The sequence below is a fragment of the Tursiops truncatus genome, chromosome 3, assembly GCF_011762595.2.
Source record: "Tursiops truncatus isolate mTurTru1 chromosome 3, mTurTru1.mat.Y, whole genome shotgun sequence".
NCBI classification, from domain to species: Eukaryota; Metazoa; Chordata; class Mammalia; order Artiodactyla; family Delphinidae; genus Tursiops; species Tursiops truncatus.
The window spans coordinates 151,739,608-151,809,862 of record NC_047036.1 but is presented as its reverse complement, the minus strand read 5'-3'; the positions used below and the strand labels follow the sequence as shown (position 1 = coordinate 151,809,862).

At 49.3% G+C, this 70,255-nt stretch overlaps 2 protein-coding genes across 7 annotated transcripts; both read right to left on the bottom strand.

Annotated features, from left to right (window-relative positions):
- Positions 1–16,133: 16,133 nt before the first annotated feature.
- On the bottom strand, positions 16,134–26,879 carry FGFR4 (fibroblast growth factor receptor 4). The gene is made up of 19 exons (XM_073802832.1): positions 26,765–26,879; positions 25,007–25,160; positions 24,283–24,426; positions 23,350–23,613; positions 23,182–23,262; positions 22,895–23,061; positions 22,221–22,344; positions 21,498–21,688; positions 21,229–21,367; positions 20,680–20,873; positions 20,426–20,571; positions 20,218–20,339; positions 18,597–18,707; positions 18,319–18,509; positions 17,823–17,945; positions 17,666–17,736; positions 17,308–17,445; positions 16,926–17,031; positions 16,134–16,827 (listed from the first exon to the last, which is right to left on the bottom strand). Exons 3-19 carry the CDS (start codon positions 24,371–24,373, stop codon positions 16,681–16,683), a joined length of 2,406 nt encoding a protein of 801 aa, XP_073658933.1. The 5' UTR covers positions 24,374–24,426; positions 25,007–25,160; positions 26,765–26,879; the 3' UTR covers positions 16,134–16,680.
- Positions 26,880–39,872: 12,993 nt separating this feature from the next.
- Positions 39,873–70,047, bottom strand: ZNF346 (zinc finger protein 346). 6 transcript variants are annotated; one of them, XM_073802830.1, is made up of 7 exons: positions 69,828–70,045; positions 61,159–61,262; positions 60,511–60,603; positions 58,608–58,752; positions 54,376–54,609; positions 47,688–47,781; positions 39,873–40,370 (listed from the first exon to the last, which is right to left on the bottom strand). In XM_073802830.1, exons 1-7 carry the CDS (start codon positions 70,036–70,038, stop codon positions 40,334–40,336), a joined length of 918 nt encoding a protein of 305 aa, XP_073658931.1. In that variant the 5' UTR covers positions 70,039–70,045; the 3' UTR covers positions 39,873–40,333. The 6 variants fall into 6 exon arrangements, with proteins under 6 accessions (XP_073658931.1, XP_073658932.1, XP_019798819.2 ...); XM_019943260.3 differs by lacking the exon at positions 39,873–40,370 and adding an exon at positions 43,881–45,339 and having other exon boundaries at positions 69,828–70,044; XM_004320796.4 differs by lacking the exon at positions 39,873–40,370 and adding an exon at positions 43,881–45,339 and having other exon boundaries at positions 54,376–54,561; positions 69,828–70,044.
- Positions 70,048–70,255: the final 208 nt, after the last annotated feature.

The following is a 70,255-nucleotide window of genomic DNA, read 5'->3' as shown; positions in this document are numbered from 1 at the left end:
CAGTGTGTACATGTCAATCCCAAACCCCCAATATATCCCTCCCCCCAACTTACAAAGTCTTAATTGCCTAATTTTTTTTTTGGTCCACACCTCCATCTTTCTCACTGTCTAGAATGGAAGTACCAAGAAGTTAGGACTTGTTCACTGCTCTGTTCCCAATGCCCAGAACAAGGACTGGTGCAGAGTAGATGCTTGATAAATATTTGTGGATTGAATGAATAAATCCTCGAATAAGTACAATGCTTTTGGGAAGAAGCCAGTTGAGAGGGGAAAGTTGAGGGTACAATAATGAGAAGTCACTGAGGTCAAGGAGGTGCAGGGTGTATGAATGGGGTCATAGGTGGATGGATGGACCACAGAGCAGAGGACATGTAGGGAAAGGCACGGGGCCTCAGCTATGTTTTAAGTGGGAAGGGAAGGAAATTGAGAGAGGTCCCACCCAGTACCTCTGTTTTCTCCAGAGATAGGAAGTGAAGGGGAAGGGAGGGGCTGCAGGCTCAAGGAAGCTGAGGACAGCTGAGTGACCTTGGGGCTGGAGCCCAGTCTTGGGCCTAACCAGTGGGCACCCTCCACTCATGATTGGATCCCCTCCAGGGTTCTAGGGTGAAAAGGTTATCAGATGAAAGGTCAAGGGGGGAAGTGCTAGAGAGGGTGCATGTGAAGTTGGCCTTGGGCCCCAGGCTGGCAGAGGCAGGAGGGAAGCCATAGCCCAGGGCCCCTGACCACAGGCAACATTTCCTGAGGAGAATGCCAGGGAGTTTCCAGAGGAGTCAGTGATAAGACAGAACCAATGAGATGAACAACTAAGGCATGACAGTCAACAAAAGCGCTTCCCTGCTCCCACAAATCCTGGGCCCCTTGCCTGGAGAGTCAGTTGATGTGCCTAGAGTTCAGAATAAGCCCCAGGGATACTTGCAGAGGCCTTAAATAATAGGGCATCTCAGGGTTTGTATAGTAGCCAATGGGAGGATGCAGGTGATTTCAGAAGGCCTATCTAATTAGTCATATTAATGAGCCTAAGGCAATTAAGAGACCAGAGAAGAGGAGTTGAGGGGGCCTCAAGGTGGTGGCATCTCTAGCCCTGCCCAGGGAGGGGACCCTGGAGGACAGCCAGGTGACTTAGGGATATGATAGGCCCTGGATCTCCAGGCTGGGCAGGGACTGAAGCTAACAGTAAGAGAGAGGCCCTTGCTGCCTTGTGCATCTCAGGTCTGTGGCAACAAGGGATCTGAAATGCCCTCGGAACACCTAGTCACATGCTTCCACTGTGCTGACACCAGCTCCTCACTGTGGCCTAGAACACCGTGCAAGATGTGAACCTGCCTGCAAGTCCAGGCTCATTGTCTACCCTGTTCCCCTGCCTCTACACCCTTCAGCCATACTGGCCTCCTTTGGTTCCTGGATGCAGAAGACTTTGCCCTGTTAGCCCTAGCCCTCTCCATAGTTCTGTGTAGTGGGTCTTCAGTGTGCCAGCTGCCTGTGCTGGTGCCTGAGAGGTAGCACACAGTGAAGTTATGGGTACAGCCTCTGGCCCAGATGCCTCGCTTGAACCGCTGCTCTACCGCTTAATAGCTGTGTGAACTTAAGGAAGTAATAGAACCTCTCTGTGCTTGTGTGTCCTCTGTCAAGTGATGTTGTTGAAATGTTAATATGAGCTTCAAATAGTGTCTAGCACATGGCGAGTCCTGCAGTTGTTACAGTCATGATTATTGTTCTCACGAGGCTCAAAGAGGTCAAGATCTGCCTAAGCTCACAGAGCTGGTACTTGGCAGTTTTCTAAGATGTTTTTTTCCAGTACATCACTGTTGCATTATGAATATCCCCAGCTAACTGCTGAGATTTTCCGTGCTATATATTCCATGATTTTGTATACTTTGTCCCGCTACTGTTTCTGTAGGTTAAATTTACCCTTGTCAGACCAAGTGAAGGAATAATGGAGTTGGAAGACTAAAAAGGCATACAGGCACATTCCCATGGACAAGCAGTTCACATTCTAATAAGAGAAGAGGAATAAAAAATAATGAGGATTGTGAATTCCTGAAAGGTAGGCATATCAACAATCATAAAAAATATAACCTATGTTTTTGGGAGCTCACGGTGTACAGGCACTGGGCTTTACAATCCTCACAAAAACACCTCAGTAGGCATTAAGAATCCCATTCTACAGATGAGCGTCAGCAATGTTAAACACCTGTCGTAGGTCACACGATGACTGGAACTTGGGTCTGTCTTCCGCCAAATCACCACCTTGGACCAGTCAAGGCAGTTGTACAGGGATGACCATACCGCGGCTTAGCCGCAGTAGCTGGCAGGAGAGAAGGAGATTCAGCAAAAAGGACTTGGGGTCGTAGCAGTCGGATAGGCAGGAACCGGGCGGAGTTGGGGGAGGCCGGGCCTCAACTTCTGAGTTCCGCAGGGGCTGAGAATGGCTGTACCCACGCCACCCGCACAGCCCCGGTGTCCCACAACAGCTCATCTTCCGCTCTGCCCCACACGTGGGACCTCATTCCTGGGAGAGCGCCTCTGATTGGCCGGCTCGGTCAGGTGTCTCCCGCGGGCCAATCACCAGAGGCCAGGAGGTGGGCTGGGCGATCTGCTCTGCCTGCGTGGAGCCTCAGAAAAGGTTGTGTTATGCGTGGGCCCGCGCTGGGAAAAGGCTTTCAATGTCTGGCATAACCCAGTTCCAGCCGGCGGTTGCCTTTTACGCCTATTTATCAGAATTTGCCCCTAGCCCTGCCCCATCGCTCAGAGATAGAAAAGAGGACTGGACCAGCCTTCCTCTTGGGCTTTGGGTCCCGCCCTAATGCTTCCTCCCGCTTTTGTGCATCTTTCTCCTTTTGCTCCCCTGGAGCTCCAAGCCTTCCTGTCTTTTTGCTCCTTCCTGGCAGCCCACAAACCGTGTAGTCTCTTCCCCTGTTAAGAGAAAGATTTCAACGCCTCTACAGCCAGACTCTGCCTTTTTTTTTGCCTCCACTGACCCTGGCCTCCCTTTCTCATCTCCCTCCTCATCCCACTTAAGTCTGGCTTCAGATCACCAGCAGTCCCACTCTGGCCAAAACCGGTGGTATTTCATAATCTTTGTTGCTCCACTTTGCAGCATTTGACTCTGCTGACCCTTTTGGAACCGACAAGATTTCCTGGAGCTCCCACTCTTGTCTGGTCCCTTCCTACCTCTTTCCCAAGCCCTTCTCTGTGCCGCCCCATCATGGGCATGCCTCCTCTTTTTCCTGTTTTTGCTGATTGTTTACCCAGACTCCCTGAGGGATCCCATCTGGTCACTGGCATCTCCTAAATGCCAGTAATTTCTGAGCCTCAGTCTCTAGCTTGGATTTGTCCTTCAGCTCCAAACTTGCTACCTGAATGTCTCACTGGTGCCTAAGGCTGAAGGCAGGTGTTTCATTCAATAAATATTTGTTAAACTGAGGGCTCATTTACAGTATAAATATTTAAAAACATATCTTTACATATAAAATAAATATGTAAGTATTTACTGCTGTGTGCCAAAAGCTTGGGAGTACTGTGTCACCTGTGACAAGCACACAGTGGGTTCTTCATTACTGTGTGCTGAATTCATGTAGGAATGAATGTCGGCATAGTGCCTGGCACAGAGGAGGTGCTCAGTGTTAGTTGCCTCGTCCCTCAGCCTAGCTCCTCTCTATGCCAGGGATGGGAACTGTCCCATCACCTCACCTTCAATGCAGAAGCTACGTAAGTGAGGTAAACAAGGTAAACAAGAAATAGCTGAAGTGAAAGTCCTCCTTGTCCTGTCTAATATTCTACTCCCAGGGCAGTCTACTCCACAAAGGCAGCACTGCTCAGTGATGGGGCAGGAGAGAGAACCAGGAGCTGCCATCCTAGGACAGGCAACTGCTGCAGGCAGACTGGGAGACATACAGACCAGAGTTCAAATCCTGGTCGGGTGATCATATGGGTCCTACTGGACTTCTGTGAGCCTACATTTCCACCTGTAAGTTGGAGATATGAATAGACTCTACCTCATAGAGATTTGTAGGGATTTTCCCAGAGCTCTTAGAGGCATCTAGCAGGCATTGGTACTTAGCTATTGTTTTGGCCCAGAGACAGCAGGTAAAGATGATTTTCCCAGTGGTGCACTATCGCCACCGTGTGACGAGATGGGAAATTACATAAGGGAGATTCTTTGGCCTGAAAAGGGCTACTTAGACTTGGGCTTTCTGAAACCTGAGAATTTGCTCCCTGCTGCCAGTGCTCTGCTGTCTAGGCTCCGTCAGGCCTCCAGTGTCAGTGCTATCACCTGTGGAGGAGAAATCATCCCACCCAGGTTTAGGACACTGGCTGTGCCTTTTCTAACTGTAGAACTTTTGGTGGTTCTGCGCTGTGTCATTCAAGCCTTTTCAGAGCTGGTACCCTTGACACCTGCTCTGTGCTTGGAAATCAGGGCCATCTAGCTCCAGACCTGACTCGAGATGATCCCTCTGTTTTCTCCTCCCTTCCCATCTCTCCTGAGCTCCCTTTGTCCTCCCCCTGATTCGGGACCCTGAAGTACATTTCCCCAGTAAGCATGTTAAGTTCCTGGGACTGTATTCACGTGAACAGCAACCTATTGATCACCTACTGTGTGTCTGGTGCTGGACCCCTTATGGGCATTTTTTCCATATACTCTTCACAAATCCTGTTGGGAAGTTTGCTATGATTGCCCCTATTTTATAGAAGAGGACACCAAAGCAGAGAAAGGTAAAGTGATCCACCCAAAGTCGCACAGCCATCAGGTGACAAAGCCCTGCCTATAACTGCTAGGACACCTAGTATGGTGGAGAAGGCAGACAGACCTCACTTCAAATCCCACCTCTGTTGCTCACTACTGACTCCCCAACTTTGAGCTCAAGCATCCTGTCTTCCTCTAAATGAGATGGCAGCCCCCACAAGGCACAGGTGCTGGCTCCAGGGGACAGGCAGTGTTTGGAGACATAACACCAGGGATGAGAAGTGGGGAGGGTATCACAGCTGGCAGTCAGAGCTGGTATGGAATACAGCTGGGGTAAGTCGGGGTCCCATTAGGGAGGCTGGAATCAATGACTGGGAGCCCCATCTCAGGACCCGGCCAGCAAAAAGTAGGGGCTCAGGGGACCAAGCTCCCATCAGCTATCACCTATGTAGCCCCTACCTGTTCTCCTAACACCCACTCTAGCCTTTCCAGTGCCTTTCTCACTGGGCAACCTCGTGTTGACCTTTCCAAACACACATCTGATCATGTCCTTTGCTGCTGAAGATCTTGTCCTCCCACTGCTCGCTGGGGACTCAGCCCTTAACCCCTGCCCGTGAGCCATGTGTGGTCAGTTGCTATAGCCCTACCAGCTCTGTCACCTTCTCTGGTCTCTGGCCCTTCCCATCTCCTTGAAGCCACCTTAGACCTTTGCAAATGCTGTTCCCATAGACTGAAACACTCTTCCCTCCTCTCTTTGCGTAGTTAATGTGGAGGTGCTGGAAGTTCTAGTGGGTGGGGAGAGGAATGGAGAGTTTGAGACCTGAAAGAGGAGTAGAGTTTGGAAAACCGGTAGGGAAGAGAGAACAAACCTGTGTAAAGGGATGGAGCTGCATGTGTTGGGGGAGGGGAACAGGTAGGGATTGAAGCTAATAGGAACAAGGCATGTCTAAGGCCAGGGTCAAATCCTTACCCCAGTTCCGAGGGCAGTGGGAGGGTTTTGAGCAGGGGCGGTTACAGCGGTTCCCCTGGGTAGGGTAGAGAGGGCATATCAGCACCGCTCTGAAAAATGGAGCACCCAGAACTGAACAGTCCTCCAGGAATGACGTGATCACCAGCAAGGAAAGTCATCTCTTCACAGGATTCCCACCTGAAGCCTCTATGGGTACAGCCCAAGGTCCCAGCCACACCGAACACGAGGCTGAAGTGGGATGCTACACTTCTTGTGGCCTCCAGGAGGTGGCACCATCACCACAGCGTGTCCCCTCCACCCTGTTCCCTGCTCTGGAGACCCCTCCCAGGGTGCAGAGACCAAAGAAGAAAGAAGAGGTGAGTGAGGAAAGGAGAGGAGGAGGCCAAGGGCCCAAGGGGTGGTTGGGATGCAAGTCACAGGACGGGAGAGTTGGGGTGGTACTGGCTCCCGTTTGATTTTTTTCAGGGTCAAGCAGGTTACATTAGTCTGACTTAGATTTTCACCATTGTGTGCCTCACCCTCCTCCATGCAGCCCATTGTCAGGCCCCTGAAACACTCACAGGGACCCAGCCTGTTCACCCAGCTCCTGGCCATTGCCCAAGAACCTCCAAGTTCTTGACCACCTTCCTCTCCCCCCCGCCACCGTTAGCAAGCCCTCTTATTCTAAAGACATCCTTCAATTTCCACTTCTTTCCATCGCCTGGCCACCATGGGGGCCTGCAATGTGGCTGTGCAGGATGGTGCTGGTCCCAGGCCAGAGGATGGGAGGGGAAATGGACAGTCCCTCTGTGGATGCTCTGGGACTCATTACTTCCGTCACCTTGGGAGACCACGTGTGTCCTTTGGGGGTGCTGTCCCAGTTTCCAGCTCTAACCAGGAACTAAAAAAGTCCACTCGCCCATCTCCCCACATCTGCGCTAGCAGCCCCTCACTCTCTGGTCTCTACACTCCTCTGGGAGTGAAATCCGAAGCCTGCAAGGCACTCTGTGGTGTGGCCTCATCCGGCAGCATGTCCTCCCTCACTCTGTCTGTGCTCTGTCCCCTGGCTGAACTGGAGTGGCTCAGATTCTCCCCACTCCTGCCTGCCTCCAAACCTCTGTGCAGACAGTTCCCTCTGCCTGGAATGCTTTTCCGTACAGTCATCACAAGGCCAAATGCTCCCCTCCCTCAACTCACATATCACTTCCTAATGGAGCCCTTCCCTGGGTCGGACCAGGATCAGTCCCCATGGTAGACATTCACAGCTGCAGCCAATCGATCTTCAGAGTCTGTGTTAATTATAGTCAACGCTTTCCTGGGTGTTTTTTTTTGTTTTTTTCGGTACGCGGGCCTCTCACTGTTGTGGCCTCTTCCGTTGCGGAGCACAGGCTCCGGACACACAGGCTCAGCCGCCATGGCTCACGGGCCTAGCCACTCCGCGGCATGTGGGATCTTCCCGGACCGGGGCACGAACCCGTGTCCCCTGCATCGGCAGGCGGACTCTCAACCACTGTGCCACCAGGGAAGCCCATGGGTGTTTATTTAATGTCTGTCCCCACCTCTAGATTTCCAGCTCCTCAGGGCAGGGGCTTGTCTTCATCACAGGGTATAACCACTGACTAGAATGGCACCTGGTATATAGTAGGTGCTCAATAAATGTTTGTTGATTTACTGTGCCTCCCAGCCCTCTTCTGTGGTTTCTTCTTCAGCTTGGTCACCCACGTCACCTCCTCTGGAAAGCATCACTGACCCCTGCCCTGGGTGTACATTGCTCCTGGGCTTCATTTCGGGGCTTCATTCCTTTGTTTGCTTTTCAATTCCCTTTGGGCCTCATTCCCCACTCTTATCTCCCTGCGCCCCAGGCAGCCTTGCTAATGGTTTTGTGTGCGTTCTTGTGTGTTCTCTGTGTCATCATTTCTTTTGTGCAAATGGCTTTATGCTTTTGAGCTCACTACATTTCTTACCCTTTCCACTCAGCACTAGGCTTCTGAGGTCCCTTCACATGGCTGCGCATCCACTGGGTCTTCTGCACATGTAGTCCATCCATCTCCCAGTGATGGACTCCAGATCGCCTCCAACCCCTCCTCCAAACTTCCCCATGTGGTCCCCTGTGAGAATTTGGGAAAGCGGGTGGTATATATTCAGGGAAAAATTGCTAGATCATAGAACATTCGTTTATATAATTAGCTGAAAGCTCCCAGGTGGCTCTGGGATAGCTGCACCCACAGTCCAGGTGGGCCCCCCATATCCCTGTCAACACCTGGCATTCTCTAGCTTGCTAACTTTTACCAGTCTGATAAGTGAAAAAGGAGAGCATCTCTTGCATAATTCTTGAGTTTCAGGGTCTCTTCATAAGCTTGCTAACCTCTGATTTCCTTGTCATTCAATCACCTCATCATACCCTCACCATAAAATTTTTTTTAAATTTTTGGCCACACCGTGCAGCTGCTGGGATCTTAGTTCTCTGACCAGGGATCGAACCCGGTCAGTGGAAGCACAGAGTCTTGACCTCTGGACCACCTGGGAAGTCCCTGTAGTATTTTGAGGTGTCTTTTCCTTGTGGATTTGTAGGCCCTTCTTAGGTGCCCCATGCTGTCCTGACACAGTGTGGGAGAATGCTGGCTTATAGGCAGACACCCTGTAGGCGCCTAGGTGCTGTAAGGGCAGTGATGGTCCTGAGCCCTCTTGGGGTTCCCAGCCCCACATCACAGGGTGAGAGGAGGGTCGACCATCCCTCGGTGGACACTGTAGGGCTCATCACTGTGGTCCAAGACTATGTGTGTATTTTGGGGGGCACTGTCTTAGCTCCTAAAGGGGCTGGGAAGCCTCTTTGAGATCAGCTCACCAGCCTGGAATTTAAATTTTGAATCTGAGAAATTCATTCAACACGTATTCATTCTGTGAACATTTAGGGAGCACTTACCATGCGCCAGGCCCCGTTGTCGACATTCAGGTACAACTGTGAATGGGACAGTCCCTCGGCTTCTCAGAGCCCGCCTTCTAGTGAGGTGGCAACCAGTAAAGAGTGAGCAAATAAGATAATTACAGAAGAAGACAAACAAGGGGCTAAAATATGGAATAACGGGGGGGGGGGGGTACTTTGGCCAGAGCGGTCAGGAGAGTCCACTCTTAGGAGATGACTTTCATTCTTTTTTTCTTTAATAATTTATATCACTTTTAAAAATATTTATTTTTATTTTATTTATTTTTGGCTACATTGGGTCTTTGTTGCTGCACGTGGGCTTCCTCTGGTTGAGGCGAGCCGGGCTACTCTTCGTTGCAGTGTACGGGCTTCTCACTGCGGTGGCTTCTCTTGTTGCGAAGCACGAGCTCTAGGCACGCAAGCTTCAGTAGCTGCGGCACGCGGGCTCAGTAGTTGTGGCTCTCAGGCTCTAGAGCGCAGGCTCCGTAGTTGTGGTGCACGGGCTTAGTTGCTCTGCAGCATGTGGGATCTTCCCGGACTGGGGCTCGAACCCGTGTCCCCTGCATTGGCAGGCGGATTCTTAACCACTGCGCCACCAGGGAAGCCCTATATCACTTTTTTGTGTTTGACTTTTTAAAAAAAAATTGTTTATTATTTATTTATTTTTGGCTGTGTCGGGTCTTAGTTGCGGCACGCAGGATCTTCGATGAGGCATGTGGAATATTTCGTTGCGGTGTGCAAGCTCTTCGTTGAGGCATGCAGGCTACTCTCTAGTTGTGGCATGCAGGTTTTCTCTTCTTTAGCTGTAGTGCACAGGCTCCAGGGCATGTGGGCTCTGTAGCTGTGGCACACAGGCTCTCCAGTTGAGGCTCAAGAGCTCAGTAGTTGTGGTGAGCAGGCTTAGTTGCCCCATGGCATGTGAGATCTTAGTTTCCTGACCAGGGATCAAACCCGCGTCCCCTGCATTGGAAGGCGGATTCTTTACCACTGGACCACCAGGGAAGTCCTGATGACCTTTGTTCTGACAGCTAGCCAGAAACACCAGTGGACTAGCATTCCAAGCAGAGACCCGCAAGTAAAAGGCCCGGAGATTCTCATGAACTTGGGGTGGTGGAAAAACAGAAAGAAGGTCACTGGAGGTGGAGAATTGATGGGGGAGGGGTATGCGAGGAGTCTGGGGAGTGGGCAGGGGTCAGTTCAGGCTTCATCCCGTGGGCCTGGGTTCAGCCTGGGCTGGTGTGTGAAGTGGCAGGAGGAGAGTGTGGCTGTGTAGGAGGGTGCTGGGCCCTGGAAACTCTGAAACTGGCTCTGGGGCAGCCTGAGGTTTGGGCCAGGCAGCCTTGGAAACTGGTGTGTACTCAAAGGGGATACTTTTCTTCTCTGGTATTTTTTCTTTTCTTTTCTTTTAATTAATTTATTTTTTTGGCTACGCCGTGCAACTTGCAGGATCTTAGTTCCCCAACCAGGGATCGAAACTGGGCCCACAGCAGTGAAAGCACAGAATCCTAACCACAGGACTGCCAGGGAATTACCTCTTTTTTTTTTCAAAAAAATTTCAAATTTCAATTTTTGTAGATAAATAATACACGTATCAGGTACAAAAATCAAAAGAAACAAAGGTCTCCTCCCTCCTTGACCCCAGCCACCTAGTTCCCCTCCCCAGAAGCAGCCATGGTGACCACCTGCCCACCCTTCCCAAGCGATTGCATCCCTACAACTGCAGGTACATGTTTCACAGGGACACGCATGTGCTGCTTCATCTTGAATTTTCCCCTCAGTAGTGTAACGCAGAGCAAATTCCCCATCAGAACACTTAGAGCCCCTTTGTGAAGGCTCTAGAGCTGTCCTGTCAATACACAGCTCCTTAAACTTATATTTAAATTAATTACAATAAAATAATCCCTCAGTCACACAAGCCACATTTCAAGTGCTCAATAGCCATGCATGGCCAGTGGCTACCATATTGGACAGCACAGATAGAGGATATTTCCATCACTGCAGACGGTTCTCCTGAACAGTGCTGCTCTAGAGAATTCCATGTTATCCATCATTTATTTCTAGCCTGTCTGCCTTCAGGGGGTGGCTTGGAAGGGGCCACACCATAGAGGCAGAAGCTCAGCTATGTGAGGTGAAGCCTTCCTCAGCACATGCAGTGGGTCCCCCAGCAATTACAATAATCTCAGTCCCCCAGGATCCAAGGGCTACCCCTTTTACAAGGTTGTAGAGCTGTGCTGTCCAATATGGGTCTGGCCATCTCAGCCTTTTGAGCCAACCCTCCTCTCCTGGGACCTGATTTCCTAGGGGTCTCAGCTGTTAAAGGAAAGGACCTCCCTGACCAGGAGCCTTATCATCGCCCTTACCAGGTCATTCAGTCGTTTGAGAAAACTTTGTGGGCCTGCCCTGCACTGGACCTGACTTAAAGGGGGAGCCCATGAGGCCCCTGCCCTGAGTGAGACAGAGAGAGCCATAAATGGGTCATTCCAGTTGTGCATAGAGGCAGAATGCCTAGGCAGTGCTGTGAGATTAGCGTGGGCTTCCTGGAGGAGGTGATAGCTGAGCCAAGCCCTGAGGGGAACAAGGATGGTCTGGAGGTTCAAAAGCTGCGAGAAGCCCACAGCCATATGCCGCAGGGTCAGCGGGTGCGATCAGTAGGGCCAGGTCAGGCTGGGCCCCAAGTACCAGCACAAGAACATGAGGTTGGCACTAGGGGGCCTGGAAGGGGCTGGTGCTGTGGCATGTGAGCTGCGACTGGGTAGGAGAGGAAGCAGGGAGAGGCAGGGTGAGTTCAGCTGTTGGCAATTTCACGCCATCTCCTTAGCCACTTCTTGCGGACAGGCCCCAGCCTTGGGGCCCAGGTGCCGATGAAGGTCAGATTTCGGTAGCAAGAGAATAAAAGGAGATTTCCTCTGGAGGGGGGCCCTCTCCCCCCAGAGAGAGCTGCAGCTGCCTCACACACATACTCTGGGATTAGGCTAAATCCAACAGCAGGTGGCAGGGTAGGAGGGGGGCTCCCAGTTAGGGTTCCGTAGTGTGGGAAGGGGCGGGCAGTGGCAGCGCACACCTGAGTGTGTCTGTACCTGAGAGTGGGTCTCCTCCATCCCTCCCTTTGTTCAACTCTTTACTTTGCCTCACTTCTGCCTGGTGCTGCCCTGAGTGGGAGTTGGGAGGGCAAGGACAGTAACCGCTAACCTGGATCAAGGGCTACATGAACATGGGCAGGGGAAGGGGGGCAATGCAAGACGACTTGGAAAATGGGGGCAGTTTTCCCTGGGGAGCAGAGAGAAAGAGAGAGTAGGTACAAGGGGGTAGTTTTTCATTGAAAACTTTTTGTGCCATTGAAGTTTTTGTTTCAATTATTTAAACCATGAACACGGAATGCCTCTTTAAAAAGTGGTTCTCAGGGCTTCCCTGGTGGCGCAGTGGTTGAGAGTCCGCCTGCCGATGCAGGGGACACGGGTTCGTGCCCTGGTCTGGGAGGATCCCACATGCCGCGGAGCAGCTGGGCCCATGAGCCATGGCCGCTGAGCCTGCGCGTCCGGAGCCTGTGCTCCGCAATGGGAGAGGCCACAACAGTGAGAGGCCCGTGTACCGAAAAAAAAAAAAAAGTGGTTCTCAAAGTGTGGCCCCAGCCCAGCATCTGCATCCCCTGGGAACTTGCTAGAAATGCAGATTTCCAGGCTTTACCTCAAACCTACCAAATACAAAATTCTGGGGTGGGACCCAGCAATCCAACCCCTACAGGTAATTCTGATACATGCTAAAATCTTAGAACTACTGATTAAAAAACTACCAAAGCGGGCTTCCCTGGTGGTTCAGTGGTTAAGAATCGCCTGTCAATGCAGGGGACACAGGTTCGAGGCCTGGTCCGGGCAGATCCGACATGCTGCGGAGCAACTAAGTCTGTGCACCACTACTGAGCCTGCGTACCACAACTACTGAAGCCCGCGCGCCTAGAGCCCGTGCTCCCAACAAGAGAAGCCACTGCAATGGGAATCCTGGGCACCGCAACAAAGAGTAGCCCCCGCTTGCCACAACTAGAGAAAGCCCGTGCACAGCAACGAAGACCCAACGTGGGCAAAAATAAATAAAGTAAATAAATTTATTTTAAAAACACAAAAACAAAAAAAACTACCAAAACAGTGGTTGCTTCCTGGGGATCACACTTTGTGGGGAGGAGACTCTTGTGGGCATCCTTCTCTATAGCAATGAGAGCCTCTGAATAGGAGGGCTCAGCATGAAGGGAGCGCCCAACTTGGAAGGGGCCCTTGGGAGGCTGACCCCAGAAATGAGGTTTAAGTGAGATCTAAAGGGCACGTGGGGCTTAGCCAGGTGAGGGGGTGAAGAGGAGTGTCCCCCAGAAGGAACAGCCCATGTGAGGCCCCTGAGGTGGCAGGGATGGAGGCCATAGGGCTGGAGCGCAAAGTGCTGGACCAAGCAACTCTGTGCTTGGGTGTCACGAATGACCATCCACCAGTGTGCATGAATATTCCATCAACAGGTATCCTCTTCTTCATGGAAATCCAGAGCTTCTCCTGGTCCTCAGAATGGCTGGGCCACCAGGGCTCTGGGAATGATCCTCGCAGTGGGATAGGCACCTGGTCCCAAGCACCAACTCTCCCATTTGCCCCCATGTAACGTTGGGCCAGTCACTTCCTCCTGAGCCTCAGTGTCCTCATCTGGGCAATGGGGACAAGAATGCCTTCCTGGGAAGTGCTACCATGAAAAGGGCATGAGATCATGGCAACCCAGGCCTGGGGGCCATTCCCTCCTAATCCCCATGCAACAGCCATTTTTGACTGAACATTTACAACCACTCCTCAAGGCATGTTGTCATTCCTGTGTTTCAGGCTCAGAGAGGGTAACTTCAGTCACAGCAACACACACACACTGTGGCCAGCTTGCCCCTCCCTCCCAGGCGCTGATTCCCTCCCAGCAGCCTCTTGCCCCTTGGCTCTGGCTTCTGACATCTGAGTGGCTGTCTATCTGTTGCTCCCACCAGAGCCTTGAGTGACACAAGCAGCCAGCAAGTGGTAGAGTCCGGAGGTGACCCAGTGCTTTTCAGAAAGGCTCCTGAGGCGGGTGACACTAGCTAGGAAGCTGCTCAGAACCCAGGCAGACCAAGGGGGTCAGGCTCCACATGCTGCCATGATGCCTAGAGCAGGCCTGGGGGAGGGGAGATGGAGCAGCAAAGCTTGCACGGGGGAATTAGTAGCATCTGTCTCATTCTGACATGGGCTGTGAGGAATGTGGAAAGGCCCCAGTAAGCACGTGCCTGCCAGGGATGCTAGCAGGGAGGGGGCACAGGGTGGGCAGCTGAGCCCCTCTTGGACCCCAGGATCTACCAGGCGGCAGCTGCTCCTGTCACTCTGATGAATCTCCCATGTATACAGGACCTGCCGGGAACCTGGGGTTGGGAGATCAACTCATCTCCTTCCTTAGACCCTAACCCTTGTGACCCTGTGCCCATCACATCCTGTTTCTCTACCATTAAATTGGGGATACAAATCTTTATCTGGCGAGGCTGTGGTGAGGGAGAGCGGTGGGTGGCTGAGCCTGGCACAGCAGTGGGCTCACAGTGGGAAAGTGGAAAGTGGGGGTTCTCATTTGTCACCCTCTTGTCCTTACACACTGTTCTAGCCTCCCAACCCTTTTCCTCCCCAGGCAGGCTGTGAGGGATCTGCCTCTCCTGTGATGGGCTAGGCTGGTGAAGAACACAGTCACTGGCCAGTGACCCCAGTGGGGACTGGGGCTCAGTCAGAAAGTTTGGGGGACTCCAGGGAGCCAGAGGGGGTTCTTGAGTGCAGGGGGAGCATAAGCCAAGAGCTGCTTTTGGAAGCTGCCTGTAGAGCCACCCGCAAGGGAATGGGAGGGAAGGGGATGGAGGAGACCTTGGGCGGGGAGGGGGACATTCAGGGCCGCCGCAAAGGCCAAGCACGTGTTTGGTTTTTTTAAATTAATTAATTAATTAATTAATTAAATTATTTTTGGCTGTGTTGGGTCTCCGTTGCAGTGCACGGGCTTCTCATTGCGGTGGCTTCTCTTGTTGCAGAGCATGGGCTTTAGGCACACGGTCTTCAGTAGTTGTGGCGCATGGGCTTAGCTGCTCCGCGGCATGTGGGATCTTCCCGGGCCAGGGCTCAGACCCGTGTCCCCTGCATTGGCAGGCGGATTCTTAACCACTGCATCACCAGGGAAGCCCCAAGCACCTGTTCTTAGCGAAACACTTGGCATGACCCATGTGAACTCTTCAGGGCGTCCTTCCCTAAACATGTGCTCATCCAAGACCTATTTCATCCTAAACCCTAAGCCCTGGGAGGTAGGCAAGGCAGGAGCACCCCATTCATATAGGCAAAGAAAGTGACAATCAAAGAAGTGAGAGCACTGGCCTTGGGACACTGGAAGTGGCAGGCTTTCAACTTCCTGGCTCCAAGTCCAGTGTTCTCTCCATCCATTAGGGAACAGGGCTCTTAAAGGAAAAGAAGTGGTCAGGGATGACTCCCTGGGTTTAGGCCTGGTGCTTCCTCTGAGATGGAGCGTCCTGGAGGAGGTACAGTTTTGGGGGGAAAATGAGTAGTTCAATTTGGGACACGGTGAAGCAAAGAGGGCACAATGGGTGTGTCAGGAGACCTGGAGTAGGAAGAGAAGCATGGCCATGAGCTGCTGCTCAGTCTTCCAGGATGGCCCCAGTCCCAAATCCTTATATCCAGTCCCTTCTGACCCTGTATGTACTTTCAGCCACCACCCGCTGAGAGGCCATGGGGGCAATCCAGGCAGCTTCCACAAATGATGTGTCCTGGATGGGCACCCCTGTTCCAGCAGGGCAGGGCAGAAGAGAACACCAGGCACTGGGTCTGGTACCTCTTCCTTGTGATTCAGGGGCTGAAGAGCAGCAGTAACCACTGGGATGGGGCTGGAGAAGGTTCCAGGCTCAGAGCCCTGGGAAGCTGATCCCTCCACCCCCCAGAGGGTGTTTGAGAACAGGGCCATGATGGCCTCCCCAGGCAAGGACCAGGCAAGCAGAGACAGCTGCAGCCCAGCCAGGCGGCAACCAGCTGTTGCCTGGGAGACTGGCCAGGGTGGGGCGGGGCGGGCACAGCCCCCACAAGCCCCCAGCCTGAGCCGCAGAGCGTGGGAGCGGGCAGCAGCCTCGAAGCTGAGTTTCAGGCTTTCACGCTGTGTTAACGGTCAGCTTGGTTAATGCTGAGCAGATGGGGGAGGGGTGCTGCCAGCTCCCTTGGGGACAGTCCCAGGGTACGCACACACATACGCATATGCAGAGGGTACAGGAGTCCTGCCAAGTGGATGGTGCCGTGTGGACTCTGCTGCCCGTTAGCACTCGTTCACACTCTCACATATACAAGATGGTGCTGGTAAGACAGACAGACTAAGACAGAGGTTCACACAGGCTCCTGGGTCCACCCTGACGCAGCTGGAGGTGGATGTAAACCCAGGGCTGGGCATGGAGCTCTCAGTCTGTGTCACCCAGGCAAAACTCCCAGCTCGGGGATCTCTCCACCCTGTTCCCCCTCCACCCGCTGCAGGGAAGACACCAGGCAGGCACACAGTGGTTTATTGCAAAAAAAAATAATTTATAAAAGGCCATTTGCTTCTGTGTTTTGGCAGGCTTCCAGCCTCTCAGCTAGCAAAGGGGCCAGTGCTCCTTCCGCCGAGATGCTGGGATAAGCAGCAGAGGGGAGGCAGGGGAGGCCTGGGGACATGGGGTTCAGAGGCCCAAGACCTTTCTTGGTGTAGGGAAGTGGGGAGATTTAGGACAGCCCTACAGCCAGGACCAACCAAAGCCCTGGAACAAGGACCGAGTGCCCAGGCCCAGGAGGCCAAGCAGAACCTTAACAAGCCATTAGAACACTGGGGCCATGACTCCAAGGCAAGGGCAAGGCCTTGAGACTGGGGTTGAACTCTGGCTTGAGACCCAGAGGCCAGAGCAGGAGTCTCAACTGGGGACCCCAGGACCAAAGACAGACCTCCCCAAAGCAGAACCAGAGATCTGGGACAGTACCTTTAGGTCAGGGCCTGGGGGTGCCAAGGTCAAGCACCACCAGCTTGCAGCTCAGCCAGGAGGCCCAAGGCTGATGGCCGGCCTGCCCATACAACTTTGTGCCGCTCTCATGTCTGCACCCCAGGGAAGGAGAAGGGGCTGGGCCCCAGGGGCAGGGGGTCGTGGCTGAAGACAGAGTCGCTGGAGGAGCAGGTGCTGCTGGCGTCCCCGCCAGCAGGGGAGTAGGGTCCAAAGGTTAGGCGGAGGTCGAGGTACTATGGGGAACAGTGCTGGTCAGCCCTGGTGGTCAGGTGGGACAAGGCCCAGAGGGCAGTGGGCACAGGGGGGTCATGGGACAATAGGGGCACAGTACCTCCTCAGAGACGGCCAGCAGGACTTTGTCCAGTGCCTCTACCAGCTGCTTGAAAGTGGGCCTCTGAGAGGGTGCTGCGTGCCAGCACTCACGCATCAGCCCGTACCTGGGAGAAGTGTGGGGGAGGGTCAGAAGGAGCCTCAGGCCTGGGTGAGCGGGGACCTCATGGCCCTGGGTGGGGGGTGTGAGGAAGGGGTAGGGTTTGATGTGGGGTAAGTGAGGCCATTCAGTGGAAGGGTACCAGGCCAGGACCTCCCTGCTGGGCTGAGGAGGAGGTGGAGACAGTGTTAGTGCTAACCACTCTCTATGGCCAGGCCCTGAGGTCAAGGTCAGGGCAGAGGGTAAGGACTGGAAAGTGGGGGAGAGTGGGGTGAGGCCTCACAGCTCTGGGGGGCAGTGTGGGGGCCGGTCCATCCGATGCCCCTCTCGTAGCAGCGAGAACAGCTCCTCCACTGGGATGCCAGGGTATGGGGAGCCCCCGAGGGTAAAGATCTCCCACAGCAGGATCCCAAATGACCACCTGGAGGCAGAACCCAGGCTCAGCAGGGCACAGCTTCACTCCCTACCCCTGGGACTAGGACGGGGGACCCCACAGCTATGATCCACCATGGGGGTCAGGATTAGGGTTTCTTTTAGAGTCTAGTCCCATTCAGGTCCCAGGGCTGTGCGACCCTGGGCAAGAGCTTTGCCCTTTCTGTGATCGCCTGCAGACACCCCGGGCCCCAGCTTCTAGGACCCACACGTCACTCTGGTGTGTGTAGACTCTGTCAAACAAGGCCTCAGGTGCCATCCACTTGACAGGCAGGCGGCCCTGGAGGGGAGAAGAGGGCACATTGCTGCTAAGTCCCACAGGTCCCGGTGCCCCGCCCCTACTGAGTTCTGCCCTGCCTCCCTTACGTTGCTAGTTTTCTTGTAGTAGTCAATGTGGTGGATGCCGCGGGCCAGCCCAAAGTCAGCGATCTTCATCACATTGTCCTCGGTCACCAGCACGTTGCGGGCAGCCAGATCCCGGTGGATGCACTGGGGGCAGGGCAGGGGTCTTGGGTTTATGAGGACAGAGCAGGAAGCTGGGCACACAGGACCTCACAGTAACCCTCGGGGTAAGGATCATCCACCCATTTTACAGAAGAGGAAGTCAAGAGTCACAGAGAGGAAACCTAAGCCAACTAACTTCAGGGCCCACACCCTCTCTCCTGCACTGCCTCTTCCTACCTGTGTGGTAGGGAGTATGTGAGGAAGGAATGGGGATATGCAGTTTCAACTGCGTACAGAAGGACTGAGGGACACAGGCTAATGAAAAAGGGGAGGGAGAAGTTGGGGCATTTAATGCAGGGCATGAAAGTGTGGGGATGGGGCAGTTGGAGTGGTCCAGAGTGCTGCCCGCTGCCGGTACCTTCCGCGACTCCAGGTACTGCATGCCCCGGGCCACCTGGTAGGCGCAGGAGACCAGGGCAGGGAAGGAGAGTGGCCCCTCGCTGCTCCGAGGCCCGTCAGGGCTGAGGTCAGGGCCTGGGGGGCGGCGGGCCCGCAGGAACTCCCGCAGGTTTCCCTTGGCGGCACACTCCACAATCACGTACAGGGGCCCTACAGAGGCGAGGGGGGACAGGGAAGCTACTGAGGCTGTGGCTCTGCATCCCAACCGTCCCCGTCCCTAGCCCTGCCCCACCCCACCTTCCTGGGTGCAGACACCCAGCAGGTTGATAATGTTCTTGTGTCGGCCAATCAGCTTCATCACCTCCATCTCAGAGACCAGGTCTGCCAAATCCTTGTCGGAGGCATTGTCTGTAAGGATGACAGCCAGGGTGACTACATGAGCGAGACTTTGGGTTGGGGACAGGACACGGAGCCCTGGACTCATGAGTCAGGAAGGTCTGGGCCTGAATTCCTGCTAGGCTGTGTGGCCTTGAAACAATCTCTTAACCTCTCTGAACCTCAGGATTATCTTGTATGAAACGGGACAATGGATCGTGCCCTACTCCCATAGCAGTTGCAAGGATGCAACAAGATCAAGGATCTAAAAGTGGTAGGCCTGGGCTTCCCTGGTGGCGCAGTGGTTGGGAATCTGCCTGCCAACGCAGGGGACACAGGTTTGAGCTCTGGTCTGGGAAGATCCCACATGCCGCGAAGCAACTAAGCCCGTGAGCCACAACTACTGAGCCTGCGCGTCTGGAGCCTGTGCTCCGCAACGGGAGAGGCCGCGACAGTGAGAGGCCCGTGCACTGCGATGAACAGTGGCCCCCTCTTGCTGCAACTGGAGAGAGGCCTCGCACAGAAACGAAGACCCAACACAGCCAAAAATAAATAAATAAATTAATTAATTAAAAAAAAAAAGTGGTAGGCCTGCCAGTGAATGGGACCAGGAAACAGGAGAGAGAGGGAAGAGCTCTGAACAGGAAGGAAGCTCTGTCTGGAGGGCTTGGTGTTACTCCCTGAATGGGGTGAGAATTCCTGGGGGCGGGAAGTGGGCTGGAGACCTGAGGTCTGTCTGACCAAGGCCTGGCGTCCATCTGGCCTGGGAATTCAGGGAGCTGCCAGTGGGGTGCAGACGGGGAGGCCAGGAAGACACTGCTCCAGCTTCTTTTGAGAAGGCTAAGGACCAGGGGCTGAGCCCCTGGGGCTGACCTGTGGCCCTGGGCCAATGACATACCCTCCCCACCAGACCTCACAATGCACATTTCTCAATCCCTGCCTCCCAGGAAGTGCCAGGTGGCCCCAGCTGTGCAGAGAGGAGGGGCCGGGGGGAGCAGAACAGCGGTTTGGGCTGCTCTTGAAGAGGGGGCTGGGGAACAGCAGCAAGAGGCCCCGATGGTGGGTCCCAGGTATGCTCTGAGCCCCTTGGGATTGCTGCCTGGGCTGTTCTCTGAGACAGTGGTGAACACAGGGCGACAGGGCCCGGGGGAGGCTGAGGGTGCAATTTGTGGGGGAATCGTGGGGGAATGAGGTGGAGGCCTTCAAGGCTGACAAGGTTATTTGAGGCCAAGGCTGACACGGGGTATCAAACCCATCACCCTAAACCCTTGTAGTCATCATCATCCCAGTGGTTAAGACTTTAGGCACCAGGCACTTCCCACAAACCTTGGGCTGGGAGGCAGGGACTATTATTTACTCCACGTGACACGTAAGGAAACTGAAGCTCAGAAATGACTTGCCAGGGTCAGTAGCAGAGTTGGGCCCCAGGCCCTCGGGTGGGATTGGGTGGCCTCTCTTGGCCCTCAGTGCGCACCCGCTAGCACTGAGAGCCCCGTCTGTTACTCCCAAGGCCACTGGATCTCCCCCAGGCTGCCACACTCACCCTTAAGCATCTTGACGGCCACAGTGCTGGCTTGGTCAGGCCGGATGGGGTCCATACCAAAGGCCTCTGCACACACCACCTGCCCGAAGCAGCCCTCGCCCAGGGGCTTTCCCAGGACCAGCCTGGAGATGAGAGAGATGAGGCCTCAGCCGTCAGGGCATCATTCCTGCCCAGAGTCTGATCCCCACCGTCACTCAGCACCGCATACCTGTCCCGGGGGAACTCCCACAGTGGGTCGAGAGGTAGGTCTAGATTCACGAGGCCCGCAAGCAAGGGGGGGCCGCTGGAGGAGAGACGGACACCCCGCACCAGGGACGAGCTTGACTTGGCTGAGGAGCCTGACTCCAGGGAGAACTGCAAAGTGAGAGACTTGGTCTGTCTGCTGAAGCCCAGCTGAGGCAGGAAAGCAGGCCCAGAGCCTCACGACGGGGACACAGAGGTGGGGGACAGCATGGTTGGTACCTGTCGGGCCAGAGGGAAGCGGGACAATTTCTGCACAGTGGCAGGCTGCCGGGGGTGCCGGCCGAGGAGCACCTGCCTGCGATACAGCCCGGCCAGAAGCAGGAGCACCATCAAAGCCAGAGAGCCTGATGTGTACAGGATGATGTCCGTGTACCTGGCCTCAGGCGCTGTTGCCGACCACATGAGATCCTCCTCTGCCCACAGGGAGACATACAGACAGACAGAAACTGACCAGTCAGTGATCAGATGGCTGGCCCCATTCCCTCTAACTGAGGCCCTCATAGCTCCCAACATACATAGGGACACACACCAAGGAAACTGCATTTACACCCCATCCCTCATACCAACACCCCAGAGAGTCACACGGACAGTCACATGTGGACACGCATAGAGGGACTGCTACAAGCAGAATCAAACACACAAATCCACACACCACATCCCAAATCCAGACCCCACAGGCCAAGGAAGACTATCTACCCAACAGGTCACAGCCCACTGTGGAACCACAGCAGAATCCCGCAGCCTCTCCTGGCCCCCTCAGGAGCTCACCTGTCAGCACCGTGAGCCAGGCTGACTGGTAGGAAAGGCCGATGGAATTGCCCGCCAGGCAGGTGTACTCGCCTGCATCCTCAGCAGACACATTCCGAAGGTATAGGACCTCCACCTCCGAGCTATTGATGTCTGCTGTCTGGGGAAGGGGGACACATTCAGGGGTCACAGAAGGGCCTGGGGCCACACTGCGGCCAGGAAGGGAGCTGGGGACCACTCCCTACCACCCGTGGGAGAATGGTAGAGTCAGGTGCTGGCAGGGACTGGACCTTTAAGACTTGCACATAGGGGAAGCCATCGGCACCGAAGCTGCTGCCGTTGATGACAATGTGCTTCAGCCACTGGATGTGGGGCTGGGCGTCGCTGTACACCTTGCAGAGCAGCTCCACGTCGCTGCCCACTACAGCTGTGGTGTTGGCTGGGAGCCCCGCCTGCAGGATGGGCCGGTGCGGGGACCGCTCTGGGGCGGGGCCGGGCCGTCAGCCCTGACCAGGCACCCACAGAAGCACCCTGGTCACCTGCCTCCAGCCTCCCCCCCAGCTCAAGGGAGGGACCTTCCTGATACTCAGCTCAGACCTCGTTCATCCCCTTCTTACACTGTTTAAACCTTCCATGGCTCCCCATTGCCTTTGGGGTCAAGGACAACGTCTCAGCCTAGCACTCAAAAACCCTCCAGGCCTGGCTCTCTGCTTAAATGCCACACTCTAGGCATACACGTTCCCACAAATGCATTGTGTTCTTTATGCCTAGGGCCTTTACTCAGCCTGTGCCCTCTGCCTGGATGTCTTTCCCATGTTTCTCCTCAGCCCAACCCTGCTCCTCCAAGCCCACATTATCCCCTGTGCTTCTCTTGGACCCACCTGGATAATTTGAGTAGCTTGAGTGAGTCATCTAAAAGTCCATCTTGCCTGCCAGACTGGGTCCCACCTGAGGGCAGGGTCAGGGCTCCCACCCTGACACCGCCTTGCCCGCCCGCCCGCCCGCCCGCTCACCCAGCACGTCCAGCAGATAGCTGTAGCGGATGCTGCCCAAAGAGTTCTCCACAAGGCAGGTGTATGTGCCACGGTCCGAGGGCACCACGCTTTCCATCACCAGGCTCCAGTGCTGGTGGCGCAGCTGGGAGCAGGAGAAGTGTCCATGAGGGGCCACCGAACCATGCCCATCCAGGGGACCAGAACATGAGGAGGCTATATTCTGCCCGCGGGGGTCTTCTCAAGCTCTCTAGGCCCTGGGGAGGCCACGCCAAGGCTAGGGACCTTGGAACAAAGGAGAAGGCCCCAAGAAGTATCTGAGCCATGAGTTCGAGTCCTTGAGTTTTAGCTCTACTTCTTCTGAGCTGTGCCCCCTTGAACCAGTTTTTGCCCTCTCTGAGTCTCAGCTTCCTCTGAGACTACAGCCTGGAACTGACCCTGTAGGGTCTTATGAGAATGAACTGCTAAAACATATTAATACCTGCTGGTCAGTGATCCTTCCCACTTTACACATGGAGTTGCTAAGGTCGAGAGGTTAAGTCACTTGCCAGAGAGTGGCAGAGTGGGAACTTGAACCAGAGCTGTCCAAGTCCACAGTCTAGTGCTCCTTCTGGGGCCCTGCAGCTGCCTTTCTCAGTAGAGAAAGAACTGTGGGTTTGACTTGAGGGGACCGGTGGGGGAACCCGGAGACTCACCCGAATGCCTCCAATGCGATGCTCCCCATGGAAGTCCTGTCCATCCTTGAGCCAGCGGATGGTGGGCATGGGGTTGCCTGCAGCTGGACAGCGGAACTTGATGGTGTTCCCGGCAGGCACTGCATGCAGTTTCTTCTCCATGCGCTGGGGGTGTGTCCAGTAGGGTGCTGGCGGGGAGGGGAAGGGAGAACTCAGTGCCCTCAGGAGGACCACCTGTTTACACACAGATCTCTTCTCAGTGACCAGCTGGAAGACAGGGGAATGAGTCCTTGAGGAGTCACACTGACCTTGCTGGGGGTAAATGTGCTCATTCGAGGGGCCTCTGTGGGTCTTGGGGTCCTCATCACCATTGCTGGAGGTCATAGAGTCTATGTCAGGGACAGAGGGAGGCATTTGAGGCCCAGGACAGAGTTTCTCTCCCCAGGGACCCCTTAGCCACTGCCAGACCCCCTTACCATCCACAACCAAGGTGACATTGTGCAAGACAAGCATGGAGCCTCGTGTCAGGCAGAGGTATCGGCCAGCGTCTTCGGGTAGGAAGCTGGCGATCTCCAAGCGGCCTCTCCAGCCTCGTACCCGGCCAGCAGGTGCCAGGCGACTGCCCTCCTTGTACCAGTGGCCACTGCGCTCAGCCCACCCACAGCATAACCGCACAGGCTGCCCAAGCGCCACAGTCAGCTCCTGCTCTTGCTGCCCTGGGCTGGGGGCCAGGCAGGGCTCTGTGGGCCGAGGGCAGAGGTCAGTGAGCTGAGTCAGCCCCCTGCATACAGAGAACATGCTGCACACTCATGGCAGGTGCAACCCCTCGACACATGCTGGACACTGTTGCTCTTCCACATACACACAACCACATGCACAACCACAGACGGTATGTGCAGGGCAAATGCCATGCCTCTGGTGCATATCACACACATGGTGCATGGCACACATGCTGGACAGGACATGCCACTGTCCCAAGAAACACATACACACACAGGCACATGCTACAGGTGCCACATGTAGGGCACACGCCTACACCTCTGGGGCATATCACACTCACAGTGCATACACCACACATGCTGGCTGGGCCTCCCAAGCCACACACCCAGTGCACAGAACACACACACACACACACACACACACACACACACACAGCCAAGGGGCTCACCACCAGCTCTGCGGCCCACCTCAGGGCCCTGCACCCTGCAAGTCCAGTCTCTCTTGTGGACACAGAGATAGGTGGATGCTTGCTGGGAGCCAGACACTGAGTCTCAGTGGTTGGTCCTGCCCTGCTGCCACTTCCTCAGAGCCTGGGCCAGGATCCTCTCCAGCCTTGCTCAGCCAGCAGCCCCCTCCTGATGCCCACTCTTCCCAACCCCTGCCACCCTCTCCCATCTTAGAGGCCATACCCAGCTCCGCTTCCTCAGAGGCCTCAAGGGACAAAGCTGGAGCCCCAGGTGCCCCCAGCAGGATCCCCAACAGGGCCAACAGCAGCCGCATCTCCTTCTTGCTGCTCGCAGGGACCCAGGCTGGGCCTCCCACTGACTGCCTTCCTGAAACAGAAAGGGCGAAGAACTCCTGCTAGACGTGCACCTTTGTTGGCGCTACGCCGCTATCTTGCAGATGAGGAAACTGAGACAAGAAATGCTGACTTGTTCAAGCCCCTGCTAGGCAGCGTCAGGGCAGAGACTAGAACCAGCTCTGCTGTTGTCAGAGCCCAAGGCCTCCCCACAGTAGGTTGTGTGGTGCGGAGCTGGGGCTGGGCTTCCTGCTCTCCTTGGGTCCTGCTGAGACCCCGGCACAAGTTCACAAAAAGGGAAGGCTTGGGATTCTTTCCTTGGAAGGAAGCAGAGAATGGAGACACGTATTCTGCTCTCTCTCAGCACACATAATTTATTTTTTGCTGAATAAATGAATTTATTACTGAAAAAAATCTGAAATATAATACAAGGCCAAACTTCAGCATCTGGATGTTATCTGATCTGACCCCCACTCCTTACAGCATTGCTGACATTTCCATGACCAGCTTTGGATACCTGCAGTGGCAGGGTGCTCACTACTAACAAGGCAGTACATTCTACGGCAAGCAAAAGCTCTTCCTCATTCTGAACCAGAATTGCATTCTGGGGTTACCTCTGTTTTTTTGTGTCCCCACAGCTCCGTCAGAGGCACACAAGCTCTTGTAAAGAATGTAGACTCCAGTGTCTGACAGAGTCAACTTCAAATCCTGACTCTTACCAACTTGCAAGTCCCTGTCCTTCTCTGGGCTGCTGTCCTCACAGGACTGCTTTGAGGAGAAAAGAGAATGTATGTAGGGCTGGGCACACAGAATGTTTTCTTCCCCTTCCCCGTCCCCATGACTGTCACCCTTGTTCAGCTCTCGGCCAGTCACCTCCGCTGCGGGTGCTGTTCCTGTCAGGTGTGATGTACACTCCCACCCCATCTAGTTACCCTCCTCCAAATGCCACCAACGATGTCTCCATCCTCTGAAAGGAACACTCAAAACTGAGCCTCAGCTGGCAGGGGAAGAGGGTGACTAGTGTAGTCCCAGGGGCTTACTGGCTGTCACCTGGGGCTGGGTAACAGTCAGGTGGCACTGGTGTCTCTGGATCCACCTTGCCCGGGAATTCCACTGCACACTCTCTCCTCCGCCACTGCCCCCCTGTCCAGCTCTGGTTCTGAGGCAGGGGACACTTAGCCTGTCCTGGCCAAAGCCATTATCTCCCCCTTTGAACTGCTTCTTCCCTGGGTTGCCCCTACAGCTGGAGCACAACCTGTCCAATCCCCCTCTAGTCCATCTCACCTTCCCTGCCTGAACCCAGAGCACGCTATGGTCATCTCTAGCTTGGGCCTTTGCAAACGTCTCCCTGGGTTCTCCAGCAGTGTTTTAAAAATTACAAGTCTGCCATGTTCCGCCCCCCACCCCCCAACACCCATCAGCTTACAAGCCCTTAATGGCTGCCTGTGTGCAGTAGGATCCAGTCCACACTGTTTATCCAGCATCCAAGGCCTCCCTCCCTGCCTTTGTCAATCTCATTGGCTGCACAGTCAGCTTCTTCAGCACTGGGAAGTCATTGGCTTTCCAAACCGGGCATGTCTTCTCTCTTGCCCATACCTCTCTGTCCCCACTTCTCCAGCTGGTTCAGATGCCACTGTCTCTGTGCCCACCCCCGGTTTCCATTGCCCCGTCTCTGTGAAATCCCCTCACTCTGCTCTGCTCTGCAGGGAGGGCAGTTCTCTGGGTTGGGAGTGGAGTGAGAGGCCCAGGGATTTTATTCCCACCCCCAGGCTACCCTGACCTCAGAACCTTAGTCGGGTCACCTGCCCGCAGCTGACCGACTGACTGCCCTGCACGTGGGGTCGAAGGGCCTGACTCTGGCATCAAGGAGTCCTGTGTTCTCCAGCCTCTCGCACTCAAGCGCTTGGGGAGCCTGGGCAAATGACTGCACCTCTCGGAGCCTCAACTTGCTCATCTCTATTCGGGGCGCGCACACGGTCCAGCAGCAGAGGGACCAGCGCGCTGTTCCTCCTCCACCCCTACCCGGCCACCTTGAGGGGAAGTGCCTGTCAGCGGGTCCTGAAGGGAGCTGCAGGGACAGCTGGCCCGCCCCCGCCCCGGTGGGCAATGAGTAACCAGCTCCGCGGCCAGGGTGCTCTTTGGACGGAGCGGGACAAAAGGCCCTTGTGCGCGCTGCGGGTTACTGATTTACCGTCCCCTTCACCCCCTCGCCGAGCGGACGCCCAGGTTCCCAGTGCTGGGAGGGGTCAGCTCCCGGAGCCCCGCCGCCGCTCGCCTCCTGGCGGCTGGGAGCGCGGCCTGGGCCTGCACAGGGTCCCAGCTCACCTCGAACCTCTAGATGGCCCCGCTCCCGGCACAAGGTTCCGACTCACCTGGGTCCTCCGTGGCCCCGGTCCCAGCTCCCGCCAGCCCCTACCCCCGCGCCCAGGGAGACCGAAGACTCCGCTCTGGAGCTGCTCAGCCCCCGGCCAGAGAGCCAGGAAAGCACCCGCGACAGCGGCGTGCAACGCCCCGCCCACCTCGGGTTTCACCTACTTCGGGCCCCGCCCCTCCTGGACCAGCTCTATCCTGACAGCTGCTTGGCCTGCAAAGGCCCAGCGCCCCGCCCATCTCTGGTCCCGCCTGGCCTAGACCAGCTCCTGACAGCGGGTGGCACAGCGTCTCGCTCACCTGGAGGCCACTCCTCAAACCCAAATGCGCCGAGCACCCTAGGAGGCCAGCCCAATCCCGGCTGGGCACACCCCTTCAGACTCCGCCTCTTTTGCCCCACCCAGGCCTGGCTTCCAAGTTCTAGTCCATCGCTCCATCCCCTGCTTTTCACCTCCCAGGGAACAAGACCCAGCAGTCCAGAGCTGCCACCTCCACAGACCTTGGCTTAACCTGGCTCCTCTGTCTTCTGCGCAATCGTCATACAGACCACCCCCTCTGCCCCCACCCCCATCCGTTCTCCTCACAACCTTCAGAGTGATATTTAAAATACAAATCTGGCTGTACCGACCACAACCATCTCTTTAAAACTTCCCAATAGTTTCCTATAGAGATTCTTAGCATGACCTGGCCCCGCCCACGCCTCCAGATGAAGCCTTCATTCACTTCTTCCTTGCTCCCACCCTACCTCTGGGCCTTGCACATGTGGTTCCACTTCCTGGGATGAGCTTTCCGCTCTAGGTCTGGATAGTTCCACCTCATTCTTAGGTCTCAGCTCATCCCCAGAGAAGCCCTCTTAACTTGCCAGTTCCTCTTACACGTCTTCTCTCCTGTGAGCATGGGGAAAGAAGCAGAGAGTGAAGTGATTCAGATCACTAATTGCAGGACTCAAATCTCAGCACCATCACACGTGGCCTTGTCAAGTTACTCCATCCCCGTGTCTTCGTTTTCTCATCAGTAAAACAGGTATAATGATAGTATCATCCTCAAGAAGTGGTTGCAAAAAGTAGACATGTTTCCCTCACACACTGTTGGTGAGAATGTAAATTGGTGCAGCCACTGTGGAAAACAGTATGGAGATTTCTCAAAAAACTAAAAATAGAACTACCATATGACCCAGCAATTCTACTCCTGGGTGTATATGGAAAAAAATGAAAATACTAATTTGAAAAGGTACATGCACCCCAATGTTCATAGCAGCATTATTTACAATTGCCAAGATATGGAAGCAACCTAAGCATCGTCCATCAACAGATGAATGGATAAAAAAGATGTGGCATATATATATATATATTCGATTGTATAGCAACTATACCTCAATAAAAAGAAAAAATAAAGTAGATATGTTCTTATGTGTAAACCTTTAGAACACTACCTGACATACAGCACTTGCTTTGTAATGTTAGCTGTGATTATTTAGGACTTGTTAATTCCTCATCACATGTTCCAAAATTGTAACTAAACAGTTAATTCTGTAAATAGAAGGCAGGAAATGCCTGCAGGCCATACCATTATATCTCAAGTGCCTGGTACACAATAGGTGCACCCGGAATAGCTCTACCAGGCTCCTCTAGGCTCAGGTCTGTCTCACCTGCACCCACAGCTCTGCTGAGCATGTCCTAGGTTAGCCGACCCTTGACCTCTACCCAACCCTCACATTAAGTCCAAGCCCCGTGCTCCTCTGAAGGCTTCTGGAGGAGAAAGGAAACCCTTCAACTGGGGTCTCTTGCACGCCTCCTGGTCAGTGCTCTGGCTGGTGGAGACACTGCCCTAGGGGAAGCAGCTTCCTTTTCCTTTGTTATGCGGAGAAGTCTAGCCCTCTCTGCCCTTACTCTCAATAAGATAGAGGCTTTTCCTTTGCATAACTAAAAGGCCCATTAAAGTTATATTTTTCCTTTTCCTTCTCAAACAAAAGAATGGTCTCCTCCCAAAGATAAATCAGAAAATAGTTGGTTATCTTTTTATTTTTTATTTTATTTATTTATTTATTTATTTTATTTATTTATTTTTTTGCGGTACCCGGGCCTTTCACTGTTGTGGCCTCTCCTGTTGCGGAGCATAGACTCTGGACGCGCAGGCTCAGAGGCCATGGCTCACGGGCCCAGCCGCTCCGCGGCATGTGGGATCTTCCTGGACTAGGGCATGAACCCATGTCCCCTGCATCGGTAGGTGGACTCTCAACCACTGCGCCACCAGGGAAGCCCAATTTTTTATTTTATTTTATTTATTTTTACTTTATATTGGAACATAGTTAATTAACAAAGTTGTGTTAGTTTCAAGTGTACAGCAAAGTGACTCAGTTATACATATACATGTATCGATTCTTTTTCAAATTTTTTTCCCATTTAGATTATTACAGAATACTGAGCAGAGTTCCAAGAAAATAGTTTGTTATCTTTTAAAAACGTCCTGATTCCCCTCCTTCCTTACTGGAGCACCCTGGAAAGATGAGGCTCCTGGCACTGGGTATGCCCAGCAAGTGGGAGCCTCCTGCCCAGAGAGGGCCTCACCAGACCTCCCGGACTCCTGGAGAGACTCAGCTCCCCACCGCTGGTCCTCTGCTGGCTCCTCAGTGAATGTGGTTATTGGTGGGGTGGGGTGAGCTGCCACATAGCTTTCATTCAGCTTCCAGGCACTTCCCAGGTTTACCTGAGCCAAAAGCAAAATAAGGCTTCCATAGTCCAAGTTGTGCAATCTCTGTCCCCTGAGATGCCCAAGTCCTTCAGACTGACAATCCTGCCCCTACCCCCCAGATCTGCACACATTTGTCCAGCCCCCCTCCCAAACACACAACCTCTCACTCTGACCCTCTGCAGGGTCTGACCATCTCTCACAAGGTCGTTCATTCATTCATTCACTCATTTACCAAACGTTTATTGAAGGTTCATTATACGGCATACACTGTTCTAAGTCTCCGGGATAAAGGGGCTGACATTGTAATGGGGAAAGATAGATAAGTAAACAGAGAACAGAAGGAGACATGCGGAGGGGGTCTGGGAGAAACATCCAAACCTGTCTTGCCTTCATGGTCTCACTCTCTTGCAAACAATCTATCACCAGTTACATTTGCAATCTCTCTCAAAGACTTTCAAGCACACACACACACACACCACACTCCTAACAGAGGCCCAGCAGCCTGCCATCCTGTGATCCTGTCCTGTGATCCTGTCTTTAACTGTCTCTGCCTCAGTTTCTTTATCCAGAAAATTGGGCTCACCCCTACTTCCTCTTTTTTTAAATTAATTAATTTATTTTTGGCTGTGTTGGGTCTTTGTTGCTGTGCACAGGCTTTCTCTAGTTGTGACAAGTGGGGGCTACTCTTTGTTGCAGTGTGCGGGCTTCTCATTGTGGTGGCTTCACTTCTTGTGGAGCACAGGCTCTAGGTGCACAGGCTTCAGTAGTTGTGCCTCGTGGGCTCTAGAGCGCAGGCTCAATAGTTGTGGCACACGGGTTTACTCGCTCTGCAGCATGTGGGATCTTCCCGGACCAAGGCTCGAACCGTGTCCCCTGCATTGGCAGGCGGATTCCTAACCACTGCGCCACCAGGGAAGTCCCCCTACTTCTTTTTCCTCAGGGGTTTTGGAGGAAATGAATGAATTAAGAGAATGGGTTTCACCAGAACAGGAAGTAAGGAAGAAGTCCTCACCTTGGCTGAGTTCCCACTGTATGCCAGGAAACAGGCTAGGCTAGGTGTTATCCATTCATTGTATCTTTGATCCTTCCCTCAAGCCAAATGGGGGTAGGAATCCTTAGCTCCCTTTTGCTGGTGAGAAAACAGAAGCTCAGGCAGATGGAATGACTTGCCCTAAGTCACATAGCAAGTGAACAATGGAAGTGAGACTTGAACCCTACTCTTTTGGGAACAAAAAGGGGAGGGAGAGCTCAGGGTGACTCTCCGCAGAGCTGGGCTGGTTGGTGCTAACACATCAGCCTACTTTCTGCCCCCATCCTTAACTGTGGCCCAGAAAGGTGGAGATTCACCTGAAGGTGAGTGTGTTTGTGGGTGATAGGTCTGGGTGATGCTCCCTCTGCCCATTTGGCCAAGTATTGATGGGGCACTTATGAAGTACCAGGCACAAGGCAGGGGTTGGCAGGCTCTGGAATCTTGGATTGCAAGGCTGGGCCAGGAGGGACTCCTGAGGCCAGGCCCTACCCCCCACCTGCCTGGGAGCAGAGTCGTGGGGAGGGGGTAGACACTGCCTGGTGCCGACCTTGTCGTTCTTGGATGGCAGCCGGGCCCAGTGAACACTGGGGCTCTTGTGCAGAAGGGCTGCCCTGAGCCCCTGACCAGGCCCCACTCCAGCACAGGCCTGGCCCCAGCCTCTGACCCAGTCCTGCGCTTTCTGCTTCTTTCCTTCATTTCTTTCTTTTAAAACAATTTTTATTTTGAGGACATTTTAAAACATAGAAAAAGCACACAGGGTAATAGCATACAGTTGCTACTCAGAATTGACAGTTATTATTACTTTGCCATTTTTTCCAACCCTTTTCTCTTCTGGTTTCTCCCACAGGCTCTGGGGAGGTCTGGCGTGGCTTGCAAAATGGAGGTGACACTGAGAGAAACTGAGTGGTGAAAGGCTGGGTGTTAGAGCCAGACAGATGAGGGTTTGAATGCTGAAACCTTTGTGACCTTGGATAAGTCACTTAACATTAAGCCTCAGTTTCATTTTCCGTAAAATGGGAGTAACAGCTCTTCTGTGAGGACTCAGTGTGATAACGATGTGTCTAAACTGTCATGCACACAGCCCGTATTCAGGAAAGAGTAGCCAATACTAATACTAGCAACTATGGGCCTAGATAGGACCCGCTCCAAGGTATGGGAAATACACTCCTGTGACCAAAAGGGAGGGACTGTGACTCTCCTCCAGCCCTCATATCTCCTCATTCCCCACCCAGTGGGAGAATCTACATCCAATTTCTACTCTGGCGACAGCAAAGCCAGGAATTGCAGGCTGCCCAGGCCCTTGGTGGTGGAAGCAGGGAGCCTGCCCTTGATGTTGGCAGTCTGGGAGTGCTCTCAGGAAGGCCCCCTTGGACCAAGTGCGATGGAGGGGAATGGGCTACGAGGGATCTGAGGCTCTCTCTGGGCTAGTCCTGCTACTTCCCCGAATCTCAGCAGCACCCCTGGTCCCTCATTCCTGGTCTCAGATACTGTGAGCCTGTGTCCTGGCTTATTAGGACACAGAATGTCTGGGAGTTTTCATGGTTTGCCAGACTCAGGTCTTTATAGACTTGGGTGTACACCCTCTAGGTCTTGGAATGAACATTTGTTTGGAGAAAAGAGGAGGCCAGGATAGCTGGAAAGTGGCAGAGTCTGGGCAGGAAGGGTTAGAGGGTTGGTGGTCTGAAGGGAATTAGGAAACAAGTCCCAGAGGGACCCTCACCCTTTCCTACCTTGCCTGATTACTACCTAGACCGTGTAGGATTTTGTTTCAACACAAATAATAGAAAACCTAAATGACAAGGGCTTAAACAAAATGAGGGTTTATTCATCCCCCACTTAGCCCCAAGTCTGGAGGTGGGTGAAGGTGGTTCTGAAGTCATTAGGATTGTGATCTCTTCAATTCTCTAGACTTTTCCCTCATGGTTGCAAAATGGTACCTTCAACTCCTTCCATCACATTTGTGTTCAGGCAGGAGGAAGGAAGAAGACCCAAAGAGTTGAATCTGCACCAAGAAACTTCTGATGTTATCTCTTTGACCAGACAGTGACACATGGCCATGCCTAGCTGCAAAGGAGGCTGGGAAGTACATACATTCATTCTGGTGGACACATTGTCTCCCCTAACAAAACCTGGGTCTATTTTATTTTTTAAATATTTTTTTAAAATTTTATTTTATTTAGTTTTTGTTGTGTTGGATCTTCATTGCTGCACGCTGGCTTTCTCTAGTTGCGGCGAGTGTGGGCTACTCTTTGTTGCGGTATGCGGGCTTCTCATTGTGGTGGCTTCTCTTGTTGCGGAGCACAGGCTCTAGGTGCACTGGCTTCAGTAGTTGTGGCACGTGGGCTCAGTAGTTGTGGTGCATGGGCTTAGTTACTTCGTGGCATGTGCGATCTTCCCGGACCAGGGCTCGAACCTGTGTCCCCTGCATTGGCAGGCAATTCTTAACCACTGCACCACCAGTGAAGCCCCCAAAACCTGGGTCTATTAAAAAGGAGTGCCTGAGCATTGGGCAAGCACATGATAGCCTCTGTATCACCAATTTCCTCATCAGCCCCACAGTGACTTATTTAAAACACAGACCTAACCAAGTCACTCCTCAGCTTCAACTACTCTCTCCCCAACACCCACTGGCAACCCCAGCTCCTCAGCCTGGCACTCAGGACCCTTCAAAACTGGTGTCTACTGCTCTCTCCTGTCCCATCTCCCCTCTCTGTTTTCCAGCTGCACTGAGCTCCAGGCAAGCCCTCTTGAACAGGTCCGATTTTTCACACCTTGGTGCCTTTGCACTTGCTGTTCTTGTTGCTGGGATTGTCCTTCCTGAGTCCTTCTTGTCCCTCCTTCCCTCCCTCCAGCTATCCCACCAGATGCCTGCCATTCAGCTTTCTGAACTCCTCTCAAGCATTCCTTCTTCTCTGAGACATTTCCTGACCATGCTGATCTGGACATTTAAACCCTTTTCTTCTCTTTGGAAACAGCCTCTTAATTTTCTTTGAGGTCCTGGCCCTCTCTTACTCTGAATTCATGAGATGTTTGGGTAGAGCCAACACTTCTTCCTGGCTCCTGTGATGGGCATGTGCCCCTGGACCTGGACAATGAGAATATTCCATCCCAGCCTATTGTGACTGGGTTGGGGTGAGCATGCATGCGACTCAAACAGGGCCAGTAAGAGCCAATCTGGGCCTTTTATTGGAACTAATGGGAAACTAACACTCTCAGAGGTTACTGAAGTATGAATATGGAAGCCTAGAGCTGTTTGAGTAAGCCTGCCTGTGAGTGAAGCCAACAGAGGAAACAAGAGGGCCAAAAGATGAAGTATGCCTGGATCCAGCCATGCCTGAAGCCATTACCTCTTTGAGCATTTCATTTATGTGAGCCAAATACTTTTTTCTTAAGTTAATTTGACTTTTAAAAAAATTTTATTTACTTTTATTTATTTATTTTTGGCTGCGTTGGGTCTTCGTTACTGTACACAGGCTTTCTCTAGTTGTGGCAAGCAGGGGCTACTCCTTGTTGTGGTGCACGTGGTTCTCATTGTGGTGGCTTCTCTTGTTGCAGAGCATGGGCTCTAGGCATGTGGGCTTCAGTAGTTGAGGCACGTGGACTCAGTAGTTGGGGCGCATGGGCTTTGTTGCTCTGTTGCATGCAGGATCTTCCCGGACCAGGGATCAAACACGCGTCCCCTGCATTGGCAGCTGATTCTTAACCACTGTGCCACCAGTCCCTAATTTGTCCCTAATTTGACTTCTTTTTCCTCAAAACTCTTTATAAATAAGAGGTTCCTAATAAATATCCTCCTCAGTAGAAATTTCTCCTCTCCCTTTTGTGTCTCCACCATCCTCTGTTGGCTCTTAGGCCATACTACTCATCTGTTTACATGTCAGCAAATTCATGTCACTGCTCCAATTTGTTTAAAACCTTTCAATGGTTTCCCATTACTTTTAGAATGAAGACCTGTATTAATTATCTGTGACTGCATAACAAATTAACCCCAAACTTAATGGCTTAAAATAACAAACATTTGGCTGACTGTTGGCAGGAGCCCTTCACTTCTCTCCATGTGAGCCTTTCCACAGGGCTGCTTGAGTGTCCTCAGGACATGTCAGCTGTTTTTCTTCAGAGCTGATGATCCAAGAAAGACTGACTGCATGTCTTTTATGATTTACTCTCAGAGTCATACTCCGTCATTCCTACGTTATTCTAATTGTCAGAAGTTAGTCACTAATTATAGCCCACTTGGGGTGGGGGAGAGGAAATTAAACTTGACTTCCTGAAGAGAGGACTATTTTAAAAAAAGCATGGACATATTTTAGAACCACCATAAGATCAGATCTTACTCTGGTGTTTGTCATCTGAACCCTTTTCTAAGGTTTGGGCAATACCTCCATTTTCTGTGGCAGAGTTCACCTCTTAGAACAGGAGCAGAAAATGTTAGCTATTCCCCCAGTTTCTCTTCCAGCTAAGGCCCACGTTCTGCCAATTTGAGCCATCCACTCCAGAGAGCCAGTGATACCCACAAGTGGGGCTTGGGAGCCCCAGGAGGAATGTTCTCTGGTGGGGGCTGTGGTGACAAGACTGAGCTCCTGGGAACAGGGCAGTGAAATCTTGTCCCATGTCTGAGCTAGCTGGACTAGGGACACAGGCAGCAGTGTCCAGTGCTTAGTACTGGTGGGGACAACGTTGTCCTCTCTGTACCTGTTCTGTGATGTGATACGGGCAGGATGCTGTCTATATAGCCTGAGCCCAGTTCTTTAGTGCTCTTGGTAGTTCCTTGAACTTAAACTAGCTAGAGTTTATTTTTGCTGCTTTCTGCTGAAAATCTTGATACATCCTCAGGGATGTGGCTCCTGCTAGTCTCTCCCCTTACCTGGTGACACACTCTCCCTCCTTCAAGGTGACAAGCATCTTCTTGCCTCAATGCCTTGGCACATGCTGTTCCCTCTGCCTGGAACATCACGTACCCCTCCCCGGCACCTCTCCCCTGTCACCCACAGCCTAATTCCTATTCAAACCTTCCAGTCTCAGCGTGAATGTCACTTCCTTAGGGAGATCTCCCTTGCCCCACCCCCAGTTCAGTCTCAGTCCCCCTATTATATGCTCTGGCTGTATGGGCATTTTCCTTCCCAGCATTTTATCACAATTGTAATGAGTCACTTGTACCCATTAGGTCCTCTAGGACACGGATTGTGTCTCATTCCAGGATCCTGGCATATAGTAGGCACTGAGGAAAAATAAATTCCCTTTCCCATACACTCCAGAGACCTCTCTCCTACCCTAACAGCCCTCTGCCAGGAACTGCTCAGCTCCTATCCAACTTCCTGGCCCTCAGGTGCAAGTTACAGATATCCCAACTCTAATGGGCTTAAGCAAAATAGTGAATTGATTGGCTTTTGCATTTTAAAGTCCAGGGGTGGACAGTCTTCAGGAACAGCTAGATCATGACTCATTCTCTCTTCTCTTTTCTCCCTGAGGGCTCCTTTCTCCAGCAGATGCTCCCCAAGAGGTGACAAAGAAGGTTACCAACAGCTCTGGGCTCAAGACCCTCCTATTTGGCAACTCTTTCCCAAAGCTTCTGGCAGAAGCCAGGAGGGTAGAGGTCATCCCCACCCAGACCACAGGAGCTGAGGGTGAGGCTCCTCCAGGAAAATCCTATTATAGGAAGACAGATAAATAGATAGAGGAGGGCAAAACAAGGTATGGATACTTGGTGATTCTGTGATCCTTTACTGTGCAATAAACCATCCCAAAACTTAGTGATTTAAAACATTATTATTCCTCATGATTCTGTGGATTAGCTGGGCTCAGCCTGGCAGTTCTGCTGGTACCTCCTGAGATCGCCTATGCTGGTGACTCCACTTAGACTGGACAGTCTAAGATGGTCTCCTTCATATATGTGGAACAGACTGCTGGCTTCTCTCTCCACGTGGTCTCTCACTTCCACGCAGTCTAGCCCAGAATTCTTTGCACGGTGGCAGGAGTGGAAGCTGCACGGCCGAAGTCCTAGCCTTGAAAGTTGCACAATGTCACATTACTGCATTCTCTGAGCAAAGCAAGTCTCGAGGCCAGCTTAGATTCAAGGGGTTGGGAAATGGACTCCCCATGTTGATGCCTAGAGTGACAAAGTCACACTGCAAAAGGGCACAGACCCAGGGAGGCAAAGAATCATGAGAGACCATTATTGAAACAATCTACTATACCCCATAACTTCTGTGTCCTTTCACTTTCTTCCCACCCAGCAGCCTGGTTCCTTTGACCCTGATAATCACTAGAGACTCAGCTCCTTCAAGAAGTTTTTGTGTAGGGACTTGCCTGGTGTCCAGTAGCTAAGTCTCTGTGCTCCCAGTGCAGGGGGCCCAGGTTCGATCCCTGGTCAGGGAACTGGATACCACATGCCACAAGCAAGACCCAGCACAGCCAAAAAAAAAAAAAAAAAATATTTGTGGAAAATTCCAGCAATGGTCCACACCAACCCATATCCACTTTTATTCACTTATCCATTAATTTACTCAATCACCAAGCAGTTATTAAGATAATCACAGTCCTATGCTGAGCACCAGGGACCCAGGGTAAATAAGACCCAGTTCCTGACCTCAGAGGGTTTCTGGTTTAAAAGAGGAGACAGGGAATTAAACAGATCATAACACAGAATATTAAAAGTAATGCTAGAGGGGGCACAGGGCATCTGGGAGCACAGAAGGGCAGCCAACTCAACCTTGGGGTGAGTTGAAAAAGCTTCTCAGGATGAGTAGAAATCTCTAGGTTGATAAGGGGAGCTGGAGCGTGTATTAGGCAGAACTCTTGGTTGTAATGATAGAAAGTCAATTTAAACTGACTGACCCATAACTAAAAAGTCCCAAGAGTATTAGCTTCAGGCATGGTTGGATCCAGGTGCTCATTAAAAATCAGTTTCTTCTCATCTCTCAGCTCTGTTTTCCTCTGTGCTGACTTAATTATCAGGCAGACTATCCTTATGTGTTAGCAAAGATGGCTACTAACAGCTCCAGACTTATGATTCTGATTGCCCAGGTCTGGGCCACAGGTTCATCCCTGCAAACAGGGAGTAGTTTTAGTCTCTCAGAACCACAGGGTCTAAGAATGGAGCAGAGATATTACTCAAGCAAAAAGAGTAAAAGAAATGCTGATAAGCTGGCTAGACATCAGGTGTACTCCCAGGCAGGTGACTAAATTACAGTCCTCAGAGGTATCTTCCAGAGGGACACCTGGTAAGTTATGCTAAGACTTGGGAGCATGGGGGGTCATTATCTCGCCATGCTATGTCTTAGTTGTGTAAGCTTTGCAAGACTTTGCCTCTGAGTTTCTCCTGTTAAATTGAACCTTTCCAAGTAGTCTTGAGAGCTAAATGAAATATCAAATACAGGGGCTCAGGAAAAGTCATCCTATGCTCTTTGGCATTAATTCAAACAGCAGGTCCTGGGGCTTCCCTGGTGGTGCAATGTTTAAGAATGCGCCTGCCAATGCAGGGGACACAGGTTTGAGCCCTAGTATGGGAAGATCCCACATGCCTTGGAGCAACTAAGCCCGTGTGCCAAAACTACTGAGCCTAAGCTCTAGAGCCCGCAAGCCACAACTACTAAGCCCACGTGCCACAACTACTGAAGCCTGCATGCCTAGAGCCCGTGCACCACAACAAAAGAAGCCGCGACAGTGAGAAGCCCGTGCACCACAACGAAGAGTAGCCCTCGCTCGCTGCAACTAGAGAAAGCCCGCGCGCAGCAACAAAGACTCAATGCAGCCAAAATAAAACAAACAAACAAACAAACAAACAAACAAATCGTAGGGTCCTGAGGCTGGTTTACTATGTCCCACCAAAAAAAGGAGCTTTCTCCACCTAGTGGCTGGTGGGGTCATTGCACTATAGAGTTGACCCATTTACAGAACCATAAGGTTTCTTCAGGGTTTTGAAGCTCCTGGATGGATGAAGCGGCATTAATGGAGGACAACGAGACTGGGAGTGCCAGAGCAGGGCCGTGTCTGCCCTCTCTGTAGTATGGGCTTAGCACAGGGCAGAGTAGGTGAGGTTGTTAGGTGGACAGATGGTGAGAGGGAGAAATTGTTTTTCCTATTCTTTTGACACTATTGACTACCCATCAGAAGGCCTGGTTAGGGGTTGGAGCAGCTCATTTGACAGGGGCTGCTATAAGGGAAGGTCTTTCTTCTTTACCATCTCTGGGAAGAACCCCTGCCCATCACCACCTCTTTAGGACTTTGGCTGAGAACTGTGATTTCTTCCAATTTCTAGTTCACAAGAAAATACCTAGGCCTCAGGTCACATGAAGCTGGTGACAGGTCTCAGACCAATGCCCAGGGATCCAGAATCCCAGACCAGTGTCCTCCATGACATTCCTCCTGGCAGCTATATGGGTACATACACAGTTCTGTGTCTGCATTGAGGGGCAGTTGCTTGCCAACACTTGCTGTGCACCCAGCTCTGAGCTAAGAGCTTTACCTGCACGATTCCATTTCATCTTCTCCTCAGGTGTCATTGGCTGCAGCACCTGGGGTGCCTGAGATAAGTTGAAGTTCCGTATCAGTGGAAGATAACTTCTTGCTGGAGCCCAGGGAAAAACCGCCTTTGGTCAACATGTTGCCTTTTTTCCTCCCTCAATCAGACTGAATTATGTTCTGGCATTTCATAAATCACTGAGCCTTAATACAGGGGGCTGAGCCAGATTTCATCTGCCTATAGACTTACCTTCCCAGGCCAATGACAGAAACAGTAGTCATCATTTACATAGCATCTCTCATGTGTCACTGTAATTGTTTCATATGTACCTATTCTTTTAATTCTCTCAGTAATCCTATAAGGTAGGTAAGTACTAATGTTTTACCCTGAGGCACAGATCAACTAACCAAGATCACATAGCCCAGCAGTGGCAGAGCTGGGGTCTGAACCTTGGCTGCCCCATTCCAGAGCCTGAGTTCTTTGCCACTGCACTGGGCTGCCCCTCCAGGGCTGATGCCTTTCCCTCTGTGAGAACTCCCTTGGACACAGAACCATGGGCAGGAACTTCCTCTGATGTTTACCTTCTGGATTGTGTATTGTGGGTCTTGGGCCACACTGGAGAACATTCCAGCCTACAGAAATTCAAACCTGATCTCAGGGGTGCTCAGAGTAAGAGGAGCCCTGATATGAAGACAAGACCCTTGGATTCAAATTCCTGGGTGCCACCAGAATGGTCAAAATTAGAAAGATCAACAATACCGAGTGCTGACAAGGATGTGGAGCACAAACTCTCCTACATTGCAGGTGGAAATGTAAGTTGGTAGAACCACTTCGGAAAAGTATTCAGCATTATCTAGTCCAGCTAAACACATACCTACCCTATGATGCAGCAATTCCACTCCTGGGTATATGCGTGCACATGCACACCAAATGACGCATACAAAATTTTTTACAATAGCTTTATTTATAATAGTTCAAAACTAGAAACAACCTAATTGTCCATTAGCAGTAGAGTGGATAAATTGTGGTATATTCATATAATGGCACACTATACAGCATGAAAGAAATGAACTTTTTTATTTCTTTTTTTTTTTTTTGGCTGCGCTGGGTCTTCATTGCTGTGCGTGGGCTTTCTCTAGTTGCGGCGAGCGGGGGCTACTCTTCATTGTGGTGTGCGGGCTTCTCGTTGTGGTGGCTTCTCTTGTTGCGGAGCACGGGCTCTAGGCACGTGGGCTTCAGTAGTTGTGGCACGTGGCTCAGTAGCTGTGGCTCACGGGCTCTAGAGCGCAGGCTCAGTAGTTGGGGCACACGGCCTTAGTTGCTCCACGGCATGTGGGATCTTCCTGGACCAGGGATCAAACCCATGTCCCTTCATTGGCAGACAGATTCTTAACCACTGCGCCACCAGGGAAGTCCCTGAAATGAACTTTAAAAAAAAAAAATGAACTTCTGATACACACAACACGGATGAATCTCACAGACATAATATTGAGCAAAAGTGGATGTATGTATGAGTCCCTTTTTATAAAATTCAAGAGCAAGCAAAACTAATCTATGGTGATAGAGGTCAAGACAGTGTTTATTTCTGTGGGATACTGACTAGGAAGGGAAACAAGGCAACCTTTTGTGGAACTGACAATGTTTTATATCTTGATCTGGAGGGCGACTGCCCAGGTGTATACACTATACTCATCAAACTGTACTCTAAAAATTGGCTCACATTACTGAATGTATGCTGTATCTCAAAAAATTAAAGAAATGGTCAAGTAAAGATAATCACTGAGTACGGCTGACAACAGTTACTTTTTCCCACCCACATCCACTCTTCTCCCCTGGTACAGAAGGAGCTCCACACTTTCTTCTTTTAGGGATGCACATCACTCCCTCTTTCAGTCAATGTGCCACACTTTCTTCTTTTAGGGATGCACATCTCTCCCTCTTTCAGTCAATGTGTTTTAGGTGGAGGATACTCCTTCCCAGGCCCCAAATCAGAGCACCATTTCCCCTAGCTGCAGCGATTGGTTTAGGGATGGGAACAGATCCAAACCAGCTAATGAGTCAATTCCAGAATTTTTTGTTGGAACAAAGAGAAAGATGTTCTTTCCACTGCAGTTACCAATCTATCAGGATATAAACCGGAAGCTGCCAGTGGCCATCTCCACCTTCTGGAGAAAGTCTGCCCAGGAAAGAGGCCACACAGGAAAGCAGAGTGAGATTAAATTCCTCCTGATGATGGTGTCAGAACCTGAATCTAAGCCGTCCCTGTACAAGGATTTTTCATTAGGTGAATCAGTAAATTTCCTTTTTTAGGTAACTGCTTTAAGTTTTTTTTTTAATTAAAAAATTTTTTTGGCTGCGTTGGGTCTTCATTGCTATGCGCGGGCTTCCTCTAGTTGCGGCGAGTGGGGGCTACTTGGTGTGGGACATTCTAATTCTGAAGATGATTTTGTCTGTGCTTTAAATTTTTCATCTTTTTCTTATTTTTCATGCAGTCTCTTAAGCCTTCCCTTTCTCTGTTCTGTGTACTCACAGACTTGCAGCAGCAGTGGGAGCTCTGTTAGAATTCGTTGTTTATTTCTCTGCTCGCTGGTCATTTGAAGTTTGTGGTGTTTTGTCTCCTAATAATGCTGAAGACATTGGTCATAGATGGTGTTATTTCTGGTCCTGTTGGTCTTGTGGTTTTTTCTGGGATGATATGTGGAGAGATTCAGATTTAGGTGATTACCATTATCTTCTAGACCTTTCATTTTCAGACATTCTGGATCACTTTATTATAACACAGTCTCTTATATATAGCTTTGAGTTGAATTTTATTAGATTCTGTTATATTCACTATATTTCTTCTTCTATATTCTTTGAGTTTTGGTGCTCTGCTTTTGGCCTATTTTTTGGTATATGTTTTTTGTTTTAGAGTTTATCTTTTTTTTCTTTTATTTCTTTTATTTCTTTTTGGCTGTGTTGGGTCTTTGTTGCTGCGCGTGGGCTTTCTCTAGTTGCAGCGAGTGGGGGCTACTCTTCGTTGTGGTGCACGGGCTTCTCATTGCAGTGGCTTCTCTTGTTGCGGAGCATGGGTTCTAGGCATGTGGGTGGGCTTCAGTAGTTGTGGTGCGCGGGCTCAGTAATTGTGGCTCCTGGGCTCTAGAGCACAGGCTCAGTAGTTGGGGCGCACGGGCTTAGCTGCTCTGCGGCATGTGGGATGTTCCTGGACCAGGGCTCGAACCAGTGTCCCTTGCATTGACAGGCAGATTCTTAACCACTGCACCACCAGGATAGTCCTAAGTTTTTTACAGTTATAACTAGAGTCTAATATACCAGGAATCTTGGGTAAAATTATGAGAGGTGTGTGTGGGGCTTGGAATATAGAATAACCATTGAGCCCTGTCCAGTCTGTTTTGTGGGTTCTGCTGCTGCCCCTGCTGAGTGGCTACTTGCTCTGTGAGACCATGGCCATGCCAGATGAGTGAGGCAGGCCCAGGGGTCATGTGGGAAGTACTCTGTCCTTGTCTGTAAAGGGCTCTTGACTAGGAATCTAGAGAACCAGATTCCACCATGCTGTTGCTTCTTAGCAGCAAGACCTTGGGCAAATCAGTATACCTCTTTGAGCTTTGTTCCTTTCCTATAAAATGGAATGTCATCACCTAGCTCAAAATGCTGTTATACAGATCAAATGCTAGTTTCCCAACTCCTTCAGTTTTTTCATACCCTTGGCTAAGTTAGTGCCTGCATCTTATGCATTCCCACAGCACCCTGTATACCCTCTAATTATTGCCATAATCATCTTTAACAGTGTATGAGCTCCCCAAGGGCAAGAGAGTGTTCATTCCTGCATCCCCAGGCCAACAGGGCTGGGCACACAGCTGGCAGGGACTCCTGAATCCAGACTAAGAGGTCCTGGGACTTCCCTGGCTGTCCAGTGGTTACGACTACGCCCTTCCAATGCGGGGGGCGCAGGTTCGATCCCTGTCGGGGAACTAAGATCCCACATGCCATGGGAAGCGTGGCCAAAAAAAAAAAAAAGAAAAAAAATTTAGACTAAGAGATCCTGCAGGTCAAGGGCTCATAGTATGGCAGTTCACTCACCTCTCTGTCCTTCACTTCCTTGCCTGGTAGACGGGGCTGATTGTGACATCTTGGGTGGGGTAGAAGGACTCTCGGGAAATTGCTAAGGCAGTCTAGGCTTTAGAAGCTGAGAGCTGTGTAGGGTCTTTCCCAGCTGGCGAAGAGCAGGTGCCCAAGAACGGCTTGCTGAGTGAAGGATGGGAGCTGAGGCTGCCTGGGCACCTTCCTCAAATTTGGCTGTCTGGAACAAACGTTGTACAAAGGGCTTCTGATTCCATCACATGCACTCCTTTCCCAGCTCATTTCTGGGTCATGGAAAAGGTTCTTCCAAGAATCACCAGGGCTATGATAAGTCCCATGGAACAAACCTACTGTTGTGTATTAGCTGAGTGGGAAAAGGCCATCTCTTCTTATGCATCCTCATTCATTCTTTCATTCAACAAACTATGTGACACACCACTCTGTACATTAGAGGAATGGAGATGAATGAGGCTAGATCTCTGCCCTGAAGGAGTTAGCCTGGAGAGAGCCATCCTGGATACAGCTGCCATTCTGGCCTCCCTGTATGTCTGTCTCCTTTCCTGCTCCCCTGCATTCCTTCTCCACACAGCAGCCACATGAGCATCTCGAACAAAGTAGACTCCCAGCTTAAACCTTCTAAAGACCTCTGTGAGGCCCTCCAGGACAGGGGGGAGGTGGATGAGCAGGTGAGCTTGTATTGAATTTAGGGCATCTGCAAGTTTTCTACAGAGCTGCCAAGCAACTGGATGCCTGTCTCTGTCCCAAGTCTTCAAATCAGTATTTAGGGTGCTGGGAAGTCTGAGCAGGGTGAGGGTAAAGGTAAAGACACACATACTAGATCCAAATCCCAGGTCTGTTAAGTTGCAGTCTGGCTCATTGGAGAAATTGTTTATTTAGATGCTTCAGTGACCAAGAGATAGAGCATAAGCACCCCCCCCCCACACACACATACACAATACATAAAGGCATTTACAGGCGAAGGGACAGGAAGTGTGGGGAGGAGATCACGAGAGCAGCTGCAGGCTTCTTTGACCCAGTGAAGAGGGACCTCAGATGGTAACTCTCCCTGGAATTCCTGTTTGAAAGCTACAAGGTAAAGTCCACTCCCAGTGAAGTGCCAGGCCATAAAACACAGCAGTGTTAGAGAAATCTAGGTGTGGGGTCAGGGAAAAGTCTGTTTCCTCACTGCAGAAACTTACACCAGCTCTTTTCTTCCCTTAGGGGCCCATCCTGCTCCTCGGTCCCCAGAATCTCCTGGGGGATGATGGGGGAGGACTAGCACCACAGCAACCTGGGCAGATGGTCTGCTGCACAAGGGGAAGGAGAGGGCTAGCAGGGCTGAAGGGCAGCAATTAACCTCTGAGCTGGCTGGCACAAGGCAGTTTCCTTTTAAGGGTACAAAACCATCAAGGAAATTTGCATGTGGGGACCTTCCCACGTGACCCTGTGTCAGAGCACCTCTGATGGAGGAGGGGAAAGGCCTCTATTGGAGGTTTCCAGTACCCATCCCACTGGGTACTGAGGCCTCCTTCGGCTCTAGCTTGTCCTCACTTGCTGCAGATTCTTAGCACCATTCAGGAACTGTGGAGAATGGGGGGTAAGAGGAATAGCAATGCTCTGCCAGGACTGTGTCATTGCTCTAGGAGGAGACTTCACAGTCGGCAGAAATCTGTACAACTGGCCAGCATCTGATCCCAGGCTCAGGAAAACTTGCACTCTTTTGGGGGAGAGGGAGTGTCATATTAACTCCAAGTTTCCATGTGGCAGCCACTTCCATCTGCCCTTTCCTGCCTAGGCCAAGGTCTGGCGTGAAAGCTCCAGGTTTCACTGGAGATACCTAGAGCCCAGGGAGAGCTCAGTTCTTCAGCTGCAGGGACTGGTCCAAAACTGACCTGCAAAGGAAAGATAGGCCTGGGGCCTCATGACATATAGCCCAGAGGAGCTGGGGAAGGGGAAAGGCCGTCCTCCAAACTACCATCCTGGGATACCCCAAGTCCTGTCAAGATCTCTGCTTCCCTCATCCTGACCTACAGGGCCCATTCCAAAAAGGGGAGGAGCAGGGGTGGATTTGCCTGGACCAATCAGACACTCTCTGTGGTCCACTCCTGCCTCAGGCCTGTGTATTCTCCAGGTGTAAGAAAGGAGGAAGAAGGAGCCAAGGGCTGACCATAGTCACAGAAAGTTGGCTCATGGCTGGTTCAACCTGGAGTGCTGGACAGAAACACCTCTAGTTTTCCAAGGTGGCTGAGTCTTTATGAATGGGTTGCCTTTGCATGGGAATCTGGCCCAGAGGTGATGCCATTGTTTTTGGTGACCTGTAATTTGAGAAGGAACAAAGGCACAGGGTTAGTTTGTAGTGGTTGTGATGGTATTCCAGGTAGCTTATTCCAACGGTAGTACAGCTCTTCCAGGGCATGGAGTAATAAGCAGGGCAGCTCTCCTTTACTGAGGGCCACTGCATGCTAGGCACAAGGCCGGGTGTCTTGCTTCCAGTATCCTATTTCATTCTCATGCTAATTCTGCAAGGGGGGGACCAGCACCCCCATTTTACATATGAGGAAACTAAAGTTCAGAAAGTATAAGTGACCTGCTCACAGTAAGCTTTTTTTGTGTGGTAGATTCAGGACTGCAGCGTATGTGTTTCCTCTATACCAAATCATTTATTCTGCCTACAGGGCCCTATGTGACCTGGACGGTACAGAATGACCATTCTCCCCAACACATGGAATGAAATGTAAAGTGGCTCTTCTATCACTATCCCACTAGCACCACCTGATATTGTCTTATATGCTTATGGATTTGTTTAGGATCTGCTTCTACCACCAGAGGGGGATCCAAAGGATCAGGGAACAGCATTGGTCTTGGTTCCTACTGTAGCCCCAGTGCTCAAAACAGGGCTTGGCACATAATAGATACACAATAAATCTTTGTTGAATGAGTGAAAGCTTATCTCTAACAGCTCCCCTTATCAGGACTAGAACTTCACATATATTATCTCTAACCCTTATATCATCCCATAAAGTGAGGATAATGAGCTCCATTTGGAAATGGCAGAGCAAAATGAATAGACTTTGAAGTCAGAGGTTTGAATCCTGGGTCTGACTCCAAGTAACTATGAGATTGTGGGCAAAGTTACTTAATCTACCTGACATTCAGTTTCCTTGGGTTGTAAAGTGTGTGTGTGGGGTCCTAATTTGGAGCTGCTGGTGCAAATTAATGAGTTTGAATTAGGTGTCCAACAAATTGTACTATAATCTTACAGAAAAGGAATTGGAGACTCAAAGAGGTTTACTGACTCACCCAAGGTCACACAGCTGGGAAGTGTAGGAAGAAAACAGTAAACAACACTAGCATTTTCAAGTCTGGGTAGTCCCAGGGTAGGGCTCTGACTGGTTCCATGTTATCTGACAAAATTGCCACCAGCCAAGCTGCAAGGGAGGTATGCTGAAACAGGAGTGAGATGCAGGCCAGGTTTCTATGGCTTGTCTCAAGTCCATATCTAAGAGGAACCTCAAGAGTCCTCTCAGTTAAAGACATATCTATCAATAAAGCCGCAGTGTAGGAGAGGAGACTTCAGGCAGAGCAGAGAGGACCAGGGATGTTTTGACCCCAACACTCTGTACTTCTACCACTTTTATTCATTTGGCTCTGTAAGCAATGCAGAACCAATCACCAAAGTCAAAGCAATCATTTTAGCAGACTTGCCTGACTGAAACTGTTTCCTCATCTGTAAAACGGGGATAATTCCTATCTCAGAAGGTTATGTTGTGGCACACTGCCCACACTGCACAGTTCCCTTCTGAGAGGCAGGGACAGAACCATGTGGGCCCTCCCCGGCAGGACCTCACCTGTTTATATCATATGGCGCCACAACCCCCTTGTCAGCATGATGCCCTGGAGCAGCATGCTGTGAGCCAGACAAGCCTCAGTGTGAATTATGGCTCTGCCTCATAATACCACTCTGAACGGTGGTTGCCATATCTGTAAAATCAGAGTAATAACCCCTTCTTCCCAGGATTGTTGTGAGGATTACCTGAGAGAATTTGCTTGGCATGTGGCCTGCAACAGACCAGGAGCTCAAACAAAGAATGTTAGTCATTTTCAAGATTATCATGAACAGATGACTCTGCTAATCTCGTCCCTTCAAAGAACTTATCACAATTTGTAATTATTGGTTGTTTACATGCTTACTGTTTGTCTCCTCCCATCAGAATGTTGGGTTACAAGAGTAGGGACTGGGTCTGTCTTGGCTACCGCTCAGAGGGTGTTCAATATTTGATGAAAGAACCTGGTCATATTTGGTAATAACCAGTAGAGGGAGCTCTTGCCACATAATTGATGGCAGTGAAGACTAAGGTCTTCAGGCCAGTGGTGCGTGGGCGTGGGGGAGCTTCCCTAGTCAGACTGCTGACAGCCAAAAAATCTAGGAGACCACCAAGGGAATTGTTTATGTTTCTCTACTAAAACCTTCAGCCCAACAGGTCTAAAGGCTGGGGAGAAGCTGATGGGAGAAGAACTTTCTGTTAATGGATTGAGCTTCTGTTGACTGGCAGAAAAGACTGCCAGGATTCCCTTTTAGCCAAGGAGTACCTTGGCTTTGTTCTGCTTCCAAAGCCCTGAGCTCCTGCTGCAGGCTCTTGAATTTCAAAGTATGATTACTCACTGGTTCTTGTGTTTGAAGCCGCTGACATGAGCTTGGTACTGTTCTATGGAGTTCAGCACTATCTTACATGTCTTGCAGGCGTAGCCCTTCCCGGCTGAAACACACATAAAAGTCAAGATGCTTAGTTATCCAATAAGAAGGGACCTGGGGACTGCTGCTTTCCACAGCATGTGCAAATGCCCTTCTGAAGATGGATGGGTGGGGTGAGGTTAGGTGATTGGCCCTGATAAGAATCCCAGTGGCCTCAATGCTCAGGGGGCACATGTATGCCTGGGGCTGGGAACCTCCTCGTTCCCCTCTGTGCCCTCAGTCCCAGCACTGAGCCTGGTCCAGAGTAGCTGTCTGTTGAGTAAATAAAAGATTGCTAGAACAAAGAGGTGACATTTGGTGTAACTGTCTTTTCCACCTTGACTGTGCTAAGTAGCCTCATTAAGGATGCCTTTAGCTAAGAGATCTCTGGGAAGGTGCCACTCTCTTTGGGCTTGCAGTAACAGTAATTTATGAGGCCTGTTAGCAAAATCAATCTCTCTCTCTCTCTACCGTGGGGCTCACAGACACCCTGTCTAACTACCAGGGCTGCTCCAGTGACAAAGTGGCCTTTCTTCACATGGTCTAGCAGAGAGAGCATGGGCCAGGAACCAAGATATGGGGCTGGACTCCTGGCTCTGCATTCACGTGACCTTGGCTAAATCCCTTCCCCTTTCTGATCCTCAGCTTTACTCAACAATAAACCAACTATACCACAACCATCATACTTACAATAAAAAGCAGCTATTGTTTACCAAGTGCCTGATATAGGCCATGCACTTCATATAATTTTGATTGGTGCTCATAATGATTCTGTGAAAACCATTATCATTATTCTCTTAGAGATGAGGAAAATAAGGCATGGTTACATGTCCAAGAACACAGAGTTAGTAAATGGCAAGCAGGCTTGGCTGACTGCCAAGGCTGTACTTATTCAGCATGCCAGGTGCTAGCTGCGCAAGACAGGCAACTGTACACATGACTTCAAGAGTCCTCTGACACCTTTTTTTTTTAAAAAAAAATGTATTTATTTTTGGCTGCATTGGGTGTTTGTTGTTGCACGTGGGCTTTCTCTAGTTGCGGCGAACAGGGTCTACTCTTTGCTGCTCTTGTTGCGGAGCGTGGGCTCTAGGCGTGCAGGCTTCCATAGTTGTGGCTCACGGGCTCTAGAGCGCAGGCTCAGTAGTTGTGGCGCATGGGTTTAGTTGCTCTGCGGCATGTAGGATCCTCCCCGGCCAGGGCTTGAACCCATGTCCCCTGCATTAGCAGGCAGATTCCTAACCACTGCGCCACCAGGGAAGCTCCCCTCTGACACCTTTTGAATCATCTGCCATCCTAAAGTCTCACAGCTCTGGAGTGAGATCATCTAGGTTCAAATCCCAGCTCTATCATTTCTTACTTGTAGGACCACAGGCCAGTTACTTAGTCTCTCTGGGATTTGCTTTCCTCATTTGTAAAAGTGGGGCTTCTCTGAGACTTAGGTTCCTTACCTATAAAATGAGGTTAATACTAGTATCAACCTCATAAGGTTATTGTAATGATTCAAATAAAAGCAACTGGGACCTAGTAAGTATCCAATAAATGTGAACTTTTGGCTTATCATCACTCTTATGAGTTCCATGAGTGATGCTGGCAAAGAAGTGGAGAGTATCTTTTAACCAGCCTTCCATGGCAGTTGCAGCTACTGAGGACACCAACGATCTCCTCTAATCCAATAAACTAGCAGACATTCCCAGCTACATCTGTTTCTCTTGTATCTTCAGGTATTTCCTGGAAGACACATCCCTTTAAAGCATTTAAGGGGAAAATTACTGCAATCAGAATTCAGGTCTTTTTTTAGACACTGAAGGCCAGAATTAATGGTTCAATACTAACAGGGAAAAGATGCATAATGGACTAGCAGGATCACCCTCCCCACAAAGTCCAGAGTTGAACCTGAAGCTGGTGTGGGGGTGACAACCACCCATTCTTATCAGTTAAGGGTCACTGATGCCCAGATTACAACAGCCCACTCTTATCATCTATTAAGCACCAAGCACCATGCCAAAATTCTGGATACTTATGCCCTTGGATTTTTACAATAGTGCTGCAAGATAGGTGATCAGCTCCATTTTTCAGAGCAGGAAACAGGCTCAGGGAGGTTAAGTGGTTGACCTGGGGTCAGAGCTGGGATTTGCCCTCTGGTCTGTGAAGCTCCCGTTTTTCCTTCTGCACCACAGGTCTCTGGACTCTCCTATGTGAGGTACATCTCAGCACACAGTTTACTGATCTGTAAGCTAGATTCAAATCATCATTTGGGGCAAGTGAATAATTCATTGGTGCTTCTAAAAAACCAGCTTTGTCCAGTACCCACACTAATCCATTTTCATTTTACATGTTTGATACTCTGGTTTACCCCTGTGATTTTATGAAGTATAAGTCACTAGAGTTGATTTTTAAACATCTGGTTTATTTGGAAAAGCACCTGTATCTCCTCCCCTTTACTGCCAAGACTTTTGAAAGCCCTGTCTACAACTGCTTCTCCATTTCCTTGTCTCTCAATTACTTTGCAACCTATCCTCCCACACACACACACACACACACACACACACACGCACACACGCACACACGCAGTCTTTCTGAGGCCAATGGAGGCTTCCCTGTATCTGAATTTAATGGACAAAATGAATGCTTATGTGGCCTCTTCATATTTGACCTCTCAACAGCACCTGACAGAACTGGTGACTCCTTCCTTCTTCAAAGTCTCCCCGTCCTTGGCTTTCAGCATGCCGCACTCTTGATTTTTCTTCTCTGGTGGCTCCTTCTCAGTTTCTTTTGCTGTCTCATGTTTGACCTCCACCATTTAATACTGGCAGTTCCAGAGGGCTCAATCTTGGTTTTCTTTCTTTCTCTATTTAAATTTCTTTTTGTTATTTTAAATTGTGGTAGAATACAAATAACAGAAAATTTACCATCTAATCCATTTTAAGTGTACAATTCAGTAATTGTAAAGGACAGTTCGGGGTTAGAGAAATTTGTGTTTTCATCATGTTAAGTATCTTCACATTGTCGTGTAACCAATCTCCAGAACTCTGTCATTTTGTAAAACTAAAAACCTACACCCATTAGACTCCCCATTTCTCCCTCCCCCTAATCCCTGGCAAACCACATTCTTTCTGTTTCTATGAGTGTGATTACTCTTGATATCTCATACAAATGAAATCATAGAGGATTTGTCTTTTTGTGACTGGCTTGTTTCACTGTGCAGAATGTCCTCAAGGTTCATCCAGGTTTGTAGCATGTGCCAGAATTTTCAGGGGGCTCAATCGTAGATCCTTTGCTCCTTTCTCTCTAAACTCTAAGGGATCTCATTCATTTCTCTGACTTCAATGACCACTTATTAGTTTAAAACATATGAAACTACCAATATTTAACAGTTTCTGACCTACCAAAATGGCAATATCTCTAACCCAGACCTCTCTTTTAGGCCTAGACCTATATATCCAATTGCCTCTTGAACATCTCTACTTTGATATCTCGTGGGCATCTTAAACTCAAGCTGCCAAAACCTGGTTATTCACCTAATGGCTTCAGACTAAACCTGGGCACCATCCTTGCCTGTTCCCTTTCCTTCATCTCCCACACTGGATGGCCAATTCTACTTCCTACATACCTCTTGAATCTATCTATTCCTGTCTACCTCTACCACTGCTATCTTAGTCCAGCCTCCCATATTCTCCAGTATGAATTATTGCAATAGTCTCACTGCTGGTCTCTCTCCACTACCCTTCCTCCCTAATTGCAAGCCATTCTCCACTTTGTAACTAGAATGATCTAATAATGCTGAAGCTGTGAGTAGCTTCCCAATGCTCTTAGGATAAAGGTCCAAATCTCTAACATGACCCACAATGCCATGACTAGATACGCTCATCTCACCAGCAGCATGTTGCCCCACACTATCTCTCTTGTCCCTGGTCCCCCATCTTAAGTTATCTTCATAGCATCCTGTTTGTTTCCTTTTCTAAAGCTTGCCACACTTGTAGTTCATTGCTCAATGCCTGTTTTCTCTGCTAGACTCTAAGCTCCACAAGAATATGGACAATACCTGTCTTGTTTATGTAACCCAGAGGGGATGCTGAGAGCTCTGGCTGCTGGAAGGATTTGGCTACCTGAATGATATGCAGGTTTTAGTTTTGACATTCTTGAGTGAATGAGAGGAATGTGAGCTTGGAGTATAAAGCAAACTCCAAGTCTTGTTTAATCTGCTTGGTAGATGCTGCATCCACCCCTGGTGGGAGAGATCTGGACACTCTGGATCAGATACATCTCACATTTGACCCATACTCATCATGAGACACTTGCCAGGAGCCCCATGGAAACTGTTCTCTGGACCTAACACAGAACCCTGACTTGGGTTTCAATGCTGGCTGCCACAGCCTAGTGTGGGACCCAGAACAAATCATTTCATCTTTCTGATCCTAATGTCCTCATTTGTGAAATGGTGATAATCAAATGTGCACAACAGAGTTGTTGTGTGGATTAAGTCAGGTAATTAAGTGTGAGAGCATCTAGCCTAAGGCCTGGACTACAGCAGCCATTGGTAAGTGCAGGATGACTGACTGTCTGAAAGAACAAATGAACAAGGGTTGACTGAAGCCAGCAGGGAAAAGCCAAGCTGCTAACAACCTAAATCCTTTGCTAGGGCAGAACCCCTGTCAACAGAAGTCACTGCTTGCATACCCTAGGTCAACATCCCACCTCTGTAAGAAGGGGGTCAAAGAGAGCTCAGTGTCTCTGCTGACATCCAGGACTCGGAGAGCCTACAGCCAAGTACACTCAGAGCTGAAGGCAGGGAGAAGGAGTGTACGTTTTGGAACCAGACAGAGCTACAGACCCCTACTGATGCTGTCACTTATTAACATCAGGTCATATCAGCTGTATGACCTGAGCAAGTCACTCTGAGTCTCATCTTCTTTATTTGTAAAGTGGGAAAATCACAACTATTTTATAGGAATGCTGTGGGGATCAAATTATAATGTATATATAAATATCAAAGTAGGATGTGATACCCCTTCCCCCCACCTAGATTTTCATGAAAGAACTTAGTTGATCTGTAATGAAGTCAAATGATTTAAGCCAGAAAAAAGGATCCAGGATACAGTTCTAGGATTAAATATGGTAATTTAGCTTAGACAAATGGAGGAGGGTAAATACAAGAAGGAGGCTTTGGCTTGAGATAAAAGAAAAGAATGGATACAAGTTAAGATAAGCAGCCTGAAACACTGCAGTGCCTCAGTCCTGCCAGTGGAAAAGAGATAATGAGGGAATGACCAGGGCAGGACCGAGTAAAGCTGGGGCAGGAACTGGAACACTGGGTTGTGCTAGCTGGATGCTATGTCGTGAAGCAGGGCTCTGAGGAGCTTGGTTCTGAAGTTTCCAGATGCCTCAGCATATGGAATTGATCCTGTTAAAGGGAAAGGCACTACCTATATGTAGGACCAGTAAATAAATATTAGTCATTCCTTTCTGATTTTGAAGAGGTTTCTAAAAGAGGGTCTTTCAAAGGCTTTGGAAAGGTGATCCTTGGCACCCTGCTAAAGGAATCTCCCCCTTGCTGCATAGCCACCACTTTGCACCTTCTCATCAGTCAGTATTGCCCAAGGACGGCCTGTGTTGTATGGTGCTTTGGGGTTTGGGGGGTTGTTAGAGAGGCATGATCGTTCCCCTTGCCCATATGTGGTCTGGAACATCTATGGCATCTGGGTGTTCACCTCTCCAGGATTGTGGGAAGAGCACAGATGGCTCTGAGCAAGAGCTTCCTTGCACCTGGATGCCATGGTGCTCTCTGTCTGGTGCTGCATCTCCATGGCCTGGGGAAGAAGCCCTGGGGACCCACACCAATGCTTAAGTGGGCGCCACAAGACAGAGACTGTATCAGATTTGGTCACTACTATACCCCAATGAGGGAATGCAGCAGGTTTTCAATAAATATTTGCTGACTGAAAGAGAAAATAATAACCTCCCCCTCCCCACCCTTACTATAAGCTGTGAGTAGTTACTGTGATGGGAAGGGCTCCTAACTTTTTATGAATGCTCACTCCTGTGATGCTGACTTGTATCTGGAGGTCAGGGCAGTAGCTAATGTTCTGAGTCAGAGTGGTCTCCTTCACCACTCTATCCCAGGGACACAGGTGGGCCTTAGCTGCTGGGAGACGAGGGATTCTGAGGACGTTATAAAATCTGGCAGAGGCTGCTGAGGCCCTCACACAAGAAACGTGGATGACAGGGAGTTTAAATCAGAGGTTACAGATTGGTGGCCCTTGCCCCAAATCTGGCTTGCAGGCAGGTTTGACTCACATACGGTTTAAACTTTTAAAAATTTAGTTGCACATTTAAAAATCAGGAGAATTCTTATTCAAATCTGGCTTCTAGATTCTTTTGAAAAACTGAAAGATATGGTAACAACTGGCTGGAGCTGTCTAGGAGAGGCACATACCCTCAGCTGATCATATCCCCTACTGGCTCTTTCACATATTGAAATTTCCTGTCCAGCCTCTGCAGGCATTTGAGTTTGCAATGCCTGCTTCAGAAGACCTAAGGAGGAAAAGCATAGCCTTGGTGGTCCAGGGAACCCCAGCAGTCAAGCCCCGATCCAGCTCTGGGTGTGAGCTGAGCCCCTTACCTGATGAGTCAGTGACAGCAGGGTCGGCCAGCCGCCCGTAGTGTGCCATAAGTTTGAGCTTGGTCTCCTGTTTCCTGTGTTTCTTGCCCATATAATGTTGCTGAGCCATGACAGGGTCATTGAAAGTCGCGTGGCAGAGGCTGCAGAACTTGTCTGGGTCTATCATCTCTCTATTCTGGTGCAAGGCTAAGGTGGAGGCCACAAGGAAAGGGTTTGTAAGGCGTTTCGACAGAGCTGCGGTGAGAGAGTTCAAACAGAAACAATGAAAAAACCCAGAAGGTGCCAGGCTTTCGTGTATGCTGAATGCAAAGAAAGGCTGGGTCACTAGTTAATCACACCTGCAGGTGTGGCACTGCCTGTGTGAATCACACAGTGAAAATCTTCTCTAATTGAGAAGATATGGGGAGCCCAAAGACCGCCTACTTTGTTCGGCAGCTTTAACTACTTCAGGCACATGAATCCTGATTTTCTTATATTCAGAGAGGGATCTGCACTTCTACTATCAAGTTGACAAATTACAACAGATTAGATATGTACATGCTTGCAATCTTCTCATCCCTCAGAATTCCCCAGAACTTCACAGCAAATAGGACAAGAAGTTTGGGTGTTTTACTCCCATCCTCAAAGTATCCCAGTTATAGATTTGGAAGTCAATGCACAGATGTAGAAAATGAGGGCCTGAGGGCCTGGAGGGTCATTTAGAAAAGGCACTATACTAGGGGGGCCTTTTAGGCTACACTGCCTTCTAGGCTGAGTGGGGGAGCGGAGGATAACATTGACATTTAGTTATGAGATTTGTATATATATTTTCTCTTTTGGTCCTCAGAACTATGCCATGAGGTAGGTGTCATTTTGCCACAATACAGAGAAAAACCGAGGCTCAGATGGGTGAAATGACTTACCCAAGATCACCCAGCTAATGAGTGAATACAGGCCTGTGTGACCCTAAAGACCATGCCCTCTCCTCTATGCCAGGCTGCCAGAGCGTGGCAGGGAGATCTGAAGGCTACAGTCCATGCGTTCACCTTCAGAAAACATCCCTGACTGTGGTCCATGAATTCAGTTAATCAGAGCCTGGTATGGGCATATATGTAAGCCTCCCGTGGGCCAACAAATGTCCTGATGCTGACTGCAGGCTGCACTGCTGCTTTATAAAGTGGATGTCATGACTCACTAATGAGTCCACGTGGCTGGAATGGTGTCAATCTAGTAACCACTGCTTTAAAAATGTGGTCTAGAACCCCCACCAATGGTGGAGGAGAGGTGAGGCTCAGCAGCACTCACAGACAGATGTTCTTTCATCTCTGTACCACTTCAATGGGGGAAGTTTTGAGGATTTTCAACAAGCCAGAAGTAACTTGCTGGCTTTTCCCACAATGGTTTTCCAGTATAGGAAATCTGAATTTCCCTGGCTACTTGATTTTCCTTAGCCATTGTTTCAGCAAGTCACTGGAAAAGTAAGGTACATGTTGTAGAATATTCAGTAATATTAGAAAATATTCAGTATGTGGTGTTGAGTTAAAAAAAAAAAAAGCAGGTTATACAGCAAACTGGTTCTTATGTCCTCGGTTCTGTAAAACAACAAAAACCATACTGGTGATGTGTGGAAAAAAGACCAAAAGCATTGGGCAGAAGTGTGCTTTTCAGTCTTTTCCAACTTTTCTACAATGAATGTAGATTCTTGATATCAGAAAAGAAATAATCATGACCACTGAAACATAAGGGTCTTTCTTTAAAAGATACTGAAGAGAAGCATCAGAGGTGAATGGTTAAGTAAAGTTGGAGGAACCACTTAATAGACATCCAGTAAAAATGAGAGCTACAGGAGTCTTCTCTCAGGAAACAACTTGAAATATGGAAAGAGAATTCTACAGGAATGTTTGCTGTAGTGTTATTTACAAACATTAATAAAGGAGAGGGGGAAAACGTAAATGTTCACCATTAGAGGACTGGTTAAATAAATGTGCTGTGATGGGATATTGTCATTAAAAATGTTTATGAAAAAGTTTTTAATAACATGGGGAAATACAAATGTTATATTAAGTGAAAAGAGCATAAAAGAAAATTATACATATGATACGATCATGTCATTATTAAAAGATATAACGTGCAATCTATATGTGTATACTGGTATTTTGAAATGTTACCAACATATTAACAGTGTTTCTCTCTTGATGGCAGGATTTGGGTGGTATTTTACTTTCCTCTTTGTACCTTTTGCATTGTTTGAACTAGAAATAACAATAATGAGTATGCGTTGTTTTTATAAAAACAATAAGGTTAAAGTATTTTACGTTTATATACATAATCTAGACATACATAAAACACATATACGCACAGATATACACACATACACATAACAAAAGATTATAGGAGAAACAGTACTCCAAAATGTTAACAGTGGTTATCTTTGAATGGTAAAATTATGAGTATTTTTCTTTCCATTTATCTATATTTTCCATATTTTCTACAACATGCTTGTATTACTTTTACATTAGAAAAATGTTTAATTTCAGAAATATAGTTGTAAACTCATGTAATAACATGGAAATGTGCTTAAACTACAAAATCAAAAGTTAAAGCAGGATACAAATGGTACATGCACTATGATTATAACTATATAAAAACATACCTGTTATGTGGCAAGGGCCAAAAGTAAATACAAAACATAAACCCTTGTATATGGAATCTTCGGACCGGGCATATTCCAGGGAATTTTCCCATTTATAGAAAGTTAAGCTCATATAAACCTAAAGATAAGTGACCATATAAAGTTCTGTTCTTAAGCTAATTTCCCTTGGTCTAATGTTTAATCTTTTTGGTACCATAAATGGTACCAACACTGACTTTAAACAAAAGCAATTAGTACTAGTATAACTTAATGATGAACAAACCATAAGCAAAGCCAGTGACACGCTCCAGGTGGTGGATGCCTGATCAACTACTGCATTTTATGTGGGGATTCCATTCACTGGCTATCTTGATGATGGTGATAATACTAACAATAGGAACTGTCGGGAATTCCCTGGCAGTCCAGTGATTAGGACTTGGCACTTTCACTACCAGGGCCTGGGTTCAATCCTTGGTTGGGGAACTAAGATCCTGCAGGCCACTTGGCCAAAAAAAAAGAGAACTGTCCTTTACTGAGCATTTATTACATCCTAGGTTCCTTGTATACCTTATTTCATCCTCAAAACCTATGAAGTAGTATTATCAACATTTTATAGGTGAGAAAACTCAGGCACAAAGAAGTTCAGTCATACAGATGGTAAATAGCAGTGGCAGGATTTAAACTTGGGCATCCATGACTTTATCTCTTGTTTCATAGCAGGAATACTAGATTGGGGTGTAATAAGAGAGTATAATTATGAGTGATTTTTTTACCCTCTCTTCAAAGTCTTCCAAAACATCACTGTCTTGTTTTTATAATACAGCAATTCAAAAAAGGACAAGTATTATAGATAGTATAGTCTACTTCTTGGTCCAAAATAAAGACAGAAGCAAAAATTACCAAGAAAAAAATAAAATAAAGATCAAACAACTTTCAGTTTTGACTAATTGCAGTTAGCAGAGGTTTAAAATCCCAGAAAGTCAATAGTTAATGAGATGAAAGTGAAGGCTGAGCCCCAGTGGTGACAAGATAAAGGGGGCTATTTTAGAAGTCACTGCACTGGGAATGAATTCATGGCAGTTGCAAATACAGTTTGCTGGGCAGTAGTGGCAGCACTGAAGTATTCAGCTTCGAAAGGCAAGTCCCTGTCTTGAGGAGAACAGGCAGCTTTGAGGATTAAAGTGAGCAGGGCATAACCTGAGCACACGAAAAAGACACGGATTTAGCTTTTAACTTGGAATGCATGGCAACAGGGCAGGTGGATGCTAGGAGGGAAAAATCTAAGTGAGAGAGGTAGGAGATGGAATGCTCTCCTGGTGTGCATAGCCTGGAGGACTCTGGCACTCCTGACTTATAATTATTTTTAAGGACAAAAGCTCAGGGCTAAGAAGCTTCTATAGAGAAAAACTGATGTAACCAAAGAAAGGGAGGTTAGGTGAGTACAACTCCGAGGATGCATTTCACTGAAGCTGGGTCTACTTTGATATTTTTAAGGGCTCTCAAAAGCAGTTCAACCTCTTCAAGTCTGTGGCCCCAGTGAGCATTTCTGGGAGCACCTGGCATTGGTGCCTTGAGGACGGGAGGGGTCCCGATACATAGCACCACTCAGGAAAACCAGTACCTTCCACCTTAGTGGATTGCTGCTTCAGCTTTAAGTTCTTTGCGTGGGTCTTCCCCAGGTAGTGCGACTGGGCCACGACAGGGGAGGAAAAGGTCATGTTACAGATGGGGCAGCACTGGTTCTTGTCTTTGCTTCTGCTGCTCTTCTGGTTAGGAGAAAGAACACAGGTCTGATCACGCCACTGCCCGGCCAGAAAATCTTCACTGGTTCCCCACTGCCCATAGGAGAATGAGCATTCAAGGCCCCCTTCACACACTAACCCCAACCTACCTTTCTGGATTCTTTTCCAGCTACTTCATCCCATGCTCTACTCACCATTCCCCATTTTGTTCTCTGCTACTTCCTTGTTTTACTTGGGCCATTCCTGCTGCCTAGAATGATCTTCCTTTCTTTACTGCCTGGCATATGTCTGCTTAGCCTTCAAGGCCCAGATTAAATATTACCTCTTCTGAGAGACTTTTACTCAAGAAAATTACTCAGTAAACAATTATCAAGCCACTTTGTGTGATTATTCCAGGAAGGAAGAACTAATCTTGTTCTTCCTCTGTACTCCTGGAGTGCATTAAATAGACCTCTATCATATCACTCGCTTGTCACCCTAAACTGACAGTGTCACAGCTTAGGAGACTTTTCTGTGAACTAAAGTGCAACATTTGGGCAAAGACTGTTGGATTCATCTTTGTTTCCTATCCTTAGCACTCTGCTGGAGTCTGGCACACAGCAGATGTTCAGGGTTTGATGAACAAGCAGATCATTGGGTTTTATTTCATGATTATGATTAGGCTAGAAAACAATGTACTTCAAGTCTATATTAAGAGTTCCCAGCCTCTCTCTTATGTCTGATTTCTGAATACAGTATTCATTCTAATATAGCATTTTTCAACCTTGGTACTATTGTCATTTTGGGTTGGATAACTCTTTGTTGGACGGGGAGGGGCCCACGATCTCATTAGAACTACTGGGCCACTCCGAGAGTAGAAGGATCAGAGATATAAAGAGGTGAAGTGACTTGCCCAGGGTCACAGAGTTGATCTTGTCTTTCTGGATTCTAAATCACAAGAAGGGCAACCAGGGGATGAGCCAGTGAATTTGGAGAAGGGATAAGCAAGGCCCTTGCAAACCTGTGGTCCCTATGACAGGGAGGCACAGTTTGTAGTGTAAGCTCTCACTCACTGAGCATCCACTAGGAATTGGAATTTTACCTCACAATACCCTTAAGAGGTAGGAACTATTATCTCCATTTTATGGGTGAAGTACAGAGAGGTTAAGTGACTTGTCCAAAGTCACCCAACCATTAAGTTGTAGAGCTAGTATTGGGCCCTAGTCTGCTGACTTTTCATCCCATGACATTTGCACAGCCTGCTATGGAACAAAAATAATGGTACACCTGAGGCACTGGGGTTGTTTCAGCATAATTCTCACAGTATTTCTAAGGCAAAAAGCAAACATGCTGGAAAAGTGTTTATTCCACTTGTTTATTCCAAATATTCAAGTATTGAACTCAGCTCTTTCCCCCAGATCTCAAGAAAGCAAGCAACCTGGCTTTCTTCCACTTTCTCTTCTTGAGTAGGGAATGGACAGCTGTCCTACTCTAACAAACCACTGACAATGGCTCCATTTACTGAGCCCCTACTATGTGCCAGGCTCTGTGTTGGGTGCTTTAATAAACCTTCCTTCATTTTAGTTTGGAAAAATCCTGAAAGGTAGTTGACATTAGCATCCTCATTATTATAGAGGAAGAAATCAAGGCTCAGAGAAGTAATAAGACTTGCCCAAATCACAGAACAGGGCCAGGATTTGTAGCCAAGTCAGTCTGACTCAAAGCCCATGTTCTTTCCACCACACCAACCTGCCTGCTGGCTTCATCAGAAAGTGAGCAGTCTCAACATGGCAGCTGTATTACCTGATCTGAGTCTAGCTTCTTCGTGTCCCCCTTTAATGTCTCCATTCCATGGATTGCTAGGTATCTCTTCACTTTGTTGGCATGTTTTTTGCTCTGCAAGAACCCAGGAAAAAGATCAAAGATAGCTAAATGCCATTTCATATCTAAGGCACTCAAAAACACTAGATTTTCATCTGATTCATCCTCACAGACACTTTTGAGGAGGAGAGGGTGGGGGAAGAAACCTAGTTTATTGAGTTCCTACTCTGTATAAAGTACTTAAATGCTGTCAAATCTAATCATCACAATAAGTTATGAGAAAATTATCATCATCTCAATCTTATAGATGAGGAAACTGAGGCTGAAGATAGTGAGGTTTCTTGCCCAGGATGAGTAGCGGAGATGTGATTCAAACACAGGTCTATTTAAAGCCAAAGCATGTACTTTCTACTGTACCAAGCTGCATGGGAACATGTAAGTATAATGATCCTGATTTGGATGGAAGAAATGAGACTCAGAAAAATTAAGTCAATCTTCAAGTCACAGCCAACATGCATGGAGGCAACACCTGGGTGGCTAAAAAGGAATTCACTGCACAAGCCAGGGAGAAGTGGGGGTTTGACACTGGGTCTGGAAAAATAAAGCAGTACTAAAGGTACAAGGGCATACCTGGTAGTGTGCCAGCTTCTGGGACTCAGAAATTAGCAAGGCGCAGCAAACCTTACACTGGGTGCTGGTGAAGAGACACTGGTTCTTCTGGATCATGTGTTCCACTACAGAGAGGAAAATAAAAAATCTTTGAGTTAAAAACCTGCCTCAACAGCACTGTCTTTGAACCCTGCCTCAAACACATGAACTGAGTAATGGAATGCCATACTATTAAATCGGCAAACCTCAGCCACCCCTGCCCTACTGCTTTCATGACTCACGCTATATTCTCGTGCCACCTCACCTGTAACTTACTTTATACTTTTATGTACGCCAACTTTCTTTCTAAATGATTATTATTATTTATTTAGTTATTTTTGGCTGTGCCACATGGCATGTGGGATCTTAGTTCCCCGACCAGGGATGGAACCCAAGCCCCCTGCAGTGGAAGCGTGGAGTCTTAGCCACTGGACTGCCAGGGAAGTCCCTATGCCAACTTTCTTTACTAAGTAAATTCTTTTAAAAAGGAATCTTTAAATTATAAACTTAAGTAAATACCAATAAAAATAAATACAATAAAAATGAAACAATTCTAGCCAGATACTGGTGTGAGAGGCTTGCAGTTCTCTCTAAAAAGAACATTAAGAAAGTGGCAAATGCAGTCTCTGCTGCTGTCACTGCCCCAGTCTCTTCCCCCGGCCTCTTGTTGCCACTGAATTGCCAAGATGTCACTTTCTAACAAGCTGACTCTGGACAAGCTGGACGTGAAGGGGTAGCGGGTCATCATGAGAGTGGACTTCAATGTTCCTAGGAAGAACAACAAGATAACAAACAACCAGAGGATCAAGGCTGCCGTTCCAAGCATCAAATTCTGCTTGGACACTGGAGCCAAGTCAGTTGTTCTTATGAGCCATCTGGGCTGGACTGATGGTGTCCCCATGCCTGACAAGTACTCCCTGCAGCCAGTTGCTGTAGAACTCAAATCTCTGCTGGGCAAGGATGTTTTGTTCTTGAAGGACTAGAAAGCTTGTGCTGACCTAGCTGCTGGGTCTGTCATCTTGCTGGAGAACCTTCGCTTTCATGTGGAGGAAGACGGGAAGGGAGAAGATGCTTCTGGGAACAAGGTTAAAGCTGAGCCAGCCAAAATGGAATTCCGCTAGGTAATTTTAGATATTTCAAAATCAGATCAAGAACAGTGAGAAGGGACTTCCCTGGTGGCGCAGTGGTTAAGAATCCGCCTGCCAGTGCACGGGACACAGGTTCGAGCCCTGGTCTAGGAAGATCCCACATGCCACGGAGCAACTAAGCCCATGCACCCCAACTACTGAGCCCACGAGCCACAACTACTGAAGCCTGCACGCTTAGAGCCTGTGTTGCGCAACAAGAGGAGTCACCGCAATGAGAAGCCCGTGCACTGCAATGAAGAGTAGCCACCACTCGTCGCAACCAGAGAAAGCCTGCTCACAGCAACAAAGACCCAATGCAGCCAAAAAAAAAATTACCTAATGTGTCACACAAGTTCCACACCATAGGAATCTATAGTATTAACCTGTGCTTAATTGTTGGGCCTGGAAAACAAAGCTTTACTCTTTGAGGAGGGAGTAAAATCTCACACAAGGCATGAGTTCTATCATGACATCGACAATCTGAGGCAGGGGTAGAATCTGGCAAATTCATGTGTTTTATCTTCTACTCTGGACCAAAAAGTGGGCAAGATTCTCTGGAGGGAGGTTCTTGGGGGGGAACTGTTGTTTTTTTTTTTTTTGCGGTACGCGGGCCTCTCACTGCTGTGGCCTCTCCGGTTGCGGAGCACAGGCTCCGGACGCGCAAGCTCAGCGGCCATGGCTCACGGGCCCAGCCGCTCCACGGCATGCGGGATCTTCCCGGACGGGGGCACGAACCCGCGTCCCCTACAACGGCAGGCAGACTCTCAACCACTGCGCCACCAGGAAAGCCCGGGGGGGAACTTTTAAGGTGCCTCTCCCTACTCCACAAGATATAAAGCTTATTTATTTACGCCAGCCCTTTTGGGAAGAAGGGTTGTTGTCTGGCTATATTTCTGACCCTGAGGGTCTTTTGTTTATTTCCCTATTTTTCTCCTACAGTGTTTGGTAAATTTTTGTGAAAGACTGTGGCTGCCTCAGCCGTGCTCAGAGAAATCAACAGACGTGGGTCTGTGAACACATCTGGGCCAGAGCTTTTTTTTTTTTTTTTTTTTTTTGTGGTATGCGGGCCTCTCACTGTCGTGGCCTCTCCCGTTGCAGAGCACAGGCTCCGGACGCGCAGGCTCAGCGGCCATGGCTCACGGGCCCAGCCGCTCCGCGGCATGTGGGATCTTCCCGGACCGGGGCATGAACCCGTGTCCCTTGCATCGGCAGGCGGACTCTCAACCACTGCGCCACCAGGGAAGCCCGGGCCAGAGCTTTTTAAATGGAGGGTGAGAGGCTCCTCAGAATGCAAAGCCCATAAAGGGAAAATGCTACCCAGGAGTCAGGATCCAGCCATTCTCTCCTCGCATGGAGATGATGGATTTTGTTTTATTAAAGGAGACGGGGTTTCCTTTCAAGGATATTCAGAATCTGACTCCCAAAGACTAAACAGGGCAAGGACCATGTCACTTATGACTTTGTATACCCAGTATCTAATAAAATGCCTGACCCAGAATGGCCATCACTAAAAAGTCTACAAATAACAAATGCTGGAGACGGTATGGAGAAAAGGGAACCCTCCTATGCTGTTGGTGGGAATGTAAATTGGTGCAGCCACTGTGGAAAACAGTATGGAGGTTCCTCAAAAAACTAAAAATAGGGCTTCCCTGGTGGCGCAGTGGTTGAGAGTCCGCCTGCCGATGCAGGGGACACGGGTTCGTGTCCCGGTTCGGGAAGATCCCACATGCTGTGGAGTGGCTGGGCCCGTGAGCCATGGCCACTAAGCCTGCGCGTCCAGAGCCTGTGCTCCGCAACGGGAAAGGCCACAACAGTGAGAGGCCCATGTACCGCAAAAAAAAAAAAAAACAAAAAAACCCAAAAAAAACCTAAAAATAGAGTTGCGATATGATCCAGCAATCCCACTCCTGGGCATATATCCAGCCAAAACTATAATTCAAAAAGATACATGCACCCCTATGTTCATAGCAGCACTATTCACAATAGCCATGACATGGAAACAACCTAAATGTTCATTGATAGATGAATGGATAAAGAAGATGTGGTACATATATACAATGGAATACTACTCAGCCATAAAAAAGAATGAAATAATGTAATTTGCAGCAACACGGATGGACCTAGAGATTATCATACTAAGTGAAGTCAGAAAGAGAAAGACAAACACCATATATCACTTACATGTGGAATCTAACACATGACACAAATGAACTTATCTACAAAACAGAAACAGACTCACAGACATAGAGAACAGACTCATCATTGCCAAGGGGGAGGTGGGAGAGGGATGGATTGGGAGTTTGGGATTAGTAGATGCAAACTGTCATATATAGAATGGATTAAACAACAAGGTCCTACTGTATAGCACAGGGAAGTATATTTAATATACTGTGATAAACCATAATGGAAAAGAATATGAAAAAGAATATACATGTATATGTATGTATATATATGAAACTGAATCACTTTGCTATACAGCAGAAATTAACACATTGTAAATCAACTATACTTCAATAAAATAAATTAAAAATAAAATCCCTAACCCACAGGAGGGGCTTGGTGAATACCTGCTGAATAAATGAAATACACATCTTTGGCCTCAGAGAATACATTCACACAGTTCACAATTATGTATTCAGAATGCCTTCTACGTGCCAGCAATGGGTTTAGTGCTGGGGCCATGTCAACAAATAAGAGAGAGTACAAAGTAAATAAATAAGCAAGATAGTGACAGAGAGTGAGAAATATTATGAAAACAAGCAGACAAAGTAAGTGGTTGAGAATGTTGGGGCAGTATAGTCAGTGAAGACCATGCTAGGGAGGCGTTAGCCACAAGAAGGTCTGGGGGAAACTGTTCCAGCCTGAGACAGTGTCAAGTCTCTGAGGCAGGGATGAGTTTGGCATATGCAAGGAATGAAGAGAAGGACAGTGTGGATAGAGTATGGTGAATGAGAGAATAGTGGTAGGAAATAAAGTTGGAGAGAGTTTGAGGCCTACCAGATCATGTGGAATGAGTATAAGGCCTCATAAACCATGGTATGAACTACAGATTTTATTCTTAGTGCAATGAGAGGTGACAAGATATGGCTTATGTTTTGAAAAGATTAGTCTATTCGTTGTGTCAGCAGATTGTATGGGAATAGGAATGGAAACAGGAAGAACAGGGAAGAGGCTGTTGCAGTCTTCTAGGCAATAGATGAAAGAAATGTGGACTAGGCAGGTTGTCAGTGGAGATGAGAAAAGTGGATGGATTTGGAATTATGTTCTGGAAGTAGATCTGACATCCAATTTCTTTGATTGGATGTAGGGGGTGAAGTAGGAGAGCATTCAAGGATAACTCCTAGGTTTTGAATTTGAGAAACTAACAGATGAGAACTGGAGGAAGACAGCCTTGGAGGAGAAATTAAAGACGTTTCCTTTGGCTATATTAAACATGAGTGGTCTTATCACATACATGGGTAGAGATATCAAGTAGTCAGCTAGAGATTCAGGCCTAGAGCTTGAGGGAAAGGTCAGAGCTGGGGATACAAATTGAGACTCCTGGGACTGAGTCTTGGACCCTCCAAATTTAGAAGTCAGGCAGAGGAAGTGAAGTTGAATATAAAATGAGTATGAGGCGGGACTTTGGCTATAGCAGAGTGAGGAGATCCTCTTCACCCAAGGCAACTAAAACACTGAACAAAATTGACAAAAACAATCCCTTCAGTACCCTGGAAATTGACCAAAGGCACTTAACAATCTGGGAAGCACTTATGCTTGTACATCTGCTGAACTTTGGGTGAGAAGAGCGGGAATCTGGGACTGCTCTCATCCCCTCCCACACTCAGTCAGTGCAGAGGTTCTACCAGGAAGAGGTAGGATGTGAGAACCAATAGCTTCCCTGTGGAAGAGGAAATCACTTGATTTGGAGTGGTGGGCAATGCCCCTATCTAGTGATAATATTGGTGGAAGTGATGGTCTCAGAGGTAGGTGAGGAGGAAAGGCCAAAGGCTCTACTATAGCCTTTGCTGTGTCATGTTTGTGGTTGAGACTGTGTGGCAGTGGGGACCTAAGAGGGCCCAAGTTAGTCACATACTCCTGGCCAACTCTGAGGTTGTACACATGCACAGAAGAGATGCAAAAGGCCCTGACAGAAAGTAAAAGCCAGGGCTGACTTTAAAATGGCCTGAACTTTGAATGTAATTTCCTACCTACCTACAGATCCAACCGAGGCCTTTACTGGCTCCAGGTGTTTACTGAATCACTGGTTGACTACTAAGCAACATATAGACACATGGAAGACAGAAATTATAAAAACGAACCAAATTGGGAATATTTGCTCTTAAAGTCTTCAGCTACCATGTAAGCGATTTTCTTCCAGGCTGTGAGGAAGCCTTAACTATTCCATGCATGAAATCACATGGAGAGACCCTGAGACTATGTGAAAAAAGAGATGCCCGGCCAGCCTCCAGAAGTTCCATCCCACTGCTGTTTCAGCTCTAGCCACTACCTGACTGCAACTGCATAAGAGACCTTGAGTCAGAACTGTCCAGCCAACCCTTTCTTGAATTCCTGACTCACAAAATCTGTGAGAGATTCATGAGGTTGAAGGAAGCTAAGGTCCACAGAGGGAAAAAGAACTTATATGAATTATCAGAATTCTGAGAAGGTGGCCTGAATGTGAATCCCTGTTTCCCAAATATCCACATACAACTCTAATCCAATTACCAGAGGGGATAGGTTTGATACAGGAAATTAGATGCTTAGAAAATCATTGGAAAGGCTGAAGGTACTAGGTTGAGCCTTCCAGAAATGTCTCTAGGAACAATGCATAACTGTTCCAACAGGTGAGCTATAATCTCTGAGGCCTCCACTGCAGCCTTGCTGGAAGTAAGAAGCTTCCATTGTCATTGAACATGCCTCTTAACATATGAAGCTGGAGAATGGATGCTGGAACACTGATGTGAGAAGATCTCATAGTTCCACGACCTTTCTTGACAGTAACAATAGCTGTAGAAATATGATCTTCACTGCATTTCTGCCTTCCAAATCTTACGAGAAGGCATCTGATTGGCAGGATTTATTTTGTATCCATATTGTAGACAATCAGAAGAGGTATGGGGCAGAGGCTGAGAGATCTAGAATGCGACATAGAGGGCTGATTTTCATAGGGTCATGAAGTAGGGACAGTAAGTCTAGCCATATCAACAACTAAATTAAATGTCAATAGCTTAAACAGCCCACTCAAAAGGCAGAGATTGGGCTTCCCTGGTGGCGCAGTGGTTGAGAGTCCGCCTGCCGATGCAGGGGACATGGGTTCGTGCCCCAGTCCGGGAAGATCCCACATGCGGCGGAGCGGCTGGGCCTGTGAGCCACGGCTGCTTAGCCTGCGCATCCGGAGCCTGTGCTCCGCAATGGGAGAGGCCACAACAGTGAGAGGCCCAAATACCCAAAAAAAAAAAAAAAAAAAAAAAAAAAAAGGCAGAGATTATTAGAGAATAAAAAAAACAAGATTTATACAATGGAATTCTATTTAGCAATAAAAAGGAATGACGTATTAATACACACTACAATTTGGCTAAACCTCAAAAACATGCTGAGTGAGAGAAGCCAAATGGAAAAGACTATATATTATAGGATTCCATTTACTGAAAGGTCCAGAAAAGGCAAATTTATAGACAGAAAACAGATTAGTGGTTGCCGAGAGCAGGAGGTAAGAGTGGGGATTTAATGTAAAGGAGCACAAATTGGAGTGATGGAAATATTCTAAACTGGACTAGGGCTATACAACTCTATACTTTTACTACAATTAATTGAATTTTACAGTTACAATGGGTGAATTTTATGGTATGTAAATTATAACTCAATGAGAAAACAAAAATTATAACTAAGAGAAAATAAAAAACCAAGGTAAGTAGGACTCGGTGTTTTAGGTATCTACCTAGACCTCAAATAAATTATTGGACAAAGTGAGGAGAGCAGGGAAGTGAACTGGGTTCTAAATGACTGTGGGCATTCATACACACATAAACAGTTCACTTCCCAGAGCAAGCTGCTGTGTTCTCTGCTTCAATGTCCAAGGCATGCCTTCTGTATCCCCTGAGGACAAAGGGCGCTTCCTCTTTGTGTACCCTCAACTCTTAGACTTCCCACTTCACTGAACCCACTACATTATACTGCAACTGTCTTGGTGTCTGCTTCCTGGATTAGACTACAAGCCCCTCCAGGGCAAGGCCAGTATTATTCTCAACTCTGTAGCTCTGATGCCCAGCCAATCCTGGGAACAGAGCAGGCATCAGTGAATGTTGGTCAAATTAATGAAAGGAAAATTGCAGGCGGTGGAGGGTGGAGGAGAGGCAACTTTGTGCCAAACAAGTTTGAAAGTATGGGGGTGAGGGGGATAGGAGCCTCTTATTAATTTAGGAGTCAGACTAGACTAGTTTTTAAATTGGAGAAATATACACCAGGGTATAGGTATGTATACCACCCCAAATTTAAACATATCTTCCTTGGATGTGGTCAAAAATTCCATTTTATCCCAGGACAATCAGTTCACAAGCAACATATTAACTTTCCAAGATTAGTCTGCTCAGCAAGCAAACAAACCTTTAGAGAAATCTGATTTCCCTGCAGATTACCTGACAGGATCAGCACAAAAGCCCAGTTTGTGTACTTCTGGGTTAGAGTTAAGCAGCTAGCTCTGCTAAGGACTGTGAAGGGGGTCACAAAACGGGGTCAGAGCAGCTCTTTCCATCCTCCTCTTTCTATCTCCATCTTACCCAGGGCTAGGTCAAGTGCAGAACAAGCTGGGAAGCTTCAGCCCAGAAGTGCCCCCCTAGAGAGACTTGTATATCCTGTTCTCCACAACCTTGGGTCAAGCGTGGGATACAAAAAGCTGGAGCCATAGTATACCCGTCCAGGCTCCCGGGCTCCTGGCTCCCATATTAGAAAAGGGATTCAAGTGGTGGAAACAGGTGACACCAAGAAACAGGGGTAAGCCAGGGCTCAGTCTCCAAGTTCAGGAGGCACACTGAGGTATGGAGAAGGCCTTCGAGAGCCCTCGGAAGTGTGGGGCATGAGAGAAGGGAGGCAAGAGACACTAGGGGTGGGGGAACCTGGAGACTGGGATGGTGAAGGGGTTACGAGGCTGGCGGGGAAGGTTCTGAGGGTCTCCGAAACGGCGTGCACGGCACGCCCGGAGGATTCCAGTCCTCAAGTTTAGGAAGAAGTAAGCTCTCGCGGGTGAGGAAGGCGGGGTAGAGAACCACGCGGCCACAGCGTGAGAAGGCCCTTGACCATTTGCGCGCGCTTCTTGTGGCGTACAGCCTGGATTTTCAGGGGAGCTGGCACAACGCGCCCAGGTCCTGGTGAGGTGCACGAGTCAGGGAGTCCCGGGGCGCATCACGCCAGGGGGCGGGCCGGGCGCCAGAGGGTGTGACCGTAGACCCGGGGGCTGGTCCGCGTCCCCGCCCCGCGCTTCCGCCACTCTCCGCGAAAGGAGCAGGCGGGCGAGTGTCTTCCTGCCTCTGAAGTCCCCGGACTCACCTTCCTCCCTCCCCACTGGTTGGGCCCCGGACACTGCTTCCCAGAGGCGGCGCGCCCTCTCGCGGTCGAAGCGCAGCCCGTCGGGTTCCCGGCCCTCCCGCTCCTCCGAGTTGTTGTACGGCCGGGCCGCGCCGCTGTCCGCAGCCTCCGCGGTGCCCAACGCGGAATACTCCATCTTCCCCACAAACCCTAACCGGCTATAGCCGCTCATGAACCTTGGTCTCGCGAGATGTGGGTGGGAGGATGGCTTTGCCCGGCCAACAAATCTCGCGAGGTTTGAGTACTGCAGGCTGCGTTGCGGTTCTGACCCTGGCCGTTCTTTTTCGTCGACGCTGCTGGGACTTCGGAGCTTGTGCAGTGGATTCGGAAGTCGGTCGCAGGTTCCACCGCATACCCCTCCCTCCGGGACAGGCTCGTGCAGTCCTTGG

Coding starts and splice junctions, on each gene's coding strand:
- FGFR4 (XM_073802832.1), bottom strand. CDS start 24,373: ATGCGGCTGCTGTTGGCCCTGTTGGGGATCCTGCTGGGGGCACCTGGG. Junction 21,368..21,497: donor CCTATGTGCAAGTCTTAAAG/GTCCAGTCCCTG, acceptor CCCCTTCCCCAG/ACAGCAGACATCAATAGCTC. Junction 20,874..21,228: donor CTGGCTCACGGTGCTGACAG/GTGAGCTCCTGA, acceptor CCCTGTGGGCAG/AGGAGGATCTCATGTGGTCG.
- ZNF346 (XM_019943260.3), bottom strand. CDS start 70,038: ATGAGCGGCTATAGCCGGTTAGGGTTTGTGGGGAAGATGGAGTATTCC. Junction 54,610..58,607: donor GCAATCCACTAAGGTGGAAG/GTACTGGTTTTC, acceptor CTCTCACCGCAG/CTCTGTCGAAACGCCTTACA. Junction 45,340..47,687: donor GGCTTCAAACACAAGAACCA/GTGAGTAATCAT, acceptor CTCAAATTACAG/GTCACCAAAAACAATGGCAT.